The sequence below is a fragment of the Monodelphis domestica genome, chromosome 3 (genome assembly GCF_027887165.1).
Source record: "Monodelphis domestica isolate mMonDom1 chromosome 3, mMonDom1.pri, whole genome shotgun sequence".
NCBI lineage: Eukaryota > Metazoa > Chordata > Mammalia > Didelphimorphia > Didelphidae > Monodelphis > Monodelphis domestica.
Window position 1 is genome coordinate 421,962,095 of NC_077229.1, and position 72,089 is coordinate 422,034,183.

The 72,089-nt window shown below is 41.3% G+C and overlaps 1 protein-coding gene and 1 long non-coding RNA gene across 3 annotated transcripts; one reads left to right on the forward strand and one right to left on the reverse strand.

The window, feature by feature from the left end:
* Positions 1 to 10,611: 10,611 nt before the first annotated feature.
* Positions 10,612 to 48,169, reverse strand: SMAD7 (SMAD family member 7). Of its 2 annotated transcripts, none has more exons than XM_056824407.1 (4): positions 45,310 to 48,169; positions 43,882 to 43,935; positions 36,302 to 36,373; positions 10,612 to 12,700 (listed from the first exon to the last, which is right to left on the reverse strand). In XM_056824407.1, exons 1-4 carry the CDS (start codon positions 45,971 to 45,973, stop codon positions 12,162 to 12,164), a joined length of 1,329 nt encoding a protein of 442 aa, XP_056680385.1. In that variant the 5' UTR covers positions 45,974 to 48,169; the 3' UTR covers positions 10,612 to 12,161. The 2 variants fall into 2 exon arrangements, with proteins under 2 accessions (XP_056680385.1, XP_056680384.1); XM_056824406.1 differs by having other exon boundaries at positions 36,302 to 36,376.
* Positions 48,170 to 48,211: 42 nt separating this feature from the next.
* Positions 48,212 to 50,697, forward strand: LOC103096351 (uncharacterized). Its single transcript, XR_008917835.1, has 2 exons — positions 48,212 to 48,414; positions 49,416 to 50,697. It is a non-coding gene; the product is annotated as an uncharacterized LOC103096351 (long non-coding RNA).
* Positions 50,698 to 72,089: the final 21,392 nt, after the last annotated feature.

Genomic DNA, 72,089 nt, shown 5'->3' on the forward strand with positions numbered 1-72,089 from the left:
AGGGTTAAGTGACTTGCCCAGGGTCACACAACGAGGAAGTGGCTGAGGCCATATTTGAACCAAGATGTGCTGTCTCAAGGCCTGGCTCTCAATCCATTGAGCCACCCAGTTGCCCCCAACAGTTACATTTAACAGTATAAAGGAGTAATTTGGAACCATGATGCATTCATGGCATGGTAGGAAGAATGCTATATTTTGGGTCAGGGGACCTGGGTTTGGAACCTGACTACCAATTTGTACTTGTTTATCACAGTGCCTGGCACAAAGTAGGCACTTAATAAATGCTTAACTTCTCTGAGCCTTAGATTGCTCAATGACCAAATTAAGGGGTTGGTTATCTGAAATCCCTTCTACAGAGTGAGACCAAATTTAAATCTATGAACCTTATATTTTAATGATTTTCCATTTACTAGAAAAAAAAGATTAAAGAAAAGTGATACTAGGAACAATTAGGCGACTCAGTACATAGGGAGTTAGGCCTGGAGGCAGGAGAATTTGGGTTCAAATTTAGCCTCAAACATTTTGTAGCTGTGTGACCCTGGTCAAGTCACTCATTCCTAATTTCCTAGCCCTTAGGACTCTTCTGCCTCAGAACTGATATTTAATATTGATTGTAAGAGAGAAGGTGAGGGTGTTTTTGTTTTTGTTTTTTTTAAGTGTCCCAAAGAATCCATCCCATTTAGCCTGTACATTGTATTTATTTTAAGGAAGTCAAAGATAGCAACAAAATGTCTAATCTAATCTATAGCAGCATTGAGGAAGGTTGTAATGAAATAGAAATAAAGTAGGTGCTCATCAACTAGGAAATGGCTGAAAAAATAGGCAACATGAATTTTATCGTATAGTGAGAAATGATGACTAAGGAACTTAGAGAAACATGGGGAGATTTATATGAACTGATTCAAAGTAAATCATGCAGAAACAAAAGGACAGCATGCAAAATGACTATCAACATATAGTTAGAAAAATCACTGAAAGGAAATTGAATTCTAGAAGTCCCAGAGGAGAAGAACCAAAACCTACTTCCTCTTTTATGACCCCAAAAGGGGGGGGGGGGGTGCTAGTAGAACAGAATGTTCTAGAATTGTCAGGCAAGATTTCTGTCTGTGATTTTTTAAATTTTCCTCAGTCCAAAGGGAGGGTTCAGTCAGCTTTGGGGAGCCTAGGCAAAGATTGTAATATGAAGATAAAAGCCTTCAATAACCCTGGAGGAAAAATAAAATAAAAGAAACAGTGGGTGTGTACCTTAAAAGTTAATACCAATGTTTTTGATCTATTTGGTTTTCTTTTAAAGTTATTTTCATTTATATAGTTGCAGTAATGAGGTAGATTGTCCTTTTGGTTCTACTTTGTTTGCCTTACATCTATTCAAATGCATATTCATTTGTATATTTCCATTTTTCTTTGAATTCTTTATATTCGGCATCTATCCACACAATAACATGTCTTTCATATGCCACAATTTGCTTAAACCTTGGATATTTGTTCTCTTTCAAACTTCTTTTTTTTTTTTTACAAATAATACTGCTATGAATGTTTTCATAAAAGAAGTTTCTTATTATCATTTTTCTCCTTGAAGAAAGCCAATATTGGAATGACTAGGCAAAAGAACATCATTTTCCACATCCATGTAAGAGCATATCTATTTTGCCATATTAGAGTGTTTCCATCTTCAACAATCTGTGAAATGATCCTTCACAGTTATTTTCATTTGCATTTCTCTGATGATTAGCAATTTTGAGCGTTTTTCAAGATGACTATTGAAAGTCTGTTTGGGGGGCAGCTGGGTGGCTCAGTGGATTGAGAGCCAGATCCAGAGATGGGAGGTCCTGGGTTCAATTCTGGTCTCAGACACTTCCTAGCTATGTGACCCTGGGCAAGTCACTTAACCCCATTGTCCAACCCTTATGACTCTTCTGTGTTGGAATACAGTATTGATTCTAAGGTGGGAGGTAAGTGTTTAAATAAAAAGTCTGGGTTTCTTCTTTCAGTAAGTTTTAGTTCATATCATTTGACCACTTAGCTGTTGGGTAGTTAGTGCCTTTGAATCTTATAGATGCATATCATCTCCTATAGATGTTGCATGGCAGATACCAACAGAGGTGTTTCATGCAGTCTTTTCCCCCTAGTTTATATTTTTTCTTAATATTCTACCTACATTTGTGTACAAGGTTTTTTATCAGGGTTGTCTTTCATAATATGTCATGACTGGACACAAGTTCATCCTCTATTTAAAATTATGTGTTAAGCATTTTTTAAGTTTGTCATGGAAGAATTTTTCACATGGAGCTTGTTTAAATACTTGGCATTTATTATTATGGCACATGATATATATATAAGTAGAAAGTTAAAAAAAATTTTTTACTGTCCCACTGCAATACAGTTTCCCCAACAATCATTGTTGTAGGAAGAATTTTTTCCCCCTTAGTTCTATGGGTCCTTGAGTTTATTGGGGATTATTAAATAAAAAATAAAATTGTATTATGATTACTTTCATTCATTTATTTATGTTCTCAACTAAAGAGACAGAAACAAAGTGGTCCCTGATTTCAAAAAGTTTCTATTCTATTTTATTAAATAAGACTTCAGTATTTCTTGTTACGTTAACTCAAAGATATTTAGTGTATTTTCTTGGTTTTCAAAAATGATATTTTGCTTTCTATCCCTTCTGATTATGTTGGTATATTTGTTTTGTCTTCTACTACTTTACACAAAGTCATCAGTTGTGTAACATTTTTGTTTATTATCTATGGCTTTCTAAGTAATTTATTTTATCAACAAATAGATCATTTTTTCTCCTCTTTACCCAGTGCTTATTAATTTTTATTCTTGTCTTATTCACATAGCTATGATTTCATAGGCATGGAGATCTTCTGGTGTGGAAATTACTTCAACTTATCATGCTAGAGAATTGCCTAAGGTTTTAAGAAATTAAATGATTTGTCTATCTACCTACTTTAAGCCAGAGGCAAGGCTTGAACTTGGGTCTTCCTGACTTCATGGCCTGCCCTTTTTCCACTATATCATGTGATTAGTGAAATCATAGGCCCATCTTTCTCTCTTTCCTCACTCTTAAAAATGAAATGAAATTTTATTACTAGCATTTCCAGCATTATGTCAAATAATACTGGAAACAATGGTCACTACTCCTTCAATTCTGATCTTTTGGAGAAAAGTTTCCAGTATTTCTCCATTACAAATAATGGTAGCTTTAGTCATTTAGATAAATGCTTTGGGTCACATTAAATGAATGGTCTCTAATTCTATTGGTTTTAAATTATCTTAATATAAGTATCATGTTTTATCAAAAGTCTTCTATATCTATTGATCTAGTCATATTTTCCCCTTAACATTGCTTATTATGCTAATTTTTTCCCTAGTGTTGAAGATCCTTGATATTAATCGAAATGGGACATAACAATTGTGGGGTACACTGGCTGTGATCTCATTGCCAGTATTTGATTTAATAATTTTACATTACTATAAGTTGGTACATTGACATAGACATTGGTCTATAGTTCTCTTTTTCTGCTTTATCCCTCCCTGGTTAGGGAACCAGAACTATGTCTGTTTCATAGAAATAGGTTGATGAGATACTTTATTTCTGAAAATATGTCAACAGTTTAAATAGCATAGAAATTATTAGATGTTTGAAAGAACTCATTTCTAAATATATCAGGATTTATAAATGGAGTTTTATTCCATTATTCCGATAAAAAATATATTCCAATAAAAAAATTATTGCTAGCTATCTCTTTTGAAGACCAAGTTTTTTAAGCTTCTACTTCCTTGTTTTTCTATTTTGTTATTTTATATTTTTATAGCTAACCATTCATTTCATTGAAATTTTCAGTTTAATAGACATATAATCCAGGAATTCTAAATTCTAAAAGCTTTCCTTATTTCCCCTCAATTTGTTGTAAATTCTTCCTTTTCAATTACATTTTGTTAATTTGGATTTCTTCCCTTTCTTTTAAAAATCAAAAATAACCAATATTTTATCCTTTCTTTTGTCCTTTTTAAAAAACAGCAAGCTAACTGTCTTAGTTTCAATTATTTTTATTTTTAATTCTATCCATCTTTTAAGTTTCAAGGTCTCTTTTCTGCCTGTTTAGGGATGATTCACTTGTTTTTCTTGGTCTTATTAAAAAAATTAGGCTCAATTCATTAATCTTTTTTTCAACCTAACTGCCTTGGGGCAAAAATTTTCCTCTAGGGACTAATTTGTAGCTAACACATTTTGAAGTTGTATCCCAATATTATTGTCATTCCTTTTCAAATTATATTTCTATAATTTCGGTATTGCTACTTCATCACTTGAAAAATGAAGTCTAATCTTTGAGGAGCTGCAGTTTTCCTGCCTTTATTGCATGCTTGTCATTCTCAAAAATATTCCACTAGGTTCTCACTTAAGTTGAGGTGAAATAAAGTGATTTAAAAAATAATTTCAAAGAAGTCCCTCATCACCACCCCTCCCCATTCTATGCAGAAGATCATTAGGTATAGGGTCCAAACTGGAGTTAGGGACACCTTAACTGAGACCTTACTGCTTGAGGCAAATCAAGACCCAGAATTTTTACTATGGGTACACAGTGTTCAAAGAGACCAAAGAGACCTAGATTAAGGAGTAAGCAGGCAAAAGCCAACAGTCTTTGGTTTGGTGAATCTGAAAACAATTGGAGTGACCCAACAATAGAATCAGCTGCCTCCAGAAGTTGGAAGCCTCTCCCCCACCCCCACCCCCATCTCTAGAAATATTCAAGTAGAAGTCTGTCTTGGTATTGGAGAGGGAATTTTTGCATTGGAAGAAGGGCCAAACTAGATGGCCTCTTCCCTTTCCAAGTTGGTTCCTTCCAAGTCTTCAGAAGATTCTTTGATATTACTGGAACATTTAGGAGAAAATATTCAATTTAGATGTGCATACAGTTCTCATCAACCACCTCCATGTAAATTCCTTAGTTATCACGTTATGATGCCCTTGCCTCTATAAGCCTCAAGTTTTCCTTCTGATCAGTCAGTTAATGAACATTGACTAATGGCCTTCAGTCCTTTAATCATTCCATTTGAGGGGTCAGTTGGGTGGCTTAATGAATTGAGAGCCAAGCCTAAAAACAGGAGGTCCTGGGTTCAAATATGTCCTCAGACACTTCCTAGCTGTGTGACCTTGGGTAAGTCACTTAACCCCTATTGCCTAACCCTTACTCCTCTTCTACCTTGCACCCCAATATACAGTATTTATTCTAAGATGGAAGGTCAGGGTTATTGTTTTTTTTAATCATTCCATTTAAATCGGAAAGGATCAAAAAGGATTTATTAAGGCCAATTCCTGGAGTATCATAAGGAATTAATAATAAATGTTTGTTGATTGATTGATTTGATTTGATTTTGAAAGTGATTGTTACTTGGATTATTACTTATTGGTTAAAAAATGAAGATGCCTTATAATTAAGGAATACATTTTGTGGGAAGAACAATGCCTATTGGTCTTAGATCCAGGGGGAAATCCCAGGATTGGGTTTAAAGCCCAGCTTTGACAATTATTAGCAAATCATCTAGCTTTTCCAATTCTCAGGCTTCTTATTTGCAAAATGGAGATAATGATATGGAATCTAGCAACTTTACAAGGTTATTGTGAAGAAAACACTTTATCAAAGATAAAGGTAATATGGAAATGTGAGTTATTACTACATGCAAGGCCCTCGCCTATCTATGCCAGATATACAAAAATTAAATGTCCCTGGGTCTGCCCTAAGGAAACTTACAATTTGCTGGGGGAAAGGGAGGGGAGAGAGATATGATGTGTATACAAATAAGAGGTGATAAAAGGTAGAACATGATAAGAACAAAGGGCTCTTCCTCTAAGAACCCTTGAGGAAGGAGAGATCAACTTACGAGGTGTTGAGGACCTGAGTTGAGCCTCTAAGGGATAAATACTCATATTCTCATAATGCTTTAATGTCTTTTAAATACTTTTCTTATTAATGATGAGGTAGATGCTAGGTCTAAGATGGCCATGTAGCCCAATGGATAGTGTGGGGCCAGGTGTCAAGAAGTCTCTTCTTCCTGAATTCAAAGCCAGCCTCAGCTACTTACTGGTTATGGGACCCTGGGCAAGCCACTTAAGCCCTGTTGACCTCAGTTTCCTTGTTTGTAAAATGAGCTGGAGAAGGAAATGACAAAACCCTCTAGTACCTTTGCCAAGAAAACTCCAAATGGGGTCTGAAAAGTTGGATAAATCTGAACGGCAACAACAAGCACTCAACAATGAGTTCAGTAGTAAAAATATGATTACTACCATTTTACAGAAGACGAAAATGAGGCACAGAAAAGAAATATAGTGAATGGATAGAGTCAGCCTCAAGTCAAAGAGACCTGGGTTCAAATCTTAACTAGCACATCCTGGCTATGTGGTTCTGGTCAAATCATTTAACCTTTCAGTGCCCCCAGGCAAATCTCTGAGACTATAAAATACAGTTTACATAAATCAACCTCCATTTGAAAAAGGAGAAACCAGAGTTCCTAGATGTTAAGTGAATTGTCTAAAATCACACATCATAAATAACAGAACCTAGATCCTTTAACTTCAGATCCAGCCCTATAGATACTATGCCAAAAAGTCCCCCCACACACACCTTGAGAGTCTTTGATTGGTCCACCCTGGATCAGTATTATACCCTAAAATAAGTCTGCTTCTAGAGGTCAGGAAATTTAGATTAAAAAAAAAAAAACCTTCCTTCTATTCTTTTTTAACCTTTACCTTTTTCTTATCTGTCTCATCAATTCTAAGATAGAAGAGTAACAAGGGCTAGGCAATTGGGGTTAAGGGCCTTGTCTAGGATCACAAGTATTTGAAGTCAAATTTGAACCCAGGTCCACCTGATTCCAGGCCTGTCTCTCAATCCACTGAGCCACCTTGCTGCCCCCAAAACACAGATTTTTAATAGCCACCTTGAAAAGTGTACCAAATTGCTAATAAAAAAAATGAAAATAACTGTGAAGGATCATTTCACAAATTGTTGAAGTGGAGAGCAGATTTAAACCCAGGTCCTCCTGACTCCAGATTGGTACTCTATCCATTGTGCCATCCATCTGTCCCCAAACTTTCTTTCTTTTCAACATCGACTAAGATACTGTATGAATACGTCATATGCCTTTTCAGGGAACAGATCAAGAAGACTGGTTTGCAGCTACTGGCCACAGATTCCTTTCAGCATCTGGTTCATAGTTCCTTCCAAATCTGCTTTTCTATTTGCTTCCTTTGCCCCTGATCCCCCCAGAGCAGAACACCTTTACCTCTGATTTCACAATCATTTTCCTCTGACAGAAAACTCTAAGTATCTCTTCATTTCCTAATAACAGTTTACTTTTATAGAATCTTTTAAGGTTTGCAAAGCCATATACACAGAGCTGAAAATGGTTACCAGGAAAGTTCTCTGTCTCTCTTTCTACACACACACACACACACACACACACACACACACTATTTTGCCTCCCAGCATCTCTCTGAGGTATCTTCCCAATCTTTCCCCAGTGTCAAAATCCCCAGCTTCATTTAACACTCAAATTCCACCACCCACATACATGCAGTCTATTTGTGTCCCCTGGTTGCTAACATCTTCCCCATCAACAATTATTTTGTAACAACCTTAACTATATTGTACAGTTCCTTCTCTGGGTATACATTCTTTCCTCCCAGTGGAAATTAAGCTCTTAGAAGTTAAAATGTTTCATTTTTTATTTTGTATCTCCCGCATTGGGCACAAAGCCCCTTGTTGCTGTTTAACAAATGCTCACTGAATGTTGAATGAAACATTCAATAGAGGAAGAAACATTCAGATGCTTGAAACTGAGGAACCGAGGTTCAAAGTTTAAGTGATTTGCCCAGGATCACACAGCTACTGTCTGATACAGGGTTTGAATTCGTGACTCCAAATCCAACATTTTCTCTACCTTATCATTTGACCTCTTTAAAGCCAACCTTTCAGGATACAAAATCCTATCTTCAGTCTCTGATCTTTCCTGTAGCACTAGGCACAGTTCTAAGTATCAATAGAAACAACTAGTTGTCAAAGATATCATGAGTATCAAAGGAAACAACAGGTTAGATCCAAAGCAGCTTCTTTCCAATGAACAATCTGATATGGAGCCTTTAAAATGTATCACTAACATTATACACAGTAAGTGAAACATTGTGGGACAATCAAATGTAATTGACTTCGCTACTAGTAGCAATACAATAACCCAGGACAGTTCTGAGGGACTTAGGAGAAAGAATGTATCCACATTCAGAGGAAGAACTGTGGGAGCAGAAACAGAGAAGAAAAACACCCGATTGATGACTTGTTTATATGGCTTTGGTTTTCAAAGGTTACTCTCTTTCAAAAATGAACAATATAGAAATAGGATTTGAGTGATAATATATGTATAACCCAGTGGATTTACTTGTTGGCTCCAGAAGTGGGGAGGGAAAAAGGGAAGGAGAGAAAATGAATCATGTAACCATGGGAAAATATTTTAAAATAAAATAAATACAATGTGTTTCTATTTGACTTCAGTCTCAGTTTCCCTGTCTTTTTTGTTGTTGTTGTTGTTCCTCTGCCTCTACTTAATGACTTTTCTTTCCTTTATTTTATGTTTTTTTTTTTTAATCCCTCTTAGAATTGATGCTGAATATCAGTTCCAGGTAAGAGTGAAATGATTTGCCCAGGGTCACATAGCAAGGAAGTGCCTGAGGCTACTTTTGAACCCAAGTTCTCCTGATTCCAGGCCTGGTTATCTATCCACTGAACTACCTAGCTACATTCCCCACCCCTTCCTTTTTTAAGCCCTTACCTTTCATCTTAAGATCAATACTGTGTATTTGTTCTAAGGCAGGAGAGTGGTAAGGGCTAGGCAATGGGGGTTAAGTGACTTGCCCAGGGTCACACAGCTAGGAGGTACCTGAGGTCAGATTTGAACCTAGGATTTCCGTCTCTGGGCCTGACTCAAACCACTGAACCATCCAGCTGCCTCTCTTCTCTTTGTTTCTAATCCGTTAGATAAAGGACAAGGTAGAACAAACACTCTGGAGGGCAGGATTCTGAAAGATCTCTATTAAAGACTAGAACCTAACACCCAATCTAATAAGATGGAATTTAGCAGAGATAAACACATTTAAGCTTACAAAACAAACTTCACAGGTCCAGTAGGAGGTGACATTGATAGTTTATCTAGACAAACAAAAAAGATCTTGGGATTTTAGTGGACTGAAGCGCAGTTTGAGTCAACAGTAGGATAGATAGAAGGCCAATACAATCTTTAGCTTCAACAAAGGGAGGCATGGTACTCAGGACTGCCACTGAACTCCACCTGATAATTCCACAACTGGAGAATTGTGTTGCATTCAGAGCTGTCTGCTTTTTCAGGACATTGACAAGGTAGCCCACATGGTGAAGGGCATCGAGTTTGCCAGTTGAAGGAAGTGGAGATTTTTAGCTTAGAAAAAATAAGACTTAATTGGAGGTGGGGATAGAAAATGCTAGCTAACTTCTAGCACTTGAAGGTCTGCAAATGGAAGGATTAAACTTGTTCTTTTGGTTCCCAGAAGGTAAAATTAGGAGCAAAATGTACAATTTGCCAAAAGGAGACATTTCCCAACAATTGGACCTATCCAAAAGATCCTAAGAGGTCATCTAGTCCATCTTTTTCATTCTACAGATCTAGAGAACTCAAGTTAGAAAAGTAATAAGCAGAGTGGAAAATGGGAATTCAGGATCCATGATTCCAAATATAGTAAACTCCCCTCATTATGCTCCAAGAACCTCCAGCTCTTTAGATGAATTGTCAGGCCTATTGTAGAGAATTCTTGTTGCTACGGTCTGTGGGATGGCCTGTGTAGTTAACACTAAGGTAATGGTCAATATTCCAGCTTGGCTGGGGACTTAAAGGAAATAAAGGGGAGTAATGGGAAATGATCAGATATAGTCAGACAGTGGAGAATCTTAAACAGTATTTTATCTTAAAGGCTGTAAGAAACCTTCAAAGGTTTTAAGTGAGAAAAGCATGGTCTGACCTATGCCATGGGGAGATCATCTATCTACGTAAAGAATTGGAATGGAACAGGAAGACCAAGTAAGAAACTATTTCAGGGGGCAGCTGTGTAGATCAGTGGATTGAGAGCCAGGCCTAGAGAAGGGAGGTCCTGGGTTCAAATCCAGTATCAGACACTTCCTAGTGACCCTGGGCAAGTCACTTAACCCTATTGCCTAGTCCTTACCACTCTTCTGCCTTGGAACTAATATACAGTATTGACTCTAAGATGGAAGGTAAGGGTTTAAAAAAAGAAAAACTATTTCAGTAGGTGATGGAAGTTGAGTGGAATAAATGTAGGATACTGTGGTCTGGGAAACAACACAAGTCTGATGTGGATCCCTTTCTTCTTTGCCAGAGAGGGTCCACAACTGCATCCTTCATCTTCTGAGGATGAGCCAACCCCCCATTCCCCATTCCTTGTCCAATGAGAATGATCCAGTGTTTACACCCCCCCCCCAAGTCCTCCATGCTGCCCAGTTTGGGACCCACAATCCACCCTAACCCCAGTCAATGAAAGACAAGCTAGTGCACAACATGAAGTCAAGTGTACAGTTTAAAAATTGTTTAATGGAACATAAACTCCTTTAGAAAAACATTCAGCTAGGTGATAACACCCATAGAAAAAACACCAATCTCGTGTTTATCTTTTTTTTAATTTGGCATTTGTTATTTGCATTTATATTAAAGCAAAGTGCATCTTTCTTTATTTTTCTTGTTTATACACATTGCACAATACATAAATAATGATGCTTATAAAACGTCTTTGTATTTACAAGTAATAATATATTTATATATAACATAAAATACATTTTTCTTTAATAAATCTCAGTTTTTTTCAGGAGTCCTTTCTCTCTCACCAAGCACTACAATGCTAAAGTTCCAATGAGAATGCTTCTCTTGTTCATTTAAACCTTTGTAGTTAGAAAAATAGCTTATGTTAAGGTCTAAACATGCTCATTGAGCTAAGAACAGTGTAAAAGTATCATACAAGTGTATGAGTTGTAGAAGAAATGAAAACACAGTATTCTGGGACACAAGTGGTACCTTGATAACCGGCTTTGGGTTAAGATGGACCATTGAAGGGACAGTGGAAAGAGGAAAGCAGGAGGTTAGTTAGTTCCCATTCCTTCCCATTTAGTGATCTTCTCTTTCCCTCTCCTCCCCAACTCACTGGTCTAAACAGTGTGGTGTGGTTGGGGGGAGGAGACGGAGTTGATTTTCTCACATGGGAGGAATAGTGGGCCTGGGAAAGTGGGCACTTCAGGGAAGTCAATCTCACAGAAAAACCAAGATGTTGGGGACAACAGGGGTGGGGGGGAAGAAGGGGAAAAAAACACAATTATGGCAGCAGTGAAGGTGGCAAAAGGTTAGGATGCTGAGGATGAAAGTATTGGTTCTGGTTCAAAGTCTTGCCATTTGTTTCCAAGAGACCTGTGTGTGCGTGGGCCCTTGGCCTTCTATTCCAAGCCACTTAATAAAGGGGGAGAAGTACCTGGGGAAGGGCCAGGTGAAGGGAGCTCTATCCTGTTGGTGGCCTTAGTGTATGGGAACACCTAACCAACTGATAGAACCCAATAGGGCACTAACATCCCAACCCCTCAAGCATTTCCAAAGAGCTAAAGAGCAATACATATTATGGCCCTGGGTTCTTACTGAGGCTTTTTCTTGAGGGAAATACCCTCCCTCTGTATCACAAAGTGTCCGTGTTCTTCTCCCCTTGCAGAATTGTCCCCCTCTGGCCCATACAGATTAGACATGTGAAATGGTGATTTGGGAGAGGGAAAGTGACTCCCCTCTTTTCTCTTCTGACTCATTGGTCATTTATACCTTTTGTCTGATGTCGTTGGTTTTTATTCCCCTTTTAAATTCTCAACTGGCCAGGTAGCCCCCCTCCCCCTACTTTCCTCCCCCACCCAAACCAAATTCTTTCCATAAGCTATTTCTCGAGAACAAAACAAACAGAAAACCATAAACAACAATTAAAAAATAAAACAACCAAAGAGTTTACATGAAAAGCAAGCACTCAGAAGGAAAATATTAGCAGCAAAGTAGTTTTAAACGTCATCTAGTCCCCTCCGGTTCCTGTTGCGTTATCGGTTGTTGAATATGACCTCCAACCAGCATGGGCAGCTGCTGATGAACTGCCTTGTGTAACACTGGCCCCAGCCTTTCACGAAGCTGATCTGCACGGTGAAGCCTGTCCATGGTTGTTGCATGAACTCATGGTCATTGGGCCGCTGCAAACTGTATGCTTTCTCATAGTCAAAAGCCTTGATGGAAAAACCCGGGAACACCTTGTGCACCAACAACGTCCTGGAGTCGGGGTTATCCAGTGTGGCCGACTTGATAAAGATCGGGTAACTACTACGGTTATACACCCACACGCCGTCTACTTCTCTAGTCAACTGGATGCCGCAGCCAATTTTGCTACGGACTTTTTGTACCAGCTGACTCTTGTTGTCCGAATTGAGCTGTCCGAGGCAAAAGCCATTCCCCTGAGGTAGATCATAGAAGATATCCAGGGAGGGCTCTTGGACAGAGTAGAGCCGACCCACTCTTGTTTTCTCCTCCCAATATGCTACCACGCACCAGTGTGACTGATCCCCAGGCTCCTGAAGAAGTTGGGAATCTAGAGAAAGGGAAAAAAAATCAGAAGTGTCAGAAATAGCTAGCATTGAGTCTTCTCAAACAAAAAGAATCAAGATTCAACAGTGACTTTGATCCCATCCAGTATAACCTGCAGCCATCAGTTTCTCCAAATCATCCTTCACTTAGCATTTTCTTTAGTATTCTTTTTACGATTCAACTTGATTTACTTGAATTCACTAAGTAATTAATGAATCACTAAATGCCTGCTTACAAATACTGTCTCTTTCTTGTATGGACAATTTTGGGGGTTTTTTGCACGGCCTCCCCCAACCCCCATTAGAATGTGAGCTCCTTGAGCCAAGGTTTATGCCTTTCTTTAAAATATCTCAATCACTAAGCACAGTGCTACTCAGCATAACTGACAGTGTAGACACAAAAGCAAAAAAAGAGGGGGGAAATGACCCCTGCCTTCAGGAAGCTCCTATTCTTCATGGGAAGATCTTCCTTGATAAAGAACACCTTAAGGACTTTGAAATAAACACCCTGGCTATCTCTCATTTCTCCCTAGTCCCCTATGAGATGGAAAAAGTAATAGCAGTGCATCCAAGTAAATCTCCATCTCTTTTCCTGATGAAGACCTCCAAAAGAGAACTTGTGATCCTTGGAAGAGAGCTAAGAACAAGCATCCCTAATAGAAACCTCTGGCTGGGTGGGAAATAAGTCTCATCTCAGTTGATCTCTAGGCGATTGACTAGCAGAACGCAATCTAACCTTTGAATGTCCCTGCCCTTAAACATGGAGGCATGCTGAGGCATCACGTCTCCCCACCCTGAGCCCAAATGTAGGCCAGGAGACTTCTCAGCAAACTAATCATATAACTATATGACTGAGCAGGACACGGTCCTGGGGAGACCAAGAGTACTGTTCTCAGAATTCAACTATGAAGGACTTTTTGTCTTAATCTAGCTGAATCTCAAGCTTGGATGGGTCCACAGAAGTCATCTCAACTGTTTTACAAATGAGGAAACTTAGATGAGGCATAGAGAAGCCAAGTCATTTGCCCAATGTCACATGGGTAGAAAATAGAAGAGCTGGGTTATGAGAATTCATCTATCGCAATCTCCTCACTCTACCAATAAGGGAACTAGGACTCAGAGATAGGGAAATGACCTAACCCAAATCACAGAGATAAGAAGTTCAAATCAGATTAAAAAAAAAAAAAACCAACAACTTTAACTTATGCCTTAGAATCAATACTAAGTACTGATTCCAAGGCAGAAAAGTGGTAATAGCTAGGCAATAGGGGTTAAATGACTTGCCCAAGGTCCTAAAGCTAGGAAGTGTCTAAAGTCAAATTTGAACTCAAGTCCTCTTGTCTAGGCTTGGGTCTCTATCCATGGAGCCATTTAGCTACCCTTTCATAACAGATTCGAGACTAGAACCCAAGTCTCTTACATGAATCCAACATTCAATTTACCATGGCATACTGCCTCGACTTTCAACATCCCTGACCTGGCCATCTGTTTCACAAAGAAATATGCTTTAGTCAGAAGAGTTATCCGATGAGAGTGTGTGCACAGCTCAATATAAATCCAGCCCCAGTGATAGAGAACCAATTCAAGGCACACATCCTATGCTAAAAGGAAGCCAGTCATTAACAAAAGACAGCCCAAGAAAATGTTTTCCAAAATATAAATCTGAACTAATTCAGCCAGGAAGAGAACATTCCATAGTCTGGGAGGCCTGGCCTACAGCTCAGAAAGAAAGGATCTGACACAGAAACTGACCTTAAAGTCCTCAAAATCCCTCTCCAACCAATACAGGGGGGATGATTCGAAAGTTTCGAAGACCAGCATTTCAGCATTACAGCACTACTGGTATGATAGGTTGGTTTCCCTCAAAGCCTTGCTCCTTTTCTCCAGCTCCTCTAAGCCCCACCCCGTGGCTTGACATGAAGAAAGTTTCCTGGACCTCTCTGAGAAAGCCTCCAGTACAGGAGTGTTTTTGGTGTTTGGGGTGCATGTTTCTTTAAATAGATGTTTGTGCACATTAAAAGGGGGGGATCATCCAGGGCGACTACAGCTGTAATTTACCTCTCCTCCTCATGCCTGGAGCTGGAGTAATAAATGGAAGGTTCAGACAGAGAACTATAAATCTGCCTGAGCTGCAGGAATAGCTGTGGTTTGTGGAGGCAGGGTGGGGACCGGAAGTTTTGTATTTGTTAACAAAAATTGGGAAAGGGAAGGGGGGGGGGTTGTGTAGAGAACGGGAGAGGGGGTTCCCTTAACTCTCCTTCCTCCTAGCAACCAGGGGAGAGATTAACTGATCATCAGCGTAAATCAGACACAGGGGGAAAGGAAAGAAGGGAGTGGGTTCCGGTATGCCCCCTCCCCCTTGAAAAGGACTGCTGCCGGCAGGATGAGAAGCAGAGTAGTTCAGCCCAAGCACCTCCTTCCAACTTTTACAGACATGTTAAGACCTGGGAACTATTCAGGTCTATAAACTTAAAGAAAAAAAAAAGGCAGCACCATTTAGCCTTGGATTTCAGTCCCTCGTGAATAAGTTGGTAAACTAGCTTATGCTCTCCGAAGCCTCAAAAGCGAAAGCTGGAGGGTCTCTCTGTCTGTCTCACATATCTTGCCTCCCCTGCCCCACTCACCAACCTTGAGACAAGCACTCCTAGTAGTAGAGTTCTCAAGACAGTGACTTGTTCCTGCAGAGAATCCACTGGCTGCCAAATAGGCCAGTGGGCACCAACCATCACCGAATTCTCCGAAGTTCACTTGTGTTATTTCTAGCGTCAATCTGCTAGTTTTCCCTCGGAAGCCTTGGTTGGAGTGGGATGGGGAAAGGTGCCTTCTGATAGGTAAGAATCTAACCTCAGCAAACCAACTCTGACTGGGAACTAGGGCCTATCTATGGGAGTTCTGGAGACAAGCAGAAAAGATGTGAGGGATTATAAATGGGACAATGAAAACGATGGAAACTAAGAGCAGAAAAGGAGGATGGAAGAGAATACACAACAAGTGTAAAGGAGAAAATGTTTTCTCCTCTTGGAGAGTGAATTCTGCCTACTTTTAGGTATTCGCCTGGAAACCTCCCCTTTTCTGAGCCCCACAATACTTTGTTTCATACACTTCTGTCCCACTGAAACCTGGCACCAAATAAACAGCAGGGAAGCAAAAAGCCTAGGGAGGGAGAAGGGGGAAAGCAAGGAAGGTGGAGGGGCAGGCTGAGGGGAGAACCAGGATCAAATTACCTCCAACCTAGTCCTCCGAAACCACCTCAAGGGAAGTTTAGGGAGTTGGGGGTAGGAGGGAAAGATGTGTCTATGAAACGAGGGCCCAGTGTACCAAAAGGAAAAACCAGCTTCCATTTTAAAAGGGGAAGGGGAGCCCACAACTACATTCCCCCACCAATCTGTCAGGTACCCTTATCTAAAGTTCAAGAGGGTCTATTATACTTTCTGCCTCCCACTTAGAGTGTGTGAGAAAAGGAACAAAAGAGACACAGAGAGACAAAGACAGAGAGGGCTCTTGCAATCTTAGACTGAATTTCTTTGTAGGCCAGTCAAGTCCACCCAGCAATTTTCAGCCAGACATACACCAGGAAAGGGAAGTTTCCCGATTATGTTAATGGCCTAGCCCAAATAAACTGCAGTGTGGGTTATCTGTCTGTGTCTTGAGTATAAAGGTCCTTAAAGGCAACTCCCTCTTACACAAAATGTGGAGTAGAGGGGCGTGTGTGTGTGCCTGGTGTGCTTCCTTCTCACCTGTTCCCTATTCAAGCAGAGATCTTGGTAAAGATCTTCTCTGCCTTCTCCCCGCTGTCAGGAAAAATCCAAACTAAGCTAATGTGCCTTGCCTCTCCTTTACCACCCCAATACTCCTCCCTTCCCCATTCCTGCCTAACAGTGCTCCTCTGTGAAGCACTTTAACAATAGTGAAATTCCTTATATATGTCAGCATTGACATTTCTCCCACAATTTACAACTTTGGGGAAACCCAATACAGATCCTATGTAGCCAATTCCCCCCAGCGTTCCCCCCGGCTCGAATAGCATTTCCCATAATTTGCTTGTTTCTCAGTCATGCTTGAGAGTTAAGGGGGAAACAGTCCTGAAAAGGAGGATCTCAGACAAGGTGTGAGCAGAATGCTTAGCACTCACTGACTTTGAAGATCTCCAGTTCTCCTGCCACATCCCCCAAAACAAAAATTCCCAGGCATGAGATGCCCGTGGGGCACCCATAATCCATCCCAGAGAAGGCACCATGGTTTGATTGGTGACTGGAATGCAAACCATTGCACTCAATATTCTTATAACCCACCTCATTACCCTTTTAGATACTGAGTGAGGGTGGGGAGATCTGGTTTTTCTTTCAACTTAGGACACTTCCTAATATTAGGTACTCTCAGAAAAAAGGTGTTGTGTGCATCGTGTGTGTGTGTAACTGTAGCTGTTTGTTTTAAAGCAGGGAAAGAAAAGCTGTGTTGTAAAAAGTAATCAGATGCCTGCTAACAATTTTTCATTTTACTATGGTTTAGGGAATTTTTGGAACAACACCAGGAAAATGCTGAAATTCCTTTAAGGTGTTTTTCCTCCCCTCCCCCCTTCCCTTCTCCCTTAAAACATAAAAATCCCCCTTTACAAGGAAAGGAAGAAGGGAGGAGGAGGGGGAAGGCTATTTTACCTGTGTTTGCACTAGCATTAGTAACAACCACTTAACAAGTAGCAAGTCGCTCACTACCACTTACAAAGAGTTATTTAATTGCCCTGGTCATGAATGAACAGACCTTTATAGAAGACCAAAAGTTCATGAATGAATCTCACTTGGGGGCTGTTCAATGACATGGGGTGACCAGACCTCAAGGCCACATTTTAGGCAAAGGAGGAATTTTTCCTCTTTATTTGATGGTGTGAGGAGGGGAAGCTGGGGAGAAGGGTGAGGCCAGCAAAGGAGCCCCTCCCACTACCACAGTTCCACTAGAGAGAGGGGCCCCAGAGATGGGAGCTGCCCAACAGCAGGAAAATCCTAAAATTGCCCAGGCAGGGCTCTCCCTCATCGTGCCAAGGTATGGGAGCCATGGGAAAGGGTTGTGGGGAGACAGTGTGGGTGTGATACCTCTGTACACTCTCCCTCTTCTCCTCCTCTTCCAGCTCTTGAGGGTATCAGACTGGCTGCCAGTAGGCCAGGGGTTCTTAATTCTTTTTTGGGTCACTGTCCCCTTTGTTATTCTGATGGAGCAGGTAGTTTTCTCAAAATAATGGTTTTAAAATATGGAACACATGAGATTAGAAAGGAAACCAATTATATTAAGATATATGTTTTGCTTGGCTAAACTTTATATATATATATGAGATCTCAATTTTTTTTCTTTTCATATGTAGTGGGAGGTGGCACAGTGACTAAAAACGAAGTCAATTTTTTCTAGATTAGTGTTATTGCTTTCTTTCTTGCTTGCTCCCTCCTGCAATCTATCCATGGAATCTTTGGGTGTCTATAGATCCTCTACCTTTCAGAGACATGTAATCTGTGGTGCTGGAAAAGACTTTTGAGAGTCCCTTGGAAAGCAAGGAGATCAAACCAGTCAATATTTTAAGAAATAAATTCAGACTAATCATTGGAAGGTCAAACACTGAAGCTGAAGCCTAAATACTTTGGCCACAGAATGAGATAACAGACAGGTCTCACTGGAAAAGACCCTGATACTGGGAAAGATTGAAGGCAAAAGGAGAAGGGGCTGGCAAAGGATGAGGAAGACAGATAGGGTCATAGAAGCAATGAACATGAGCCTGAACAGACTTCAGGAGATAGTGAGGGATAGAAGGGAATTGTGGACTCACAAAGAGACTTGACTGAACCACTGAACAACAACAAATTATCTGAAATTTGGGGATGGAGGGAGGACAAGATAATGCCTGAGACAGGTTTGAGGAAAAATGAGAACGAAGAAAATACTTGGAAGTATTTAAGAGTAGAGGTCAACCATCAAATCACTTATAAGACAGATGTATGTAAAACTCCTGGAAACTTGTCAAGCAATCCTTCCTCATGAGAAGGATCACTGCCATCATATTTCTTTAAAAGTCTTATTTCCCCCTAAAAGGCACAGAAGGATTAGGAGGAAACATTTAGGCAGAAAGAATACTCTTTAAGAGTTAGACTAAACCCCAACCCCTCACCCCAATTTGGCAATTACTGTATAAGGGATGAAAAAAAGTTTAAAGATTGCAAATTGATGCTTAAACATAGCCACAGCTCCAAGGTTTCCCTAATCACAAACACACGGGAATCACTTGGGTCCAATGACTATCCTGCCCTTACTTTAACACTTACACCAGATGCAATATAGTAAGCCTCAAAGATTAATATTTCCCTTGCCCTCCAAAAAGCTATCTAACATCATCAAGGAATGAATTGTGAGATTTCATGCAAAAAAAATTTTCAATCACTCATCCACCCAACTAAAATAATTTAGGATGTTTTACTCTAAAAAAGACTCTAAAGCATGATGGGACTAGGTGCAGTGGGAAATCTAAAAAGGAATGCAGTAAGAATCTTTCCCTCAGGAAGCTTCCAGTGAGGTAGGAGACTGCAAGCATTGGGATTACACTAGACCAAGAACATGATGTTTACCAGGAGAGGAGAGGGTGAGTTGGAAGCATGTTGGAGTGTAAAGAACAAAGGATTTGTTTTCAGGGAATCTGACATGTCACTTCTGTTTTCAGTCTGCCTATTCATAAAATAATCATTTGGACAAGTTGAATTGTAAGTTTCTATTATCCTAAATTAGAATTCTCATTTGTTGTTCAGCCATTTCCAACTCTTGGTGTCCCCCATTTGGGGTTTTCTTGGCAAAGATACTAGAATGGTTTGCCATTTCCTTCTTTAGCTCATTTGACAAATGAGGAAACTGAGGCAAACAGGGTTAAGAGCCTTGCTATCAGTCACACAGCTAGTAAGTGTTTGAGGTCCCATCTGAACAGTCTTCCTGACTCAAAGATGCAACTCTCTATCTACTGGGCTACCTAGCTGCTCATAGAATTAGAATCACCAACTTTCAAAAAGTAATCATAACAATCCCAGTTTCCATAGCATTTTAAAGGCTTATAAAATGTATTAGATATCCATGTTACATGATGAGAAATTGAGTGAGACCAAGAAGTGAAATAACTTGTCATCAAGTCACAAAATTAGGAACCATCAGAAGGACTCAAATCCAGATCCTGTCCTGAAGATAGATTCTTTCCATAAGAGAAACGTAATGCTAAAATTAGCCTGTAGGTAACAAAAATCTTTAAGGACTCAAAAGTCACTTCTGACCTTGCAGTATTTGTGTTAAAAAGCATTGATGTTGTAATAATACATATATAATCCAGATCAAATTGTTCACTGTCTCTGAGAGGGGGGAAGGAGACAATTTTGATCTTATAAGTTTGGAAAGCATGTTGAAAATTGTTATTACATGTAATTGGGAAAATAAAGTATCTTTTAATTTAAAAAAATATGCTTAAAAAATTATTTATGTTGGGGCAGCCAGGCCCAGCATTGTAACATTGTGGGTTTAAATTTGGCCTCAGATACTTCCCCAATTGTGTGACCCTGGGCAAGTCACCCCCATTGCCTAGCCCGTACCACTCTTCTGCCTTGGAACCAACGTACAGATTCTAGCCAAGTATGGGTGTTGTTTTTTTTTTAAGTTTTCATGTTAAGAGTCATCACTTAACTGTCACTTAATTCAGTAGTATTGTGTGGGGGAAGGTCTAGGAAAAGGACTGAATCATGCATGAGTCTAAGGAAAGCTCCTATGGTTGGAAAAGAGTTGTTTTCTTATGGGGAATCCTAGAAGAGAGTATAACAGTTAAAATATATAATTATATAATATATAATTGGAGCCTCTCCTTTTACAGAGGCAGAAACTGAGGTCCATAAGTAGGGTAAGTTTATAAAAACATCCATTTATTTGGTAAAAGTTCAACCCAAATAAAAATAATTTTTGCAATCAAAGTAGGAAATGATCCTCTACTTTCTACTGATAAAACAGGTCTTCTTCCCTTTTCCACTCTTCAAAAAGCAACAGCTGCTTGGAATCTGTCTTGGGGCCAGAGTGAAATCATACCAGTCTTCAAATCCTAGGTAGTTTCAATCCATAGCCTTCAATAATGATCATCTAATCATTGTACTTGAAAGAGATGACCCCCCTCTGTGTCTCCAAGGTCTTTAATCACTAGATTCTATCTCATTTATTAATCCATTCTACTTATCAAAGCTGGAAAGTGTATTTGTGTTTTAGAAGTTTCCAAGAAAATGAGTTGAAAATGAGTTGAAAATGTTTCCTCCTGTGTCTCTTTGTATGCCCCCACAATGCCGAGCATGATCCTAGATGAATAGACAGTACTTAATATTTGAGGCCTTTAAAGTTGACAGCCCAGTGCAATAATCCAGCCTTGGACTAACCTTCATTTACTTGTTTTTTTTACTAAGAACAGGGTCGGGGAGAAATGCTTTTGGCCTTCTTACTAAGCCCCTGTTAACCTTGCAGGAAGGCACTAGCTCAGGAGAGGTAATAGAGGTTAATTAACTTGGCCAAGATCTGATACTAAACTTGTGACTTGGGGGAAGTTGCTTTCCATCTATGGGACTCGGTTTTCTGGTCTATAAAATAAAGGAATTTGTCTAGATGATCTCCTAAGACCACCACCACCCTTTTCTGGCATCAATGTTACAGGATTCTAATTTGTGCTAGATCTGAAATAAAGAATGCTGATTCCACTGATTTTACTAACCTTGGCAAGGGAGAGGGGGAGGGAAAGAAATGTTAGTTAACTGGCTATTTAAAAAAAAAAGTTATTAGAGCCAGTAGAGTTCTTGCAATTATTTATCCAAAAAAGGGGGGTGAGGGTGAGCAAGAAATGAAAATGGATAGCCATCCACTAGGAAGTCGGACATTTGTCTTAACTGTTGTCTTAACTTTAAAAAAAAACTTTTGTTACAGACAGGGTTCTCTTCCTTATCATTCATCATTCTCCAAGAGAGGGTGTTAAGAGGAATTCTTTTTTTCTCAAATCATTATCCTATCCTCCCTCAATATCTCTCTCCATCAGACTATGATGGGCATCTCTCACCCCCAAACTTTCATAAGCACATCCCACTTAAACCTATGGTCCTGCCAGCAAGATTAATTTGTAAATGTGACAGAAAGTGATGCATTAATCAATTGCAAGGGCTGATAGTTATTGCCATGTTCTCCCTCACCCCTCAAAACCCCTTAAGTGTTCTACTTAAAGCCAATGTCCTAGAACCACCAACCAAGCCAGTAACATCCCCTCCCCACTCAAAAAAAAAAAACAACACACACACACACATACAAAAACTCAAAACAGTGCTTTGTAGTCAAAGAACACAATTTGAAGGGGAAAAAAATGGTGGGGGGAGGGGAGCAAATCAAAACCGCCGGTCTGTCTCCAGTGGTTGGGCTGACTCCGGCTTCCTCTGTCCCAGCATTCAGCCCTCATCAGCCATGCAAATTATAGAGTGTACTGGCTGCTGTCTGAAGGCCGAATTCTGACTTAGCTCAGAGAAAGCCTTAAAGGAAGGGTGCGGACTACCAAGTCAGCCAAATCCATTCATAATATTTACAGTAAATGGGCCTCTCTGGCTGTTGTTTTGTATGCATCCAGCTTAATTATTTTTGAAGTTTGAATTTCAAGAATCTTATGGATCCTACTGGGGCCATACTCACCCCCTTCTCTCCCTCAACTTTCCTACTCCCTACCCTGCTGCTGCCGCCACCCCAACTAGAGAAACATCTCAGACCTCTTGAGAAAGAGGGCTCCACCTTTACACACACACACACACCCTCCTCACTCCCTTCTCTCTCTGGAGGTGCTCAGTATTTATTTATCGGGCTTTCTAAAGTAGATAGAGTCTCAGTCCCCAACCTTCCTCTCCTCCCAAGAAAATGACAATCCTACACTGTAGAGACAAACTCATGGAAAGCCAATGTCTCCAAGTCAGACATCCTCCTTCCAGCCACCCTGTGTGTGTATGGGAAGGGGGGTTGGTTTTCTCTTTAGTTCCCATTTCACTGTGGGAACTATTTTTTAGTTCCCACTTTACCATCCCTGATGAAGGGATTAACTAAATTCAATAAATCTGTGTTGAAAAAAGACCATTTAAAACGTATTCCAAACAAAAAAACAAATCTGTAAGTCTTTTAAAACACTGACAACTTACAGGTATGCTGGCTACATAGTAAGCCCTGCAAAAATTCTCAATAAAAACGGATGCATAATGGGCCAGTATTCCAAGTAGACAGAAGTCCAAATGCACAGGATATTTTTCCTACATACCTCAATGCTTTCCATAGAGCAGTTCTCTTGCTGTGGGTCTTTTTTAATAAAGCCCTGCACGGCACTGACCCACGGTTCCCCGAAAGCTATTACAGGTCCGAAAAATAGACAGTGCCCTTCCCCCACTCCCATCCCCTAACCTCTGAGAGGGAGCCCAGCTCCAATTCAACACAATTTTTTCTAGAGAATAGGGAAACCATTGGAAGATGTGGAAAAATACAGTGAGAAACAAAAGTTCTTTTCATCTCGCCCCTCCCCCAGCTCCCCTTATTCCCTAACAATTATGAAAACTGTTTGGATGGGATGGCATTTTGAACATTTACTGCATTCCAGCCAACAAATTCCATTCCTGAATCTGATGGAAAAGGCACTCCGGTCCCCCCTCCTCCTTTCCTTCTCTGCTTCTCTGCCTCCCTCCCTCCCTCCCTCTCCCTCCGCCCTCTGCTCACTCCCTGCTTTCATTCCTTCTGTCTTTCTTTACAACCTAATACCCTGTCGACTGGAGGCCAGGGCTGGACTTACAGGGAAAAACAACAGAACGCCAGACTGGAGACAGTATGCAGACTGAGAAAGTTAATCATTACTTCTGTCTGCCTTCATAATCTAATCACTTCTATTCCTAAACTCAAGCTGTCCAGCCAGTCAGGTCCTCCCACCCCTCCACCCCCCAAAGTACCCATGACCTCCTTGGCCCAGACTCCCACTTACCGACCCTCAACCCACCCCCCAACCAAAAAAAACCCATCCACCACCCCAATGAATGACAAATGAACTAGTACGGGGTTGGGGGCTAAGGTCACACACACACCCCAAGAGTCCACTGGCCCCCAAGTCCCAATATGGGGTGGGGGGGCACTCAGGGCTGGACCTAGCTGGAGCTAATTGTATGCACAGAATTTCTGCTTCAGCAGAAGTGTCAAGCCTCCTTCTAACACACAAACAGCCACTATTTGCTCCAGGTCACTTGTTTCTCTTATCCTGCCATAGAGAGAACTTCATTTCAGGGTGTCCTCCAACTCAATTCAGTCCAAGATTAAGCTTTGGCTAAAATTGCAAGTCTACTCACCCATCTCCGTCCCTAGGTATACATGGACACACACACTTGCTAGGAAATGCTCTCTGCTCTCAGGCAGACCTTTTCCCAGAAGACTATATTGCTTCTGACCCCAACTCCTGATAAACTTTGGATCCTGATAAATTTAGGATCACTCCAAACTGTCCTCAGGAGCTCGCCCAACATCTCAGTAGTCCTCAGATTCAGAGAGCTAGTCCTAGGACCATGTTTTACAAATGAATAAACTGAGGCCCACCAGGGGGAAGAGATGACTTCAAGGGTCACACACCTGGTTCCACTGGTTTGTGGCCCCCAAAAAGTCTATAATCAGAGGCAGCTGAATAGTTTCTGGGATCTGAACAAAAATGAAAGTATGATTCCCATTTCTACCATAGGTTGAGCAAGCTCTCTGGGCTCCTTCATTCATAGATCTTGGCCAACTTAGATCCTCTAGCTGTAATGCGTTGCCCAGAACTACCCTTTCCCACAAAATCCAAGGCTAGCAAGGTGGCCTAAATTATCTTTCACAGCTTCAAAGGCTCTCTGGCTTCCCATGATTCTCCTTCTTAGATAGCAGATTCAAGTTACTTATAGAGTATTATGGAGACTGACTTTCTTTCACCTCTTTGGTGATACTATATAGCACCTAAAACTAAGCAGTATCTTAGTTATTTGTGTTTTCAAAGGATTCCTAAGGGGTAGAGGTGGAGAGAAAAGTTTGCCTTGAAAATGTCCGTGGCCAACCCCCATTTTCAAGGAGCTCTTCTGGGCAATTTCAATGATCTAACCATGGAAGGTTGTTGGGGGGAGAGGAGGGACAGGTTCGGTTGAATCATTCAAAAGGGTTAGGTTATTTTGCTTTTAGCTCTTCCATGAGCACAGTTCATTTCAAAGTTCACCAAAGTAACCTTTAATCATCAAAATGTGAAGTCAAGCTTCCAGAGTGTAAAAGAATGGTGGGATTTGAAGTTGGGGATCTGCATTCAAATAGTTGAATCGTCTGTATTATCTTTCTGAACTAGTTTCCTCATTCATAAAACAAGAGGATTTAAGGAGACTTGATCTCTATGGTCCCTTCTTGCTCTAAATCTATGATCTTAAACCTATTTATGATCCTCGAAGCCATGTCTGATTTGTCTTGAGAAAGTAATTCTCAACTAGGAAATTATCACATGGACCCAAGCTGGAATCCTCCTTCCAACTCAACTTCCCTAATATCTTTGCCTTCCCATTGGCCCAGTATTCACTGAGTGTTATAGGATGAGTAGTTAGAAGGATCATCGAGGTGGATGCTTTCTAGCTGTGTGACCCTGGTCAAGTCACTTACCCCTTGCCTAGCCCTCATCACCTCTTCTTCCTTGGAATCAATACTTAGTATTGATTTGAAGATGGAAGGTAAGGGTTGTTTTTTTTTTTTAAGAAAAATGAAAGTAGGGGATGGGCCCCAAAATGAAATACCTGGCTTTGGTTATCAGATGACTTTTTGTAAGACCTAACTTGGAACAGGTGGGAGACATTACAGGCTTGAGAATACAGTTCCTACCATGGAGATCCAAAAAACTTAAAGCAATAATTTTATCACTCAAAGGGACTCCAATCATAGTTGAATGCAGGCTCCCCAGTTCCTGCCTGCACTGTCAAGGCATTAAATAATATTGTTCCAGATGTTAATGAATATCTGACTGTGCCCCATGACCATCACCAGGCTGTACATTCATCAGGGTGGGGCTTGGTTCATCAGAGCTCCTGGGATGTACACAAATACTCAGCACTAAGCATTTGGGACAAACTCTTTTAAAAATAATTATAAGGGGCGGCTAGGTGGTTCAGTGGATAAAGAGTCAGGCCTAGAGTCAGGAGGACACCCCAACTGCCTAATCTTTAGTGCTTGTCTGCCTTAGAACTGATTCTTGGCACTGATTCTAAGATGGAAGGCAAGGATTTAAAAATAAAAAGAATTGTTCTTATCTGCAGTCACCTGATAATCAACAACTGAGGGGCAAAAAAAGGAGAAGAGAATCAAGAGGTGGAACCCATTAGCAAACCTCTATCTCTCTTTATCTTGCCTTAGATACAAAATATCAATAAGTTCTATAAATGAACCTCTCAATTCAAGACAGAGATCTGAGGATTAGATAATTCTGCTACCAGGAGACCAAGTCTGATAAGAGTCTTGCCAGCCTAGAAATGCAGAGGGGCTCTACATTTCCCCTCCTGCATGTGTCCTTTCTAGCCCTAAAACTCCTATATGCCCTCCCAGATTTATTACTTCCAGCTTGAGTTTAGAGGAACTGAACTGTCATCCTTATAACCCTTCTCCAAAGGCTACACAGAAGCATACCCCAAGCCTTAATGGCAGGAATGTTCTTTGTCTAGATGTCCCTTTTGCTGCTGGCTTCTACTTCCCTGGTGATGCCCAATAAGGGCTTTCAGACCTAGCCATGGCATAGACAAAAGCTGGCCCTAGTGGCCTATTTCCTTACATGAGTTCTCACAACCTTAAATGATGAGGTTGTTCAAGTTGATCTCTCAGATCCCCTTAGCACTATGTGCCATGTCTCCTTGTGACACAGCAGGGTACAAGAACAGCTGGAGGCCTCCTGACTTCTTCTGCCTTCTACCTAGCATCAAGAACAGGAAGGGACTTCAGAGCTGATCCAGTCCTACCCTCATATTTAACAAAAACAAGGAAAACAAGAGGAAGTGGCTTGCTCAAACTCATAGGTAGCCAAGATTCAACCCAAAATTCCAACTTCTTTCTACCATACTCCAGACAAATGGATCCAGAGCCACCTGGCTCTAGTCCTCATGCTAGAGGTAGCTAAGTGGCATGGTGGACTATAAGCTGTTTAATCCTGGGCAAATCACTCAATCTCTCCCAACCTCAGTTTCCCCATCTGTTAAATGGGATTAATAACAGCATCTACACCTCCCTGTTGTTTTTTTATGGATTATTATGAGGATCAAACAAGATAATAGACGCAATGCAGACCTTAAAGCCCTAATATATATGTTAGCTATTATTATAGAAAGCACAGACTGTATCTGATTGGGGCAGCTTCCCAAATAAGCAGCCAAACACCAGTCCCACAACTGCTCCCGGTAGACCTCACACCTTGTGATTTTGATAGGAGTGAGTAGGTGTGGGGAGTAGGAATGGCAGACGCCAAAGGGTTTCCAAGTCATACCTTGCCATCTTCCCTCCTGTGTAACTTGCCCCCAAAGCCTTTTTTCTGCCCAGGGCCCACTATCTATTCTCTCATCTTTATCAGGTGCTCAACAATGCTTTTCCATCCAGGTATCTTAAGGTTCTCCTTGGGCTGTGAAAAGGCAAAACTAAACGGGGGAGTGAGGAAGAGGGAGGAACTGTAAAGCTGACTCCAAGTTTGGTGACTGCTGTAGGCATGAGACTCAGAAGCAGAGATGCCACCAGCAAGACTTACAGAAAGGGAGCCCCTGCCAAAGGAGAAACAACTGGGTTCTCACACCCAGTGCTATTATCCAATTTAGTAAAAGTTCACCTTCCTCCCTGCATCACTCATCTAACAATGAAGACTTCAAATCACAAACTGCAATTGGACTGCTGCTAGAGTTAGTTCCCACCAGCAGGCCTTTAGGTGGGCATTGCCACTCAGAATCACTCCCCAAACCCTTAGGAAGCCTTCTTCATTTGCTCCCCTAGGAGCTCAAGGCAGAACACAAGGTTGCCAGGGGAACTCCGAAAGCCAGAAGTTACCTTTTTTTTTTTAAACCCGTACCTTCCAACTTACCTTCTGTCTTGGAACCAATACTGTGCATTGATTCCAAGGCAGAAGAGTGGTAAGGGCTAGGCAATGGGGGTTAAGGGACTTGCCCTTAACAAACAGCTAGGAAGTGTCTGAGGCCAAATTTGAACTCAGGGCCTCCCATCTCTAGGTCTAGCTCTCAATCCACTGAACCATCCAGCTGCCCCCTATGAAGTTGCCTTTTTAGCTCTACTTGGTCCCCTGGAAAGAGTCTCGGGGAACATCAGGGAACTACTGGAAGAATCAGATGAAGTTAAAAGGAAAGAAGTGATGCTTTAAAAAAGGCACAACAATGAAGATCCAGCACAGAAGACAACTTGGAGGTGAAAAGGGTAAGGGCACGAGTGTAAACTCTTACCTTCCAACCCCCCCCCAATCATTTTTGCAAGTTATAACCAAGATAATGACACTGGGTGGGGGACCAATTTTGAGGGTTGAGCAGCCAAACCAAAATTAGCTCCCAGCCAAGAGCTGGCTTGGCCTCACCATTCGGGGAAGGAAGCTGGAAAAGTCATGAAAGATTCTTTAGTAAACTAAGAAATAAGGCTGCAGGAACGTTTCAACTGAAGGTGACCCTTCTAGGAAAATATTTTTTAAAATAATAAAAATAACATAAAGTCCTCAAACAGCCTCTTTCTTAAAGAAAATGACCTGAAAGTTCTCGTGGGAGTGAAGGGGAGGGGGAGAGGGAAACAGAAAGCCTTGCTTTCTTTCTAAGACTACCTTTCTCGAATAGCTGCCTTTTTTTTTTAAGGTCTTTTCTCATAAAAGGAGTGATGCAATTTCCTGTCTTGTCCCAATGTTTCCTGTTAAGTTACAAGGTGAAAGTTATCACCCTATATTAAACCACTGTCCTCAATGCAATTGAAAGTCTCTTTCCCCACCTATGTGCCCTACACCGACATCCCCCCACTCTACCCCGCCCCCGCCCAATAATCCTCCCCCAATTTACCCCCAATGATGTCTGAGACCATTTGTTAGATTTCTAACGAGATCGGATGGGTTAAAAACACTCAATTTTGTTTATACCAGACAACTATGCAGCAGAGGGGGGGAAAAACCCCTTTGTTACTAACTAACTACTAATCACTGTCCCAGGAATGTCCTGCTACTAACTTGCATAGTCTCAATGGGAAAACAGAATAGGTTAGAGGTGGGAGAAAAATAACCAAGATTTATGTCGAAATAAAGTGGCCAAGAAATCTTTTACTTCTTTGGTGTGTTAACAACTAAACTGAGAGCTGTGCCTCAGTTGTTAATAATATCTCCAAGCTGAAAATAAACCCGAAAGGAAGCTACTTTGTGACAGTAGGCAGGCAGCCAGACTACCATGCTGGTCATTCAAGCCAGAAAGAAAGGAGAAAGGGAAAGACGGTCCTGCCAGTGGTGGCCTCCTAGCAGCCCGTTACATTAATAGTATTCACCCCGATGACATGGAGGTCATAAGGTAAGGAGGCTAGAACAGGGAGAGGAGGCTCGTCTGAAGCCAGCCCCTCAGCCCCCAAGAGATGCCAGCACTGACTCCCTCTGTACAAAAAGGAGGAGTTGATTATCACCCAATTTGGGAGTCACCCTGACTCTGGGACTTTGGAAGATAACCCTTCTTTTAACCTTAGTTAATGGTCAATGGAGGGCCATCGTCATCGAAGCATGGGCTGGGACAGCAGTGACCTTAAAAACCAGACTGGGCAAAGGCTGGGGGAGGGAAATACATGAGGGAACAGAACAAAATCTGGTGAACTTCCCCTGACAAAAAAGTTAGGCTAGAAAAACAAATCCAAGGGAACTTTCCTACTTCTAATGTTTGTTATGCATATATCTGAAATCCCTTAAGAACACACAACCATTCTCCTCCTCCTTCTTAATGAAGCCACTCTAAGAAAAATCCAACAAAGAAATAATTTTATGTCCTCTTCACTTCCCACTTCCCTCCCCTCCCCCCAAAAGGGCAGGTTAATGAATCTCCTTTGAAAGATTGCTGCTATTCAGAGTTTAAATGATCCTACTTGCTGATTTTTAAAAGAATTACTCCAGCACAGAAACACTACCCAAAACCCCACCCATTCTAACATTTCCATCTTCCTTCTTCCCCCCTTCCCCAACTGTGCTGGTGAATTCTGGGATTCTGGCTGTTTTCAGAGACTGCTCTTTAAGAAGCCCACCCTGCCTCCCAAAGAACTCTGCCAAGAAAAAGGCCTGTGAGGGGGAGGAGGAGGAGTTAGAATGAAGTGTCAGAGGCCAAAAGCTACACAGAAACCTGGCCCCGGCCCAATATCTCCCCCACTTCACTGGCCTGGCTACATTCTGCCTCAGTCAGATGATGTGTGAGGGGAACTGTGATGCCTCTAGTCTGGCCTGGCAGCTGGGTTTGCTCTAGTCTTCAGATGCTGTCATATGGCTGTTAACCCCTGAAAGTCCTATGCTTTTGAAGGTACAACCAGGGGAATGGATAAAACAGGCAAGCCTATGGTAGGAGAAAGAGCCAAGTACAATGGACCCTGAGAGAGGTTAAAAAGAGAAGGCCAGACGACCGTCACCTCTGGCCTGAGTTTCTTTATCTGTACAAAGGCAAGGTTTGGGCTAGTGGACCTCGAAAATCCCTCCCAGCTCAAAATTCATGATCAGAGCCCTCAAATGCACTCAAATTCAGATATTCTAACCCAATGTATACAATTTAAACAGTGAAATCTAATGTAAATTTACTGAAGTCACAAACCTATTGGTTGGTGGTGTCTCCCAACTCTCAGAAAAATAAATAAAATTTTAAAAAAAGGAGTGGTTGCATCTCTCAGTTGACTAGCAAAACTCTGAGCCAGATTATATTTTCACATACAGTTTAGAATTTCCTGTCACTAGAGAGGGTAGGGTGGAAGAAAGCAGAAAGGGACCTGAGCTAGAAAACAGGATTTTCAGACAATCCTCCTCACTAAGCATTTTGTTTGAACCCCAGGCTCCTAGGGTTAATGGATCCATGCCAGAAAGTACTTTCCTTGTGAATCATTTTCAGCTCTGTGTATCTGTGTGTTTTCACTGATATATCTATATATCTTAAAGGTGCTTCTCCTGAATTGACACAGACACTTATAGGCTTCAAAGGCATAATGATACATTCCTGGCATGTATACTATATTAATGAATAAAGTCAGGCAGACTTTAGAACTTCTGTAGTCAAGATGAATTGAAGGGAAATTTATGTTCCACAAAAGAAGTCAGACTATTGCCTAAAGTGTGATGAAGCCAGATTCCAGAAGTCCTCAATAATGAGACCCACTACTGATAACTGTCAATATTCCTAATTTAAATATCAGGTGATTGGGGATGTAGACTCTATTGAAAATATTAATAATGTAGAAATAGCTTTTGATCAATGATACATGTAAAACCCAGTGGAATTGCTCATTGGCGAGGGAAAGAACATGAATCATGGAACCATGGAATAATAGTCTAAATTAATTAAATAAATTTTAAAATGGGGATGGGTGGGTGGGTGGAGAAAGGTGTCCCACTAGAATAAGTGCTAGGCCAGGACCAGGGCTCAAATTTGGCCTCAGATATTTCCTAGTTGTATGACCTTGGACAAGTCATTTAACCCTAATTGCCCAGTCTTGGTTGCTCTTGTGTCTTGGAACTAATAACAGTTCTAAGACAGAAGGTTTGAGTTTTTTGGGTTTTTTTTTAATCCATTAGAAACTTGCCATCTAGGTAACACAGATCTACAGTCTTTATAAATGTAACAGTAAAGTGGTACCCAAACAGAAACAAAAGGTTTCAGCAGATTCAGTCCAGCCTCAGCATCTTGGATATTTGAACTGAAGCCCTGTCAGGTCCTAAGCATTCTAGATGTTGAATTGAAAAATTTGGAAGTTTTGTGTGCAAAAGGCCCCCATTTAGCTATTCCTGATCAAAGGACAACAAATAATTCATTGCTTGTATTTCTGGATCGCTTTAAGGGTTTACAAAAAGTGCTTTCTCCCCACCCCACCCCCATCCTATGGAGATCGTGAGGCTGCTAACCTAATGTTAGCAGGGGAGCTTAATTAAGTCCCTTCTGACAGAAGTGGATGCAGACAAGTCTATTTGGGACACATTATTCCTTAATTAAACAGTGATACAAGTGAGGGCTCCCAGAGAAAAGTCTTTTCATTCCCTGACCACTGAATTTAATGAAGCAGCTTCCTGCAGACTCCAAGGCCCTCCCTCATAAGATGAGGCTTCTATGGTGGAGCCAAACTCCTAACTTCTCCAATGAAGGAGAATGTTCTCTGCAGTTTCCTGACTTTTTGAAAGATGGCCCATCCCCACTGACCGATGAGAGCTGCCTACAATTAGCTCATATCGATAGAGCAAATTACAGGACTAAAATCCTGAGTCACCGCCAGACCATCCCCTCCCCCCATTTCTTTAAGAATCTTAGAAGAGAAAATGACCCTTATAATAAAGAGCTACTCATCCCATTCTCAGAAAAGGGAAATCCCAGGCTCTTCTGATGAACCTATTTGTGAGTATCAAGTGTCACGTGTTTTCATTCCTTTTCTTTTTGCACCTGCATAAGCTGAGCAATGTTTCTGTCTAAAAGACCTGTCAAAAATGAGAAGACTGGAGCAGCAAAGGTAGCACAGTGGATAGAAAGTCAGGCCTGGGTTCAAATATGGCCTCAGACACTTTCTAGGCAAGTCAATTAACTCTAACTGCCTAGCCCTTGCCACTCTTGTCTTAGAAATGGTTCTAGGAGACCACTGGGTGGTTCAGTAGATTGAGAGCCAGGTCTAGAGATGGGAAGTTCTGAGTTCAAATCTGGTCTCAGATACTTCCTAGCTGTGTGACCCTGGGCAAATCACTTAACCCCTATTGCCTAGCCCTTACTACTACTACCGTAGAACCAATTGGTTCTAAGACAGAAGTTTTTTTTTTTTAAATCTATACTGTGTCAATGGCAATGGAGGTTAAGTGACTTGCCCAAGGTCATATAGCTAAGTTCTGCCTTAGAACCAATACACAGAATATATTTAAGAAACATATATCTATATCTATCTATCTATCTATCTATATATATATATATATTTAATATTAAAGGTTAAAAAGATTTTTTTTAAAAGACCAACTTGCAGAATGGATCAATACATAAAAAAAAAAGTCCCCTTGTTGAGATAACCTGCTCTACATTTTGACAATAATTAATTTAGTGGTGTGACTGAAATTTGGGACATAAGGGGAAAAAACCATGAAAGGTGAGAGAAAAGGAGAGGATTCTCTTTTGCGGAACAGCAACATAATCATGCTGTTCTAAGAGAGCCATCATGAGGGCTCCCCTAAAGGAGGTCGTGTGTGAGAAGGACCTCAGTAATAAGTGCTATGGCTCCTTAAAGTTCTTGGGATGTTCAGAAAACAACAGACAGGACCTTTTTGAAGAAGCGTCACATCCATAGGAATGCTGGATGCCAGGTCGCCGTGGGCATGGGACCGTTCCTTTCTGAAGACCTCCCAAAGGCATTTCATTTTCACATCCAGCTCTCCGCACGCCACCCCCACCCCCCTTTCTCCTTCTTCCCTTGCCAAAAGAATCAAGGCCCTGGCTCCGGCCTCCCCGACCTTCCTCCCACCCTGAACTGAGCCCCATTCATTAAGCCTGCTCACGCCTAGGCCAGGAAGGAAAACAGAGCACAAGGCATGTGAAAGAGACAGTCAGATTGGTTATTTCAAGGGTGAGGGAGGTGGAGAAGAACACTTACAGACAACTTTTTACGGCCCTCCCCTCCCTCCAAAGCAGTCAGCTTCTCCATTAAAACGCCCCTTCCTTTCCACCCCCACCCCGCATCCTTAAGATGGCAGGAGACATGCTAACCAGGCTCCTGCCCTCCCTCGTCTGCAGGGAAGACACACCCTGCCCAGTTGGAATGGAAAGACAAACTTCTTAAAAGGAGGAGAGGTTTGGGGTTTCTCTATTTGAGAGCACTCAAAGCCCTGGAGATGGGCCATTCAAACAATCTTTTTGATGAGTTCTGACTACTACAGTTTGTGAAGCTGAGCTTTCCCCACCCCCACGCTTCCCCCTTTTAACCCAATAAGACCCATCCAAAAAGCTGTTTCTGCAGCCAAGACTAGGGTGGGTTTTTTTCCCCCTCCCTCCAAAGCTGGGAAGGTACACTAGCTGAAGTCTCCCTGACAATGCATCTACCTCCCTAAGCTAAGAAGAAAGGTGGGTCTGCATTGGAACTTTGAAGCCTTGGGAATTAGTCAATCAAGACCTCAAATTCAAAACAAGTGTGCTTTCATGTGGAAGCCCTCAGCTTTTGCCATTGCTTTAAAATCCCCCAAGCCCCTGGCCCATCCCCCTTCTGAAACCCACAACTCTGGTATCAGCTCCTCATTAAACTAAATGGCTGCAATTACCTTCTCTGAGAAGGGAAAAAAGTGGTTAATGATTGTTTAAAAAAAAAGTTTTCCTCAGTGGGGTTGGAGAAATCCTTTGGGAACAAAAAGAGCACCAAATCCTCAGAGAACTGGGATTGGCACTGGGGGGAACGGGACTGGTAGAAAAGATGGAAAATATTTGCTGCCACTTTTTTTTTTAAAGATTAAGCAACCCTAGAGAGCCCCCTTATTAAGAAGGCACTCAACCAGCCAGTTGTGTCATTTCCTGTAGCCAGGGGCCCCCTCCTCCCCCTACCCCCACCCTTTCCTTCAGCAGACTAGACAGACAAGATGTTATCAATAACATAAACCTCTCGAAGAGCCCCCTTTCAAAAGCTACTACTTACTTCCTTTGCTTATTTCATGTGGTCCTAGGGAACAGGGCCTCCTCCCTGCATATTTCATGATTTAAAAAACAAAATTATCTAACAACATCCTTACTATGCTGACTTTTTTTTTAAGGTCCTGATTCTTTATCCCTTCTTGGGTCTTCTTTGTTTTAAGTGTCTCTCTCCAGCCTTAAAAAGCAGAGAAGATCCACAAGTTGGATTTTTCTTCCTTCCCTCAGTCCCTATTATAACCTGCTACTACTCTACTAACTTCTCCTCTTCTCCCACTTCCCCTTTTTTGAAATTTCAGTTCTCATTAAAGGCCTTTGAGTAAATAATAGACTCCCCTCTCAAATGGGTCAGAATATATATTACCGGGAAACGAAAACAAACAAGGCTGAAAGACAGCCACACCAACAGCAATTCCTGAAAGAGGGAGTTTGGGCGAGAGAGAGAATAAGCCACTCAAGGAAGGGAGGTGTTGGAAGTGAGCAAAGCAGACACCTTCACCCACCCCCACCCCCTGGGTAATATCCTGCCCCTGGGTAATAAATGGAGGATAACCCTGCAACAAATCCTTGTCAGAAAAACAGGGGAGGAGGACTTCAGGAGACACAAGGTGGATTTTAACTTTTCACAATCGGTTCTCAAGCAGCCAAGATGCCCTTAAGAAGGAGAAAGAGCTCTTAGAATGCAAAGGCCTGGCAAGGTTGGTTCTTGTTCCTGGTTAGTGTGGCACCTGTATCTGATAGTTCTTAGGACAGCCAGCTGATGATCCATCATTGCCTCCCTTCTTTAAATCTTATTTTTAAAAAGAACCATAGAGGGAGATATACCTGAGAGTCACCTGTAGTAAAAAGCTAAAGAAACTAGCACTGGGACATGCTGTTAATTCTATAACAACTGGAAAAAACAAAAAATAAAGAAACTAGTACTATACACGCAGGACCTGCTACAAGTTCCTCCTCATCAGAAATGATACCAAAAAACCATTGAACGCCCATTGGTACTCATTCATTTGGGGCCAAGCAGCACAGCAGCTATTTCTATTCCAGTAACTTTCAAGAAAGGGCATCAGTCCAACACTGCCCCGTACCCCCACCCCATTGCCCTATTGGGTTAAACACTCCAAACTCCAGACCACCAGGCAAAATATTTCACAGGGCACACCAGCCTCTCTAGCCCGATTTGCCAAGAATACCAAGCAAGTCTCTTTCATAGCTGTCTTTTCTAGACCTGTATGTCAGAATTTTCTTCCCTCACCCCTTTCACTCAGCACAGCAACAGAGATGGCCTACAGAAAACCAACTGTTTTGCCTTTTTGCCTTTAAAGTACCACAGCAATGGATCAATGACCTCAACACTGGTGTGATGGGGAACATCTATGGCAGGAAAGGAGGACGAGAATCTCTTAATAGCTAAGCTCCCAAACAAACCAACATTTAATGGGAATCACTGGAAAACTCCAACCTTGGGCCTCGGTTTGCAATATCCATTGAATTGGCCCAATAGCCTAACGACCAAAACCTTCTTGTCAGTGTCCTAGCAACAGGTGGCATAAAGTACTACCAGGTATCCATTCATCCAGTTAACACACTTAAACATAAAACAACCACAAGTCAGACTAGGTACCAAAAGGTCATCCCATTTGTCTATTTTTTTCCAAGTGGGTCAGGAAATAGCTGGGTAAATAAAGTAACAGGTCTTACCTGAAAGCCCCCCAGGGGCCAGATAATTAGTTCCCCCTGTTTCAGTAGAGGAAGGCACAGCATCTGGACACTCTGCTGCATCAGGAGTGGTAGGGGAAAGAGTTGTAAAAAAGAAAAAAGAGAGAGAGAGATTAATTTTTTTTTCTTAGCACCCTCTCAAAAACAGTGTTCAAAAGAGACCCATACATTCCAAACTATTTAGTCCAGGAAATGATGCTTATCACTAATTGTCTGCTTCAGGATTGCCGTACATCATGAGACGGACCACATTAGTTTGTCACCCTGTCTGGGCTCCATGCTACCCAGTTAATCATTAGTCAAGTCATGCAAAATTATAGACTAGCTGGAATCTCTTTTATTACAGGTTCTCCATTGAAGAAATCAAGTTGGGCATCTTTCCTTTTTTGGGCCAAGGTCAAAGGCAGTTTAGACTGCCTCCCCCTGCACAAATCTGGGTATATATTGGCACCCAAACTGTTTCCAAACCATGACTAAATATTAAAGTCTTCCCCAAGGGAAAACACTAAGTTACTTTACAGACTTAGTCACTATTCTTATACCCAAAGTTATTCACACAACTCAAAGCTTCTAAGTTGGAGCTTCTTGCTCACTAGCTTAAAAAGTCTTCTTTCTACTACCTAGGGCCTGAGTTTACAGAATCAGTGGAATGGGCTATGGACCATTCTAACTTTAGAGAAGTCACTTTGGGAGTTCCTTTTGGGATGTGGCAGAAATTCAGTAGCTTAGACAGATGGATGGACACTCAATTTTTCTCAATGCTATACTGACAAATAAAGAGATTGAGAAAAGGTCTATTTAAAAATCTCTATTTTAAATCCTATGCAAAGCCAAATTCAGATCTAATCTTCCTGGTGAAGCCTTCCTTGATCACTCCAAGGTCTCCCCTCTTCCTTTTTAGTCTCACAATACTTTATCAGATTGTCTTGGCGGTTGTGCTTTTAATGTATTATGGTCTCTTTCCCAGCTAAATTGTAAACTTCTCATACTTCATTGTATCCCCAGTGCTCAGCACTAGCATGTTATCTAAAAGCAGAGCTAGGGACTGAAGATACAAATACAAACAATTGGAGAGGCACTGCCCCCCATCCCAGCCCCAGCAAAAAAGGTAGCCTCATGTAACACAAGCACAAGACAATCAGGGGTCTCAACCAGGAGCAACTCATTCATTTCTTAGTCTCTGAAACTGGACCTATCGCAACAGTAACACTGACTTCAGAGAAATGCTACCCATTCACAGGAGTATTAAGTGCCTACAGGATAGCATATGGCTCCCTCTCCCCCAAAGATCCATCTACCCCTGTAATAAGGCATGGTAACTTGCAGTGCGGACCTCTGGATGAGAAGTATGGTAAGAACAGGCAAAAGCCAGCCTCCAAGTTTTGCCCCAGCCTGGCTAACTTCTTCCAGGCTAGGAATTGGGCTTTCCTAAAGAGAAGAATGTCCTGAGTTGGAGCCACCTCCATCAGAGGAAGACTATACCCTTTTTCCTCTCCCTCCCCCTAGTATCCAGGTCTAGTACAGAATTGTAGCAGCCTCCTCCTAGCCCCCGACAAAGTTCCTTTTCAAGAATTCTCTCCTAAAAAGCAGGGGGAGTGGGGGAAGAATGTGTGTGTAATCTCATTTTATCAGGGTAAAGTATAACTCGTAACAGGAATATACAGTTTAACAGGATACACTTAATCAAATGGAAAACAATAGGGGAGACAGGAAATGAAGTTACTTGTGAAATACTGTATACCCTCCACTTTCTAAATGCCTTTGGTGGAGAGTTTACTATGGTCCAGAGACACAGGCTCTTTAACCCTTTCTCCTACAGACCGCCCTTCACTGAAGACTGGCCCTAAAATGATGTCTAGTGGCCAAGCAAATGCCCCTCTTCATAGCATCTTTTCTTACTCCATGGGGCTAGGCTCTCTACTGGCAAACCCGGACCCCCAAGCATTTCAGGGAAGGGGTACTTTTGAGGGTGTCAACCACATCTCAGATCAAAGCTAACCTAGCCCTACACTGGCAAACCACAAGGGTTTTTATGAAATAGTATTTTGCACTTAGGCAGCACCTTTGATCTCAGGAAGAGATTTACAAACGTTAATTAGTTCTCCCTACCACCCTGTGAAATAGCCAAGTATACCTGGCTTGACACACACACACATACACACACCCTGAAGTAAACTGAGGCTGCAGTGACTAGCCCAAAGGGCCACCCAGTGAGTCAGGGCTACAACTCAGCTACCCAGACTTCCCACCCCATGGCTCTCCTTCCTCTGGCTAATCAAACCAAACATGTCACAATCTCTTCCCTCAGATATCAAAGGATCACACACCCAGAGCTGCAAGGTACAACTGGAAGGCTATCTAGTCTTCCCCTTGTAGTTGTCTAGTTGGTGACTCCCCTTTGGAATTTTCTTGGGGAAGATAGGGGAGTGGTTTGCTATTTCCTTCTCCAGTGAATTAAGGCAAATGGAAGTTAAATGACTTGCTCAGGGTCACACAGCTAAATGAGTATCTGAGGCCACATATGAACTTGGATCTTCCTGACTCTGGGTACTCTTAACCACTGAGCCATCTAGCTGCCTCAGTCTTTCCCTACCCCCCTCACCCATTTTACAGATGAGGAAACTAAGGCCTAGGGAAGTTTTAAGTGATTTGCCCACCTTGGAGGAGGCTGACCCAGGACCAGTCATTCTCCAAGGAACCTTGGAAGAGTGGTGGTAAGACAGTTAGGTAGTACTTGGCGGAGCTGCCTCTGAACCCCATCCAAAATGGAATTCATACCTCTGGGTCCTCAAAGGCAATTCTCCCCCAGAAAAGCATTGACTTGACCTTGCTTATATTTCAGCTCAGGACCATGGTCCCCCAATGCACAATGAAGGTCTGTGTCACTCCTACCTTCAAAACAATCAATATTTATCAAGCAACTAATGTGTCTAAGAGGCTATGAGGGAAACCAAAGGCATTTCCTTCCACGTGCCTCAACAGATCCTTGGAAATGCCCTGACCTCTCAGGTCAGAGGTCTTCCTCTGGAAGCCAGGAGGTCACAAAGGAAAACAGATTTGAGTTGAAGGAGTCCACTAACTAGGCCTCCTCCCCACCAGTGGGCATCAAGGTAGACAATGATGTCTTTTCAACAGACTTACAAAATCCTAATGAGAGAAGCAGAGGTCAGCAGAATTTCTCTCACAAAATTTCTTGGGAGGCCTAAACAGAAAGTGGAAAGCACTGCTAGGGACGGGTCTATGCAGCCCAGATCCAAACTGGCCAACCAGGCCAATCCAGAGAGGGATGGGGTGTGGATCAAATGAGCCCTTTCCTGCCTCCTCTGTGATAGGGTTCTTCTGATCAAAGGGAGAATGCCCCACCGTGCTAGAATAAGAGTTTTAGAATTGAGAGTAATCTTAGCAATAATCGATTCCACTTTTGGGGGGAAGAGGGGACAGTGCCAGGGGAGACCTCTGACAACTCCCAGTAAACAGATGCATTCTACCAAGGCAGATGTGCAATTCTTCTCCAACTTCCTCTTAGACAGTTGCCTAAAACACTGACGGGTTATGAGGCTACCTGCTCACAGTCAGTCACATAGCCAATACCAGAAGGAGGAAATGAATCCATCTTTCTGATGCAAGGAAAGTATCTCCATCTATTCTATAAGACTTTGCCTCTCTTATTTTTCAGCCTGGAAAATAGAGGCCATCCAAGTGACTTGCTGCCCAGGGACACACAGCTAGTTAATATTAGAGCAATAGGGTAGCTAGATGGCCTGGAGAGGGGAAGTACCAGGTTCAGATCTAACTGCAGATACTTTCCTCATCATGTGACCCTAAGCAAGTCACTTAGTCTCAGCTGCTTGGCCCTTGCCACTCTTCTGCCTTGGAACAAATACTTAGTATTGGTAAGGTACACGTTTTTGAAAAAATTAGAGTTGGAACTAAGAAGCAAGACCCCTTGCCTGATACTCCTTCCTTCCTTCCTTCCTTCCTCCTATATGTCATAGGTTAGAAACTCATTCCCCTTCAATCAGGGATTAGCAATGAAAAGAGTTCTTGGTGACCAGAGAAAAAACTTCTATCAATACTTCCCAATCCACATAATACCCCCTCCTCCACTCCTAACCCTGTCCCTTCAGTCCTTCAGCATTTTTGTTAGAGTTTATCTAACAAAAGGCAAGGGACAACGAAAACATCTCTGGACACCTGTGACTCTTAGACCCATTTCATAAACTTGGTCATGCTTAGCAGCTAAAGTGCCCCACATTCAGGAAACTGGATGGTACAGTGGGGAGAATTGATCTTGGGGTCAGAAGAGCCTTGGTTCAAATCCTCAGGAAACTGGATGGTACAGTGGGGAGAATTGATCTTGGGGTCAGAAGAGCCTTGGTTCAAATCCTGCCTTAGACCCTTAACTAACTAGCTGTGTGACCTTAGGTAAATGACTTAATCTCTCTCAGCCTCAGTTTCTTCAACATCCCTTAACCCTATAACAGACAGGCAGCTGGATGGTACTGTGGGGAGAATTGATCTTGGAGGAAGAAGAGCCTCAGTTCAAATCCTGTCTTAGACCCCTAACTAGCTAGCCAGGGGACCTTAGATAAATGACTTAATCTCTCTCAGCCTCAGTTTCTTCCTCTTAAAATGGGAGATGACAATAAGGTACTATATATAAATGCTGGCTATTGCTATAGGACAGTGATAAATAATGTCCTAACAGAGGTCAGAAAACTAGGCACCAAGAGAAGCTGCCCTGTGCTCTAGCATTTGTGAACTGCAATTGATTATTTTTTAACCATAGCAATAAAATAGCTTTCCCCAGCCTTGATGCCTCTAGCTCTTCCAAAGGGCTGTCTGCCTGCCTTACCCAGGGCCCCAACCCCCACCCCTCTAATATCCTCTTCCCAAGCCTGAGATTCCGGGGTAGGGACTCTCTTAGTTGTTAAACTGGTTATGATTTTAACAGTTTTCCATTGTAAAACCGTGTTCCTCGTTCTCACCTAGTAACCTAAGACAAACAAATTCAACCTAAGGCTTAGAAACTTAAGAGTGTGGGAGAATGAAATTCCCAGGTCAAAGAGTCTCAGAAATATACAAGGTGTTGATGAAACCTGGGGACAGCACAGAGCAGGCTGGCTCCCCTTCCCTTCTGTCTCTGGGTCCCTTCACTCACTCCCAGAGAGCTATCAGTAAAAGTTCAGCCCAGTCCCAGGCCTGTATGCCTTTTTAATGGCCATTTATAAGGACAGACCCTTTCATCCAGGACTTCCTCTCCTCCCTGTCACTGCTCCCAAATTCTTTTGGTACAAGTGCTCTCTTTCCCTCTTTCACACACACACTTTTTCCTTTTTCTGAACAAAACCTTTTGGGTGAGGAACCATTTGTTTTTGAGTTTCTGATTGGCAGGGTTGATAATTTCCCATTGGCTGATCTGGAGAACCCCCCACCCCTTCAAAATAACCCATTCATGATTTTGTGGCTTCTCTGTTTACACACATTTTGCTACCTAATGTCAACACTTGCTAATGAATAAATGTATCACTCCACTAACAGAAAATGAGGTACTGGCATGGCAAATTGGATGCTTGAATCCTGTTAATAGATTTCTCTTAGTATCTTTGCAGGAAACCTACTCTCAGGCAATCTCTCCCCTTTCCTAAAGGTTTATGCTGGCAGCTGGCCCTCCCTTCCGTAGAAGTTTTAAGATGTTAGTTTGCCCTTTTACAAAAACGGGAGGGAGACGCACCAGGGTCAAGGGTGATGCTGAGTTTTATTAATTTAGAAAATCACAAGCCTCTTAGCCCCAAGATGAAGCAAAGAACAGGATTCTTTATGTTTTTGTTTCAAAGACCCCTTGGGCAGTCTTCTGAACCTTAAAGGAGCCCTTCTCAGAATAAAGCTTTCAAGTGTATCAAATAAAACACATAAGTTAACTAACAATAGAAACCAATTCTTCTGAAGCATGGCTATCAGAATTAGCTTTGAAAACAAGTTCCTGGTACTCCAGATGAAGAATCTAGTGCCACCTCCTCTTCTGACAGACAAGGAAACTGAGGCTTAGAGGATTTTAGTCACTGGCCTGAGGTCACATGTGAAGAACGGGGCAGATATGGGATTGGAATCCTACTCTCCTAACAAGTCCAGAGCTTTTCCCATTATGCCACAGTGCTACACCTTTATTCTTGAGTATTTATAAACCAATCAAGTAACTTTCTTTCGGCAAGTTGGAGACTGATAAATCTCAGTAAACACTATACATAGGACTCAAAGTTATCTCCTCATTAATGACCATTTATCTGATATTTTGTAAATCGAAAGCAAAATATCACATGCTTTGTAGGCCATTTATTAGAAGGGAGGAACGCCTCTCTAACTTGAGGGAGATGGGGAGGAGGAGGCCCAAGTTGTGGAATCTGGATTTCAGGAACACTGTTCATTAAAGCATTTTCATTCATGACTACGCCTCAGCAAAACTTTTAATTAGAAGATGTTCCAATAGACAAAACGCATGATGTGGTGGAGCTGTTTTAATTCCAGAAGGTTCAAAGATGCTCAGGGGCCACTTTGGAGAACCCTAGGCAGGCATGCTTACTGCTGTTCCCCATTATCCCCCTTGAAGTCCAGCTTGCCCTTTCCTCACATACACTCACACTAGGTCAAGTAAAAGCTTGAAAAATTCCAACACCAGGACACAGGCACAAAGCTGATTGTGCTACAATCAATACTTTTAGACAATTAATCTTCAGAGAGATATGAAGTGGCTCCATGAAATTGGGACTCCTCCCTGATGTTATCCACCATTCTTATTTCCCCTGCACTTCTTTCTCTGCTCCTACAATGCCAGAGTCCTATTTATCTACACAGGGCCCAGCCTGCTGCCAACCAGAAGTTTATGCAGACAACCGCAACAGAGCTGGTGCCAGCCTCAAATGGGCTTCTGCCCTGGCATCCTGCCATTCAATTATAAAGCAACAGGCATGCAGAGCAAGGCTGAGAAACTTTTATGGCCCCCACCAAGAATTCTTGAGGAAACACAGAAGAAGGCTGACTTACAGGTGACCAGGGATAGGAAGTAAGACAGGGAAAACAGAGGGAGGGATTCTTTGCTTTTTCTAAAAACTCAACGGTACTACAGATCACCTTTGGCAACTTAGAAAACAGTGGGCTCTCTCTAGCCAGCTGCTTACCTATATCCAGCCTATCCCCATCAAAATGAAACTGCTGGAGTTTGTGGAAATCCCACCCCCACCCCTCCACTCTCTGGCTACTGGCATTTGAGAAATTCTTGAATTCTCCTAAAAACCTTTTACCTGTTGACAACCGTGACACCTTCTGGCGTGTATTACAGTCTAGGTAGGCTTTAAAAAATCTTAGCGCAAAAACACTCCAAAGGAACAAATTATAAAGCATTGAACACCAAGTCCCTTAGTTTCTGGGAAAAACCCAAACTTCCCAAACGAGGAGCACATTCTCTATACAACAAGCAGAACGACTCCCCGCTGCCCTTACTACACAACCGGCTTAACCATTCTATTTCCGAAGATAGGAGATGTACTTTCAAATCATCTACTCACCAGTTGGTTTGAGAAAATCCATTGGGTATCTGGAGTAGGGAGGAGGGGGAGACTCTGGAATTAAAAAAGTAAAGAGAAAATAAAGGCAGAGCCATGAGAAAAAGAGATAGAAACTTATGATAACAGTGGCATTCTTTTAGCAAAACTGTTTGTCTTAGCTCTGGGGGTTGGAGGCAGGGCCGGGAGGCGGTGATTGCCTTGATATTTAGCTGTCAGATAAACAAAAGAGGCCGCCTGGCGCCAGACTCGCTGCTATCTGCTACTCTGACTGTCTGATCCGGCCTCCCTGGCTCAGCTGAAACACTCCAGCTCTGGAAATCACCACGGATTCAGACTGCTGGATAATCCTCCCGAGCAGCACGTAGAACATTTCACAGAAAAGAGGGGAAGAAAATCCCCCCTCGCTCCCAACCTTCCCCACAACCCCACGCTCATCTCCTTCCCCGACCCCCCCCCCCAACATAAAGGAAAAAACGCCACAAGTCCTACAGATCCGCCAGCCACCCGCCGATTTCCATTTCATAACCCAACCACCCAAGAACTCAAGAAAGTTTCTAAGTTTCTAGGAGCTGCACGAAACTCTGGGACTATTTCAATGGGAACGGAGTTTCAAATTGTAAAACATTCCAAAATCAATATGCCCCGGTTCATCAAAAACAAGTATGTGCGTCAGGGGGCGGGGGCGGGGGGGGGATGGCAGCTTACGTTTATCTTACAGCACTTTAAGAATCCTTTTTGGACTATAGCTCGGAAAGGGGAAGGGGAAAGTCACTGATTAAAAGCCAGAGCTTGGAATTGTATGGACTCTCCCTTTCTCTTAGAGAAAGGATGAAGAAAAAGTAGAATCCCAAAGTCCCTCTTCAATCCAAGAGGACATCTATATAGCAGGGCTATGTACGTAGCTAGTTTTTTTCAAGTTGCCGTTGCAATCCCCGTATCCCAGGCACAGAGATCAAACTAGACTTTCCTTATTTACCAAAGGATAGGAGATTCACGTCACTAGGAACACTTCCACTTCTCTTGGAATAAATTATTTGTCTCTGCATCCCAAGCCATCTCGTACTCCTTTCTGGGAGTAGGGGCAAATGGAAGCAAGGACACTTTTTTGCACCTTCCCCCTTTTTTGGTCTCCAATTTTGAACCACTTGCACACCTACGGTTTGCATGAGTAATATCCACGCCAAATCATACTCACGGGCCTAAAGAGTGGAGAAAAGGAAGGAGGAATAGTACACCTCGGTTCTCGACCTCCCCGGGGGGGGGTTCGCCCCCCACCCCAACGCATCCTTACTATGAGCTTTTCCCCCACTAGCTATGCAGGGTGAAAAGAAAGCTGTCACACAGCTGTAAAAACTATATACCCCAATGCAACTTGTTCCACCACGGGGAAGGTGGAAAATATACTTGAAGCTAGTGGAAACTCCTTACCTAGTTCGCAGAGTCTGCTAAGGTGGTGAGGGTTGCAGCAGACCAACTCCGGGTTGTTCTTCCCGTAAGATTCACAGCAACACAACCTCTTGACTTCCGAGGAATGCCTGAGATCTGGCCACCTGAACACTTTGCACAACAACAAGGGGAGCGAGTAAGACAGCGGCGGCGGCGGTTGAGGCTGGGTAGGCTGAGTCTGGAGAGGGGACGCGGGCGGCCCCTGCCCCAGCGCCAGCCTGGAGTCCACTCTGCCAGGCAGGAGGAGGCAGGCAGTGCGGGTGCCCCCGCGGGACTCCACTGCCTGCAGTAACAACTCCAGCTGCCGCTCCTTCAGTTTCTTCAACACCGAGTGGGTTAGAGCCTTCAATTCCGCCTCCGAGCCCCCGGCAGTGCCGGAGCCCAAAGAGGGGTGATGGTGATGGTGGTGGTGGTGACCTTTGGCACCTTTGACCGACTTGCCCAGGCAACAGCCACCCCTACCAGCGCCTCCTCCTCCTCCTCCAGCCCCATGCGCCCGGCTGTCCGTCGCCCCTTCCCCCCTCGGCTCCCCTCCTCCTCCTCCTCCTCCTCCGCCTCCTCCTGCGCCCTCCTCCTCGTCCTCCCCGCCGGGCGCACGGCTCCTCCAGAGACGCCGGACGAGCACCGATCGTTTGGTCCTGAACATGCGGGACGAGGAGGCGAGGAGAAAAGTCGTTTCCCGGCTAAGGAGCGAACATGACCTCCGCACACCATGAAGAATTTGGGCGCCGAGTTGGGGCAGCAGTCGCAGGCGGCAGCAGCAGCAGCAGCAGCAGCAGGAGCCCGGGCAGGAGCGGCAGCGGCAGGAGGGACGCTCCGTAACATGCGCCAGTCTCTCGGAGCCCGAAGGGAGTGGGGGGGTTTGGGGGGGCCTGGCAGGGGAGGGACCGCTCCTCTCCGGCTTCCCCACCCCGCTCCACTGGCACCCGATTCAGGTCGTCTCGCCCAGCCTCGCAAAGGAAACAGACCGGGCTGACCAAGGAAGGATACAAAGGAAAACGGAGAAAAAACGGGGATTCAGGCGGGGTAGTTCTCCTTTCTCTCCTCACTGCCCCCCAAATGCAGAACGAAGAGGAGTAGTTTTTTAATGTCAACACCTCCAGCCTCGACTCCTTACTCGGCTAAGAACCTCAGGAAAAGGAAAATTAAGGTTTTTGTTTCTTCAATTGAGTCAGGAGAAAATGTTCTTTTCTCCTTTAAGCAACTTAATTTGGGGGTGAGAAGCTGGCAATTTTTTTTTAAAAGGCAGGCACGCGATTTAAAAAAATTTTTTTTGCACTATATCCTTAGTAACCGGATCTCCACGAATTCCATCCACACGAAGGTTCGGGGGAGGGGAAGAAAGTAAATTTCACCCTGCATGAGGTGCCTGGCTACAAGAATTATTTTTCAATTAAAAAGGGAAAAAAGTCCCAATATTCAAAATAAAAATTAAAAACAATCACCGCTGCAAGGCGCAGCCCTGGGGACGTCCAGTTGTATTGGAGTTTTCAAATAAAAAAAGAGGGGGAGACGTTTACAAAGTATCACAAAAAATTTTGTGGTGGAAAAAAATGTATCCAAGAGTTAACATCCTTTTTTTTTCTTCCAGGAGCTCCGTTCGTTCCTCTCCTTTTCTTCTGCCAAAAATACATATATATGTGTATACGTATCTTTTTTTAATCCAAAGAAAGCTTTGAATCGGCTGCTTCCACCATGCTCGTCTGATTATTATTTTAAGTGAGTCTCTCGTCTTTCCTCCCTCCTACACCTCCCAAGCGAAAGAAGAAAAAAAAAAACACGAGCCACCCACTCCTCCCCCCTCCAAAAAAAATACACCAGCCTTCACTGGCTCTCCTGGTTTTTCCGAGGTGGATCTGAGGTAGCCTTGCTGCCCCCCTCTCCGACCCCGTCCCCACTTCCTCCAGGCTCCACCGCTGGCAGGAGGGAGACAAGAGAAAAAAAACAGGTCTGAGAGGGTGATGCCGAGGCTGACAGGAGGTGAGACTGGCGACAGCTTCGCTCTCTAGCTCGCAGGCTCGCTGGCTCTCTAGCAAACGCAACTGCAGCCGTGTCTTCCTCCTCTCGGGGCTGCTCCTCACCCAAGCTCCTCGCCTCGGCTGCAGACACGCAAGCAAGCAGGAGGAGGAGGAGGAGGAGGAGGAGGAAAAGGAGGAGGGAAGATCAAAAAAAAAAAGCACGGCAGGCAGTCGCTTGTCTGGGCTCGGGGCTCCCTCGAGGGTGGCTGCTTACTTTCCGCCTCCTTCTCTTCTCCTGTGGTTCATCCGACTTTTATTTTCCTCCCAATGCACCGAGCAGCAAGCAGCGAGGTAGAAAAAAAGCTCGGACTCCCTTCTCGCCTATTTTCTCCTCCCTTTTGGGTTTTTTTTTTCCTCCTTCTTCTGGGGAGGGAGGAGACCAGCAGGCTTTGCTTTGCAAGAGGAGGCAGAGGGGAATTTTTTTTTTCTTTTAACGCGGAGTATCCTTCTTGGTCTTTGCCTTTGGCTTCTGGAGCCGGGCTCCGGTGCTTTGCAATCCCGAGGGGAGGGTAAGACTCCGGGAGAGCGAGGAGGGCAAAGGAGGATCCGAGCAGCTCCTGCCTCCCGCCTGTATTGGCTCTCACCTCCCTCTACTCGCGGACCTAGCTCCCGTGGATGCGTGAGTGTGTGTGTGTGTGTGTGTCTGTGTCTGTGTGTCTGAAGCTCGCCGCCTCCTGCACACTCTCTCCCTCCCCCTTCTTCCCTTCCTCCTCCTCCTCCTCCGCCTCCCCCGCCCCTCCTCCTCCTTCCCCCCCACACCCCCCCACCTCTCCCTGGCTCTCTCTGCTTCGCTGGTTCCACTGCGCAGTGGCGCGCCCGGCTCCGGCCTGGACACGTGACCGTCTAGACACCCTGTCGCTTTAAAAAAAAAAGCGATTGTGTTTCGCAAACAACAGATCGGGTTTCTAAAAGCTATTTCTTTTTCTTCTTCTTACCACCCCCCCCCTTTCTCTTCCTACTCCCTTCTCCTGAATTCTGGGGAGAAATTGGGGGAAGAGAGAAAGAGAAACTGAGAAGGAAAAGAATGGAAGAAAAGAGGTGGAGAGAAAAAAAGACTCCTTATGTACATGTGCGTGTATGCGTATAGGTAGCTATATATATATTATATATAATATTATATCATGTAAAGTGAGGTCTGCTGGAAGAGTTACAGCAAAGAAAATGTTAAAAGGGAAAAAGTCAAGAATGGGGTTGCATCAGCAGAATAGTCTGGGTATTGATTGCCCGGGTACTATATAGCATTTGGTCCCCTTTATCTTTCCTTTTCTCTTCCTCCTCCCCCCCCCCCCCCCCCCCCCCGTTCATTCATTTAAAGAGATCGAGAGTCCGGACCGTGATATCTACTGGGTTTTCTGCGCCGTAACCTCCCGGGGGGAGCGGGGGTGGGGGTGGGGGGACTTGTTCTCTTTTAAGAAAGACATTTAAAACTGGACTGGAGCCCCGGGAAGTCTATACTGTAGGGGAACCAGCAGAGCTCGGGCCAAGGGGTGGGGAGCCAGATGAGAATGTGACCTCACAGTCCTCTCTCGCTCTCTTCCACGCTCTTGTTTCGGTGATCACATGGAGAAGTGTGTATTGTGAACAGCTCTGGAATGTGTTTAGATTTGTGATGTGTACAGTGGGGCTTCTGGATCTTGGCAACTCCCAACACGAAGAAGTGAGTGAATGGAGGGAAGGAGAGTGTTGGAGGTAGTGGCCTGCAAATCTCGGGTTCCGTAAGAGAAGTAGACCCAACATTCCCAGCCCATTCCTCCCACCCCCAGGACAACTTAGCCAAAGGCAGAATCTGCTGCCTAGTGATGTATGGCTTTAGGGGAGAAATGCATATGGCAACACATACCCTTGGCGATATGGATGATGACATTATTGTGCTCAGGATTAGGAGTTTTATCTTCTCCATACTTCCTCAGAAAATCAGTTAGCATTTATTAAGCACCTACGATTTGCCGGGCATTCAAGTGCTTGGGATACCCAAGAGTAGAAGCGCTTTTTACCAGCCAAGATAAATGTGTAAGTTGGTGATAAGAGTAAGGAACTGAACATTCAGATAATTTTTTTTTTCCTTTTTAGACTGGACCTTTGATCATATCTGGGATGGGAGCTTCCTGAAAGGAACTCCCACTTCCAAAGGCGATCTGCACCAGCTCTGCAATTTAGAAATTTCCTTGGGGCACTGAAAGGTTAAGCAACTCGCCCTGGGTTACACAGAATTCAGAGAATCCTAATAAAATGTTTACACAAGACAAATGTTCTATTTAATTCAAGAAACATTTGCTCCGAGTGCCGTTTCCAAGTGCCCTTTGGGTTATATTAAAAATATTTCCTGCCCTCAATGGGCTTATATTCTTGAGGGGAAATACAAGGACATAGATAAGTAAATATATTCATATGTAATAAATACAAAAGAATATGAAGGGGTGTGTGTAAAAAGCTTGAGGGCATCGGGAAAGGTCCTTTGTGGAAGGTGACACCAAAGTTGATATTTTCTAATTAATCTAGGAACATATTAATGCCTAGTATTATATTAATTTTTTAAACTAGTAGCATGCTTGGCATCTACAGGGAACAAATAGCAATATGAGTTTCTAAAAAGTAAACCTCCAAATTGAGAGAATGTCATCTGACTGAGAAAGAAGTGAATTTAAGCTGTTACTAGAAAGCAAGAATTTTATAATCTCCCTTAGTAGACTGTAAACTCCTTGAGAGTAAGAGATCCTCTCTTGCTTATTTTGGTAGCTTTGCATTGCCTTTGACATAGAAGGAGCTCAGTGTGGTTGGATGACAGAATAAGACCTGAGTGGGAAAACTAAACAGGGAAAACACATCATTCTTCTGGGCTGTGTGATCAGTCTCTGGCAGAGGTCATCTAAAGGAACATTTCTGAAAGGTGGGTTCAAGAACTGGGAACATATAAATAGCTATGTCAGTCTATAGAATGCATGATGCTTATAGAGAACATGTTTCCTTAAGGTATGCACTTCTATGAGACTTTTTATTGAAAATAGGACAGTACTCTCTCATAATGGAAAGAACCCTGGATTTGGAGTCAAACGACTTGAATTTGAATCTCATTTCTGTATCACTTTACACAGGTCATTTCCTCTCTGTGTCTTAATTTTCTCATCTAAGGCTCCTTCCAATTCTTACCTCTTATGAACCCTGTTGATCACTATAATATGTATGGGGCAGCAAGTAGATAAGAGTGCCAGGCCTGGAGTCAGAAAAACTTATTTTCCAGAGTTCAAATCTCTAGCTGTGTGACCCTGGGCAAGTCACTTATCCCTGCTGGCCTCAGTTTCCTCATCTGTAAAATGAGCTGGAGAAAGAAATGTCAAACCGTTGCAGTATTTTGGCAGCCAAAACCTCATATGGGATCAAAACAAAAGAACAGCAAAATATATGAGTTTTCATCAGAAATCCAGCTAAGTCACATACAGAAAAAAAGGGAGATAGGAAGGATCTGGATCTTGATCCTTTAGTTTCATGGATTCCATCCCCATTTACAAGGGAATTCTTTAGAATTATGAATAGAACATAGGAATACTATTCTCAAGAGTTCAGAAAACACAAAAAAGGCTGGTTCATCTTCCAAAGACAGCCCTCTATAGGCAAGAATATTACATTTAGAGTCAGAGGATCTGGATTCTAATCCTAGTTCTGTTACTAATTAGGTATGACTTGGGCAAGTCAGTTCACCTATTTAGGCCTTGGTTTTCTCATCTATAAAATTAAGACATTGGACTACATTACGTCTGAGGCTCTTTTCCCAACTCTAACATTTTGTGAAGCTGGCCATCAGATGTGAGGATGGATTTTAATAAATAGAAAAAATGTCCTAGTTTAAACATATTTCTAAGCTAACTTGAGAATCTTAACAAAAAAGTTTCCTCATTACAGAAAATATGGAAAATTATGCCAATTCTTCTCCATAAAATAAAAACATGATATATGTGTATATATATATATATATATATATATATATATATATATAATGGCAAGCAGGTTTTCACAGATATGACAAAAGTTTAATCTGATATAATCAAGGTGGGAGAGTCAAGAGCATGCTAGAGCTAGATTCAAAAGCATGTGTTTCTATTTCAAATATTTACTAGCTATGTGACCCTAGGCTAATCATTTAATCTCCTGCAGCCTCAATTTACTCATCTACAAAATGGGTATGATAATAACACCTACTTCTTGGGTTGTAGTGAGGATCAAATGAGATAATATGTATAATAATATGTATTGTAAACCTTAAAGGGCCATCTAAATGCTATATTCTTTTTTTTTTCAAAGACTATGGGAGCTTTTCTTTGTTGTAACTTACAAAAAAATAAATACAATCATAACTAATTTTCATGAGCAATTTTTATGGTAACATTCTATATTCTAGACCATTTTTTCCTTAGAAAGTAATTTCTATTCTGAAGAAAACTGTTTGTAAAAATTCTCTTAAAGTAAATGCTATATTATGTCAAGGGCTTGGCTAGATAGCCCACAGATATATGTGCCTTTTGTACATAAATATATATGTGTCCTATTCTCAAGCAGTTGTGTTTTTTTTTTCACTTGGGGACAGGGATTTAATTTCCCTGCTATGAGAAAACCCGGATGAGGAAATTCCCACTACCAGAAGCCAATTGATACTTGCTTTGCAAGTTATAGTTGTAGAGACTTACCCCACATACTAAGAGGCTAAATCACTTCCCTGGGGATACACAGCTAGTATGCATCACACTTGAGAGATGGGATTTGAACATAGTTTTTGAAAGTTTGGGGTTTCCCCCCCCCCCTCAGCTATGTCACTGCCTTTCTTTCTAGTTTATATGATGCTTTAATGGGGACTTTAGATAGCCATTTTATCCTGTCCATTTTTCCCCCTTTCCACTTAACTCACTGAGCAAAAACTTAAAAGGAGTAGAATTTGGGGCAGCTAGGTGACATGGTAGATTGACAGCCAGACCTAGAGAACTGAGGTCCTGGGTTCAAAGATGGTCTCAGACATTTCTTAGCTATATGACCTTGGGCAAGTCACTTAACCTCCATTGCCATTGACACAGTATAGATTAAAAAACAAAAAAACCTTATCTTCTGTCTTAGAACCAATTGGTTCTAAGGTAGTAGTAAGGGCTAGGCAATAGGGGTTAAGTGACTTGCCCAGGGTCACACAGCTGGGAGGTGTCTGAAGTCAGATTTGAACCTAGGATCTCAGCTCTTAATCCACTGAGTCATCCAGCTGCCCTCTACAGTACAGATTCAAGACTTTTTTTTAAAAGGAGTAGAATTATAAGGGCAAGCATCTGCTATTATTAATTCTCCATTCTTTCTACATCCAGTAGCTCTCATCTTGCTATCAATATCAAGCCTTTTCCAGTTCTCCTCCCCTTCTGCCTTCTCTCTCCTTTCTTGAATCAGAAATCCAGCTGTTGAGTTTCTTTCTCAAAAGCTATCCAGACAGGCAGGGGATCTCAATCCAGAACTTGGGCTACTTTGCCGTCCCCTCCTCCCCCTATATTATGTAGCCTTTTGAATAAGAGACTAAATAAGTGGATTAACAAATCTCAATAAAGGCAAACAAAAGATTTAGATAGTAGTGTGAATAGATTAGTGGTATTAAACTTAAAACAAACAAGCAGTTTGAGTCTGGGACTGCTGGGATAGGATGGGTCCCTGCCGCAGAGAATGGTTCATTGCCAATCCCTGGGAAAAAGGGTTTGGTTTTGTTTTTCCATTCTCTTTCACAAATATAAATACAAGGAACATGTATACCTTTCCTGCTTCCTCTGGACTTTTAAAAAAAAGGAGTTGAGAAGTTTCATCCAAACTATTATGAATGAGTTTGATTCTAATCATCTGCTGGCAGGGAATATGGAATAAAATCTCTCATTTGCAGTTGTTTATTTCCTGTTGTGGCTTCTATTTTCATCTTTTAGTCACTTTGGCGATAGTGATCAAACACTAATCATGGTACAGCCACAAGTCACAGGGACCAAAATAACTAGCAGCAGAGTTGTGACAGACACGGATGGAGTCATCTAAAGAAACTGGCTATTTAATCTCCTATAGTTGAGGAGCCGAGGAAGAATTTGGACAAATATCCCACCCCGGTATTGCAGAGCTAGCCCGCTCCTGGGTTTTTAGAGGGAAAGGGGAGCAACTCCCCCCCACAGCAGCAGGCCTCTGACCCTTAAAATCCTGCCCCAACCTCACCCAAGTGCCTAGGCAGCACAATCGAGGGAGCAAAGGAACCCTGAAAAGCAGAGCAGCAAATACAGGAATGAGAGGTGGCATGTACATTTTACATTTATTCGCTCCCTTGATCTCTGTGAGGGAGATACATACCTACATATTATGACCTGAATGATGAGGATGAAGAAACTGAGGATCAGAGAGGCTAATTCATTTACCCAAGAACACACAGCTAGTGAATGTCAAATGAAATTTGAAGTCAAGGGACAGAAAGCCAGGCCTGGAGGCAGGTGAATTTGAGTTCAGATTTGACCTCAGACACTTCCTTTTGGGGCTGGGCTAGTGTTTCATTGCCTAGTCCTTAAAACTCTTCTTATCTGGGAACCAATACTTAGCATTGATCCAAGACAGAAGATAGGGATTAAAAAAAAATTTTTTTTAAAGAAGAAATTGGGATTTCAGGGTATGACTAGATGAAAAAGAATCTTTTACCATAAAATAGAAAACTCCTAAATAAATGCTGAAAATAACTTTTTTTAATAATACAAGCTAGGTAATAGAATTCCTGTTCTGCATACTTTGTAATAAATAACTTTAAGAGAGAGGGAAAGGGGAGGTTTTGCTGTGGTATTAATTACAAAGAAAAAGAGAAGAAGACATTTTTCACTTAAAGTTTAGAGGGACGAAACAAAAAAATTTTTTTTCAGTTTGAATGAGCCCCAAAAGTTATAAAATATCACTATTTCTTGCACAGTCATTCACTGAAAATGTGTGAGTGAGAACTAAGCCATTTTAAGCTGGCAATAATAAAAATGAAAGAAACCATTTAAGAAAGGAAGACAACATTACGGGGACCAATGTGGCATTCAACACTCCCTGGCCATGTCTGCTAAAGAAGAATTGAAAGGGAATGAAAATATATCTAATTCACAAACAAATCGAAACCCTGGAAACCCAGGCATCAAATCCTTTTGCACTGCAGATAGATAGCAACAACAGCTGAACCCCATTGACCAGAGCACAGTCCTAGGCACCTGGGGAAACATCTAGGATATGAGGAAAACAAGTCAGTGGTAACAAAGCTTGCTTTGAGAGTGAGTTTGCTGCTTCTCTCCTGATGGAGGGAACCAGAAAAATATACTTGAAAAACAGAAAATTCAACAATCTATCCACCCATTCAGAAGCATTTATTACTCAATGTGTCCTAGGTATTGAAAAGTCAAAAACAATGCCTACTGTCCCTGCCCAGAGAACTTACATTCTGAAAGGAAAGATAATAATAGGTAAATACAAGATGCAGATAGAGGTAAGGCAATCTTGGAGGAGAAGGCACTAGAAAAGTAAGGGGAAGAAACCACTGGAGACCTAAAGAAGAAGGTAACCAGAGTCTTGAAGGAAGCCAGAGATTCTATTCAGTAGGAGTAAAGAAGGAGACCATTCTGTGGATGCAAAATCCATTAAGAAGCTGTATGAATAGGAGCAGCTGGGTGGCTAGAAATGGGAGGTCCTGGGTTCAAATATGACCTTAGATACTTCCCAGCTGTGTGATCCTGGGCAAGTTACTTAACCCCCACTGCCCAGCTATTACTACTACTCTTCTGCCTTGGAACCAAAACATGGTGTTGATTCCAGGACAGAAGGTAAGGGTTTTTAAAAAAGAAGATGGATGAATGAACAAACATTTATTAGAAACTATGCCAAGCAGTGAGTACATAATAGAAAGTTGGAAACAATCTCTGCCCTCAAGTAGCTCAAACTCTAATGGTGGTGACAATATGTATTATAAATCAAATGGAAAAGTCCCATAATTCTTAGGGTGCAGTGGCAAAAACAGATAGTGATACATTTTCTTTATTTAAAATTTTTTTATTCTGAATTTAAACACCAAAAAAGAAAAAGAAAAAAAGCATCTTTCCATAAATACAGAAGATCACAAAAAGTAGATTCTATAGGAAACAGGAAATCTATTTTTTATAACACTTGGAATTGTGTTTAAAGTATATAATGCATTCCACTTGCTTTCAAAACTGTCCTGCTTATCTGTGCTTCCATCTAAACTTGCTTTCTATTCTCTGCACTACATTTTAAAAAATATTTCAAAGTCCTTATTTTTTCTCAGTCATCATATTGCTAATGCCTGTACTCCTCAAACATTTCCCTTCCACCCCATTAGAAAGCAGAAAGAAAAAGAAACCCTTGTTAAAAATAAGCAATCAAGCAAGATAGATCCAGTCATCATGTCCAAAAATTAATGTCTCTGCCATCAATTCTCTGTGAGGAGATGGATAACATACGTCACTAGAAACACTAGTTAGTCATTACATCGATCAAAGTTCTTAAGTCTTCTATTTAAACTTAATTTAATTTTGTTGAATTCCCAGAAAAAAAAAACTATTTTTTACCCTTCCTAATTCCTCCCCACACACTTTGGAGAAAAAAATAAAATAAAATAAAAAACCACTTATAACATATATGGACAACCCAGCAAAACAAATTCCCTCATTGACCATGTCTAAAAAATATATATCCCAGTCTACACCCTGAGTCCTTTTCCTCCCTGTCTAGAGGAGAATAGCATACTTTATCTTCATTCCTCTGGAGTCACAGTTAGTCATTGTATTGATTAGAGTTTTTAAGTGTTTCAAAGTTGTTTTTCTTTACAAAGGTGTTGCCCCTGTATAAATTGGTTTTGTTCATTACTGTCCAGGATTCTCTGAAATTGTCTCCATCATCAATTCTTAGGTCTCAACATTATCCTATTATATTTATATGGCACAGTAGTTCAGCTATTCCCCTGGTTGATGGGTCATTTCCTAGCATGCAGAAAGGAAGAGAGTAACCTTTGACAGGGGAATGAATCCTTTTTAATGTCACTTCCACTGATAATACCATGACTGTTTATTATGATGTTAAAACCATTCAGAAGCAGCATGGACTTTAGTAGTAAGAACTACTTTTTTTCTGGGAAGAAAGTTGACCTCAGATCCCATGGCTTCTATTATCATTTCAAGACAAATCATTCCGAGATCTATATATCTAATCCTGATCTCTTTCTGGAGCTCTGATCCAACATGGATGGTCCAAGATGGACCATCATCTCAAATGAGAAATTCTGAAGTCACCTCAAATTCAATATATCCAAAACAAAACACATTATGTTTTCCCCCAATCCTACTTCTCTTCCAAATTATCCCAATCCTGTCAATGAAATCACATTCTTTTTAGTGACCCAAGTTAGGAATTTCAGTGTTATCTTCAATGCCTCCCTCTCGTGCACCTCATATAGCTAAACTCTCTCCACATATCTCCTCTATAAATTATAATGATAATAATAAAATTAGTAATAATAACTAGCCTTTATATAGCTCCTACTATGTGCTGGGCACCTTACTAATATTATTTTATTTTATTCTCATTCTATCTTATTTATATGTCCTCTTCTTTCTGGTCACAGAATCATGGACCTCCTTCAGGCCCTCATCACCTCTTGCTTCACCACTGGAATAGCCTTCTAATTGTGAAGATTGGATTTAGCCATTTCCTGATTGTAACAATGAGGATACTTAGTTTAACAAAATCAGGAATGTCTTGGGAACTCTAAATTACTCCACTCTACTTAGACTATACTTTAGGGGAAGATAAAGTTATAATCTCCTGATTGAACAATGAAGGTACTTAACTCTTACCTTATAGTGAAGCTTAGAACTTTAAGCTAAATCTATTTTAAGATCTCAATACAAAAAAGTATTAAGTAATTATAAAGGTTAAATTAATCACAAAAAGATTAAGTAACTCACAAAAGATGACCTTAACAAAGAAGTGTTAGTAACTCTAAAGATATAATCTAATCAAAGAAGATGAGAACTAAAAAGAATGGGCATTTAGAGGAGGAGACAGAAGAGGGAAAGGTCTATATATTGGCTCATTTCCTCTCTCTGGTATCTTTTGTGGAGAGTTGGCTGATAGCAGCATGCTGGGCTTTTCTGCATCTTAGTGTGGCTACAAGCTATTGTCCGGTTGGGTGGTCAGTTTCTGGCTGAGTTTCCCTCCTTTACTTTTCCAACTTTATCCTCTTAGGAGCCTCTAATCTTCTTCAGAGACCTAAAGGCCAGAAATTTAAACTCCCCCTGGCACAGGCCAGGCAGGAGAAATCCTATATCCTCTTCTCTCCTTCTCCTTAAATTCCTTTCCTCTATATTAATTAAATTAACATAAATTTCCAGACTGCCTTGGGTATTTTATTTGGGATTTCCCCTGGTAGCCAATTAAATCTAGATTTTAAGTCACAACCCTAAAATTATCTTTACATAATTGGTCCCCTTGCCTTAAGTTTCTTCTCACTTAAGCCCATCTTCCATATAATTGCCAAAGTGATTTTCCTAAGCCATAGCTTTGGCCATGTTACCTCCCTCCCCCATACTCAACAAACTCCAATTGATTTGAACATATCTTTAAAATCAAGTCTATTTGGCATTTAAAGTTCTTGACAGCCTGGTCTCTTCCCATCTTTCCTGTCTTCTTTACCTATAACTTCCCTCTCTGAAGTGTGCTCTTCAGGCATACTGGCCCCCTTGTTCCTGACATATAACATTATTCCTTTGTACTTGCTGCCTATTACTATTCCCAGTGTCTGAAGTGCTCTCAATACTCAGCTTAAATGCCACTTTATGAGGCTTTTCCAGATTCCCCCATGACCACCCCAGCTGTTGGTGTCTTCCCCTCTAAGGTTATCTTCTATCTCCTCTATATGTATCTTGTGGGGGGTATGAGGTATATAGGGAGGACTAGAGGACTAGTTCCTTTGCTGTGAGAGTCCTTTTAGGGCTACTCATCCTCCTTGGGTGTCCACTTGTGTGAAAGAGAATTCTTTACTGTATTGTCTATCTTGAGTTAACACTAACTTAAGTTCCTCACTAGATTGTGGAGACAAGATTAACTCTCTTTTGTATACCTTTTGATTGAATCAACTCAAGCTTGAACTAGGTGGAGAAGCTCACAAATTAGTGAATTCATACCCTACCTAGTGCTAAGTGAGAAGTCAGCAAGATACTTGGAGATATCCATGCTTTTTTCTAAATCAAATAGTCAGAAACCTGTGAATTCTTTTAAGAGTTCACACCCTCAGAACTGTGAAGCCTTTTGATGAGTATTCACCCCTCCAGAAGGTATGAACTGGTTCCTACAAACACTGTCCCCTGGGCAGTACTAGACAATTTGGAAGCTGTGATTAGTCCCTGTGAAGAGGGGAGGAGACAAGAAGTCACTATAAAAGGCCCTGAATTTCTGGGGCTGGAAGCTCGGCTTCAAGAAGTCAGCCAGCTTCAAGAAGTCAGCTTAAGGAAGAAGGTTGGCTCAAGGGAAATAGTCAGCCTCAGGATTCACCTTCATCTCCAGTCATTGTCTTGACCTGTCTCTTGGAGGGAATTTTGGTGAGTGGATAGCTGGCTTTCCCTTCCTGTCTTCTGGAGAGAGTTTAATTCTGGTTGAAGGTAAATAAATCCTGACTGAGCCAAGCACTGGAACAATATTTAGTTAGATAGGCTAATGTCTTCACCTTTTTTGTATTTATCTACTTTCACTCTTTCCAGCTCTTTTGTAAATGAAAGATTTATAATTTTCATATATTTAGCCACATCATTAATTTTAACACTTACACCTGCCACCCAGTTCTCACCTGTGGCTCCCAGAAGCTTCAGCATGAGCAGTGGCCACTTCCTCATAAACCCTCTCAGCAAACAGGCTAAACCTGGTTGAGGGTAATAGATAGGTCTCAAACTGGTCAGGGAGTTAAGGGGGTGTCTGCCTCAGGCATGGGAAGACTTCCCCTGGCTGAATGGGCAGATCATAACAATTTGTTCCAGCATCCATGAAGGTGGCTAAAGCTGTACAGAGCTTAGAGCTTGGTCAGACATTGAAGACACCAAGATCATCCACTACAACCTCAGCCACCCATCACTAGTCATCCTGGCTTTTGTCCTGCCTTGAGATTTGTATGACTCTGGAAAAGAGACAGAGGACTTTGTACAATTCTGCCTTAAATCTAATTTGTGAAAAAGTCAAGACATCAATTAAGGTGTCACTGAAGGCACAACAACAATAGCAATGTACCTGGTGTGAAGATTGAATTTGACTCTCCCCTGATTCTGATTGTAACAGTGAAGGTATTTAGCTCTTCCCTGATTGTGAAAATTTTAATTGTAACTCATGTCTATTTTTAGTTTTAATCCCCATAAGTGTAAACAAGGTACTTAAAAGTTAAGTATGAAGATCTGCCCATTTAGATCTCATCACCAAAAGTGTAAATATCCCACCTAATCATGAAATGGGAGGTCTGTGAGCCACATGTGCAATAGTGGATGATGAATCAGAATCCACCAATTGCCTTCTGGGCAGTCCTAGAATAAAGTGTCAACTGTGTTTGGTAGATGTAGAATTAGGAGAAGGCAAAGGAAGTAACTCGAGAGAAAATGTCTTTAAAAGAAGCTATTACTTCCTGCGAGAACTGAATTCTTGATGCTTTTGAGTTGAGACTGGTGAAGAGGGGCAAAAGGATCTGCTGACTGGACTGACATGGCAGTGAGTGAAAAAGCTGGCTCTTTCCTGGATATTTTTCTAAAGAGATTAGCCTCAGGAAAGACTTCCCCAGGTCCTTGACTTTGCTGAGGCCAGCTAAGGACCAACTCTCCCAGTCCTGGTTTTGAGCCAGGAATAAATTACTTGGTGTTTAGACTAGATATATTACCTTGTGCTCTCTCTGATTTCTTGCTTCACTCTTTCTACATTTTGTAAATAAATTGTAAATAAAATCTCTTTGGAATTAATTAAATTCCTGGCAACCATACTCTTAAATAATCAAGTCCAACCCTTAAAAAAAATTAACCCCCTTTTCCCCCCTTACACTAGTTTAGAACTCAAGCATTATTCCATGTGAACTGGAACAACCTCTAGGAATTGATGCAAAGTAAAAGGAGCAGAACCAGGAGAATGTTATACACAGAGACAGATACACGGTGGTGCAAATGAATGTAATGGACTTCTCTATTAGCAACAATGCAATGACCCAAGACAGTTCTGAGGGACCTATGAGAAAACACTATCCACATTCAGAGGAAGAACTGTGGGAGCAGAAACACAGAAGAAAAACAACTGCTTGATCACGTGGGTCGAAGGGATATGGTTGGGGATATAGACTCTAAATGATCATCCTAGTGCAAATATCAATAATCTGGAAATAGATCTTAATCAGTGACACATGTACAACCCAGTGGAATTGCTCATTGGCTATAGGAAGGGAGGTGGGAGGAGGGGAGGAAAAGAATATGAATCATGGAACCATGGAAAAATCTTCAAAACTAATTAATTAAATAAGAAAAAAGAATTCAAGCCTTTTCAGGGTAGGGACTGGTTTTGCTTTTTTTTTCCTTTGTCCCCCAGAAATCATCCTAGTATGCCTGATGCTTAGTAAGATTTTAATAAACGCTTGTAGATTGATTGATTGATAAAAGTCCTAGGGAAGCAATTTGATAGAATATAAATTCGTAGAGGGCTAGGATTATTTCTACTTTTGCATTTAGTACCTAGCAAATAGTAGGCATTTGATAAATACTTGTTATTTATTGATCCATTGATTGATGTTGGGGAAAGAACATTGAACGGAAAATTGGGAGGTCTGAGTTTGCTGGAGGCTCTTCTACTTATCTGTGTAGGCTGCACAATCAATTAATCAACAAGCAGTAATAGTTAACTCAAACTCTGTGTGGGGCCTTCAAAGAAGAAAAGACAATTACCTTAAGGAGACAACTCATATACATATAAGTAGTAAACACAAGGTAGTTTAGAGTGGGGAGCCACTGACAGCAGAGAAGATCAGGAAAGATAGCAGGTAGAAATATAACAAGTGAGGGGCAACTGGGTGGCTCAGTGGATTGAGAGCCAGGCCTTGAGATGGGAGGTCCTGGGTTCAAATGTGATCTCAGACACTTCAGTGTGTGTGTGTGTGTGTGTGTAAGACCCTGGGCAAGCCACTTAACACCCATTGCCTAGCCTTTACCTCTCTTCTGCCTTGGAACCAATACAAAATATTGATTCTAAGATGGAGGGTAAGGGTTTAAAAAAAAAAAAATATATATATATATATATATATATATATATATATATATATAGCAAGTGGCTCTAAAGCTGAGTTTTGAAAGGAATTGTTATTGTTGAGTTTTTTAAGTCATATCTGATTCTTTGTGGTCCCATTTGGAGTTTTCTTGGCAAAGATACTAGAGTGGTTTGCCATTTCCTTCTCTAGTTCATTTCATATGAGGAAACTGAGGCAAACAGGGTTAAGTGACTTGCCCAGGGTCACACAGCTAATAAGGGTCTGAGGCCAGATTTAAACACAAAAAGATGAGTCTTTCTGACTCCAGGCCTGGCACTCTATACACTGTGACATCTTACTGAAAGGAATTAGACATTCTAAAAGTTGGAGGCTGAAGAGGGCATGTATTTCAGCCATGGGGGTCAGCCTGTACAAAGATATATGAAATGTAATGTGTATGCAGAACAGCAAGCCAAATCTGACTGGGCCACAGAGTATGTGAAAGGCAGTCATGTTTAATAAGCCTGGAAAGCTACAGTTGGAGTCAGACTGGGAAAGGCATTCAATGCTAAATACAGAGTTTGTATTTTATGTGACTCAATAGGAAGCCACCAGAGCTTTCTGAATCAGAGAGTGACATAGTGAGAGCTGTGTGCTATCCCATTGGTAACTGTGTGGAGGATAGACTGAAGGAAAAGACCTGAAACTAGGGGCCCAATTAAGAGCCAATTTCAATAGTTCAGGAAAGAGTTGATGGAGTCAAACAGTGATGTCAAACTTAAATAAAACTAAACCATACAAAAATATCCTGGCCAACTGCATTTTGACTTTGAAAACGGCTTCTAAACATTATCGATGTCCTATTGTATTTTTATTTATTCTATTAAATATTAACCAATTCATCCGATTCTGACCCAATTTGGGAGTGTTCCTGGTTACAGTGTGATAGAAGCAGTATGTTTGACATTTCTAGAATAGAGGACAGACAGGGGAAGATGGGAAAAATATGGAGGTGGAATTTACAAGACAAAAATAATTGGATAAGAGGGCCAAGGAAAAATAAAGAAGGGGACGACGGATATTCTTCAAGTTGGCTAACTTGGGTGACTAGAAGACTTCTCAACAGAAGAAGAGAAGTGAGGGAGAAGACTGGGATGTTTTATGGAAACGAGGGGGCAGATAATTTCATTCCAGCTAAATGTGTTCACCTATAAAACGAGGCAGTTGGACTAGGGTGGCCCATCCCTAAGATCCCTTTTGGTACTCTGATAGAATCACCACTTCTTTGTGATTTGAAATTCTCTCAGCTGAAGTTTTGGCTTTGTTTTGTTTTTAATGCAAAGGTGGGAAAACCTCTGTCCTACTTTTTAAAAATTATCCTTGCTTTTCTCACTCGAATCTTCAAGTATCCCTGTAGGAATAGGAACCAAATGCTGGCTGAAGGAAGGCTGAGCTGCAAGCTCCATAGCACAGAGGCCTCTTCTGTTTTTCTGGGGAAATTAATATAGGAAAACTGATTACATCATAGGCCAGTGTCTCCAGTAGGACAACAAGGGTGGGAGGTAGCTACCTAGGCTTCAAGACCCAGTAATCTTGTTGAATAATCAAAGTTCACCAGAGATGGGTCAAGCAGCCCTAGATGTAGCTCAAACAAGAGGGAGCCTACCCCCTTGATCAAGTAGGTGGTTTGGCTTGGAAATGTTTTCAGTGATGCCAATGGTAGTAAATGACTTAAAAAGAAAAAACAAAAACAAAAACTCTGGTCTTCCTGCCAACTAAGAATTTATTCTTTTAGAATAGAAAACATTGGACTCTGCAAAGCAGGGAGCAATGAGCAATAGGTTTCTACAGGTCAGTACAGTACTGATGTCCAGGCCCTTGAAGTCATGATTATCAATTCAATGAAAGTGAACATTTCTTAGTCAGGGGAGAATGACTTCTCCACCATATCCCCAAATCAGATCACCACTGGCCTCCACCACCAGCAAACACACACTTCAACCTCCTTTTGCCTATTGTCTTTCCCTGTTAGATTGTAAACCCCCTGAAGGCAGAGACTATCTTTTCTTTCTTAAATTTAATTTTATTATTTTTTATTTTAAAAACAAATTTCCACATAAGTTTGCTAAATTTATATCAGCCACATTGTCTCCCTCTCTCCTTCCCTTTTCCCCTCCCAGAGCTGGCAAGCAATTCAATCTGGGTTATACATGTATTATCTCACAAAACATTTCCATATTATTTATTTTTGTAAGTAAATGATCTTATGAAACCAAAACCCCAAAACATATGTCCAAATAAACAAGTGATAAATCATTTGTTTTCATCTATATTCCTACTCCAACAGTTCTTTCTCTGGAGGTGGATAGCATTCTTTTTCATAAAGCCATCAGGATTGTCCTGGAACATCATATTCCCATTATTAGCAAAGTCTATTACATTCGATCATTCCACAACATTGCTTTTACTGTGTATAACATTCTCCTGGTTCTGCTTATTTCACTCTACATCAGTTAATGTAGGTCTTTCCAGCTCTTTCTGAAATCATCCTGTTCATCATTCCTTTTAGCACAATAGTATTTTGTCAGACATTCCCCAATCTAGGGACATCCTTTTAGTTTCTAATTCTTGCCACAACAAAAAGAGCAATTATAAATATTTTTGAACAAACAAATCCTTTCCCATTTTTCAAATCTCTTTGGGATTCAGACCTATATTACTGGATCAAAGGGTAAGCATTGTTTTATAGCCCTTTGGTCATAATTCCAAATTGCCTTCCAGAATGGTTGGATCAATTAACAACTCCACCAGCAATGCAGTAGTGTCCCAATTTTACCACATCTCCTCCAACATTTATTATATTCCTTTCCTCATATTGGCCAATCTGATAGGTATGAGGTAGTACCTCAGAGTTGTTTTTTGATTTGCATTTCTGTAATCAAGTTGGATTTAAAACATTTTTTCATGATTATTGATAGCTTTGATTTCTTCTTCTGAAAACTTCCTATTCATATCTCTTCTTAGTTTAATCTCCAACATTTAACCCAGTGCCTGGCATATAATGGGCACTTAATACATGTTTATGGAACATTTTATTGACTACTGGATCAACATTTATTAAATATATGTTTTGTACCTAACATTCTGCTAGATTCTAGGGATACAGAGACAAAAGCAAAGTAATCCCTACTCTTAAGGAATTTATATTCTATTCTATTGAAGAAACAATATATATACTATGTGGGAAGTTAAAATATATACAAAATAGATAGGAGGTCATTTGGCTGTGGAAACTGTTACCAGCTAACAGATCAGGAACTGTTTCATATAAGTGGTATTCAGATCAAACTTTGACGAAGCTAAGAATTCTAAAAACCTGAGGTGAGGAAGAAGTACATTATGGGCACAGAATACAAGTCTATGCAAATACATCAAGAAAGAAAATGAAGTTTTGTGTGCCTGGACCACAGGGTAAAGGAAGAAGATTCTGATAATTCACTTGACATGCATTATATCGTTTAATCATTTCCACAATTGCAGGAAGTAAATATTACAGATATTAGTATCCCTATAATACCAATCGAGACTCAAAGAGATTCAATTATTTACCCATAGTCACACAGCTGTTATGAAAGTAATGAAAGTTTGAATTCTAGTAGAGAAAATGAATCAAAAGTTTGAAGATGTGAAGTTAGCTTTAATACTTTGGTGGTGATTTTACTTTCTGTTAAATAACAATTTTTAAAAAATCCCTGTGATGAAAGAGACAGTTATAGAAAAATCTGAGATGACTTATGTGAACTGATGTAATGTAAAGTGAGCAGAGCCAGGACAACAATCTATACAATAGCAGAAATATTGTAAAGATAAGGGGCAGCTAGGTGGCTCAGTGGATTGAGAGTCAGACCCAGAGAGAGGAGATCCTAGATTCAAATCTGACCTCAGACACTTCCTAGCTGTGTGACCCTGGGCAAGTCACTTAACCCCCATTGCCTAGCTGTTACCACTCTGCTGCCTTGGAACCAATATACAGCATTGATTCTAAGATAGAAGGTATGAAAATTGGATTAGGCTCTCCCCTGATTGTAACAAAGAAGGTACTTAGCTCTTCCTTAATTGTGAAGATTAAATTGTAATCCCTTTCTATTTTTAGATTTAAACCCCAAAGTGTAAACACAGTACTTAAAAGTTGAGTATAGAGTTTTGTCTATTTTTAGATTTTAATCACAATAAGTATAAACATGGTAGGTAAAAGTTAAGTATGGAGATCTACCCATTTGGGGATTTAACCCCAAAAAAGGTAAGAACACCCATGTCACACACTGAGTGGGAGCTCTGGGACCCACGTGTGAAAGAGTGATTAACTGCCTTCTGGGCAGTCCTAGAGCGGAGCATCAGCTGTGATTGGTAGATGTAAAGATTAAGGGAAGTGAAGAAGAAAGAAATATCTTTTATAAAAGTGACAGGAAACTGAAGGACTTAGTTCTTCTGGAAGTTCAACTTGGACTTCCATTTCTGCTGGAGTTCTACTGGAGTGGAGAATCATTCTTCATTCAGAAGAGTGCTGACTAGACCTGTTTTTCCTGGTGACCCTGTTCCTTTGAACTGACATATGGTGAGTGTAAAGGTTGACTCCCTTTCCCTTGGCCTTTCTGGAGGCAGCAGCCTCCAGAAAGGCCCATCATCTTGAGACTCCTTTCCCTTGGCTGGGACCTCTGAACTCCTGCCTGGCTCAGAAGAGGCAGGAACAGTTATCTCTCTCTTTTTCTTCTCTTTCTCTCTTCCTTAATATCTTCCCTCTTTATTATAAAATAAACTACCATCAATTCCATTCTAACTTTAGTAATTCATTTGGGATTTAGTAATTAAATTAAATCCCTTGCGACCAACTAAAATATTATTCAGTCCAACCATGCATTTAACAAAGGTAAGGGTTTAAAATACATACATACATATATATATACATATATATATATGTATAATCAACTGCATACTAATAGCTGAAAAACACAAACAACTCCTAAGGACTCAGAATGAAAAATGCTTTCTACTTCCAGATAGAGAATTGATGGACTCAGAGTACAGAATGAATATTTTTCTCTATTTTTTCAGAACATAGATAATGCAGAAAATTTTTTATTCATGACTTCACATTTGTATTGGATTTTATATTCCTTGCTTTCTCAGTGGGTAAGGGAAGGGTGGAATGAGAAAGAGAATTTGGAACAAAAAATAAAATAAATTTAAATGAAAAAAATTCTGTTCTTTGAATTTGTTGGTAATTTGAATATTGAGCATAAGTAAATAAAATGAGAAATTCTTTTTTGTATTATAGTATACTATAATGGATATTATAATGTCAGGTAGAATAATGTGACTGCTTTTACTATAATAATAATAATCCATCTGCATAAAATAATTGACCGTGAATTTTTAGCATAGCAAAGTGCCTCAAATCTCTTTTCTGTATACACATACACATACTTACTAGTTGGACTTTGAAAGTCATTTCTAGTTCTAAGCCCATTATCTGAAAATTCTATGAATTGGCAAGTTAAATGATAAAGGTGGGGAGGTTTACACTGCAATTCAGAGTCAGGCAGGCAGTTGGAGCCCCAGTGCTAGTAAAATGTTTTGCTAACCAAGAAGTCTAATGCATCAGAAATCTGACAGAAATAAGAGAAGCTAACTTTTCACTTAAATTCCTGAGAGACTGTAGAAGGGAGGGTTGTATGTATATGAGAAATAATTATTCCATTGCAAATTATCTTCTAGCCAGTATCAATAATAAATATCTTGCTTTGTCTCATAAATACCACAGTGATAGTTTAAATGTCAAGAGCTGAGGAGAAGCCAAAGCTTTAAGCTCACTGGAAGGCTGCTTGCTCTGTGCCTGAGACTCACATCTCTTAGAAATGTCTGGGATCTAGAGCTGTCAGGAACCTTAAAGATCATGTGGTCTACTGATGTCACTTGACATATGGTGAAACAATTTGAGAGAGCAAAAAACCATCGGCTTAAGCTGGGGGGGACCTCAAAAATCATCTAGTCCAACAATTTCCAAGGTGGGGTCCAGTGATCCCTGAAGTTTGCTTGAGAGTTTCAAGGAGTCTTTGGTATCAAAGCTATTCTCATAATAATACTAAGACATCTTAACTTCTAATAGAGCGAAGAATCAATAAATATAGTGTCTAAGTCCTGGGTATACAGAAAGAGGCAAAAGCAAGTCCTTGTCTTTAAGAAGCTCACAATCTGGGGACAGCTCATTGGCTCAGTAGATAGAGCAGGCCTACAGACAGGAGATCCTGGATCCAACTCTGAGCAAGTCACTTGACCTCCATTGCTTATCCCTTACCACTCTTCTGCCTTGGAACCAATACATAGCCCTGATTCTAATATAGAAGGTAAGAGTTTAAAAAAATTCACAATCTAATGGGAAAAACAAGCAAATATGCATAAACAAACTGTATATTGGATAAATAGAAAACAATTAAAAAAAAAACAAAAAAGTTGGGGAAAACTTCCAATAAAAGATGGAGTTTGGGTTGAGACTTGAGGGAAGTCAGTAGGTTGAGAATGGGAAGGAGAGTATTCCAGACATGAGGGGCAGCCCAAAGCTGAAAGATAAGAGTATCTTGTTGGTGGAACTGAAAGGAAGCCATTGTCACAGGATCTTATAAAACCTGGAGGTATATAATAAGACTGGGGGGAGGGGAGGTTGGGAGTTGGTTGTAAAGGGCATTGAATACCAAACAGGATTTTGTATTTGAGATGGCTCTTTCTATTAGGGAATAGATAGATTAGATTAGCTGAAAAGCCTCAGGCTTGGATCACTCTTACCTTTTGCTCTTCAATCCCACATGTGTGCTGCTGGATGAAGGTGGATAAAACCATTCAACTGCTCTGACTGGGTCCACTACAAATTTATGTTATACAACTTCAACTGGACTCTCACTGCTGCTAGGCAATCATACTATCTTATCAACTCACTGTCCCTCTCTCCTTAGCAGCTCTTCCAAACCTTTTCATCCCTCCTCAAACCTCCCATGGTTCTCCCTCTCTACCACTGTCAGCTGAAAACCTTGCCTTATATTTTATAGAAAAACTTGCAGCTATTCTCCATGAGCTCTGTCTTCTCCTCTCTTCCTCCTCTCCTAACACACAGATACCATCTGCCATCATCTCCTCCTTTACCGGATTTCACATGATAAAGTAGCCTTACATACTTCTAACTGTAGGTGCTCCACTGATGTTCTATCTTGGGCCCTCTCTTCTCCATCTCTACCACTTCTCTTGGCAATCTCATTAGTTCCCATAGGTAGAATAATAATTATTATGCTGATAATTCTCAAATCTACCTTATCCTTTCTTAAACCCTAGCCTGACCTCCTGTATTGCATCTCCAACTGATTTTCAGAAATCACAAATTGGATGCCCAGTGGACATCTTAAACTCAGTGTGTACAAAACAGAATTCATTATCTCCCCTTCCCCTACCTTCCCCAGTACTACTGAGAACATCCATCTTTTCAATCCATTAGATTCCCAACCTCGGAGTCTTCCTGGATTCCTCATTATTTCTTATCTAGCCCCACACCCCATTCAATCTGTTACCAACATCTGTCAATTCCAGTGCCACCACTCTAAGGCAGCTCCTCATCACATTCACACTTGGATTATTTCAGTAGCCTGCTGGTGAGTGTGACTGCCTCCAATATCTCCTCTTTCCAAATTATCCTCCATTCAGCCACTAAAGTGATTTTCTAGAAGCACAGATCTGATCACATCATTCTTCTACTCAACAAACTCAAACAAAGCTTCCTATAGCCTCTAGGATCAAATACAAAATGCCATTTGGTTTTCAAAGCCTTTTTATAATCTTAGCTTCCCCACATCTTTCCTTTTCCTGTCTTCTTATAATTTACTCCCCTCCATGTATTTTGTTCCATAAACAATACACTTCATCTCTGGGCTTTAGGTTTTTTCTCTGGCTGTCCCCATTTGGAGAATGCTTTCCCTCATCTCTGTCTCTATCCAGGCTTCCCTGGATACCTTTAAGTCTCAATTAAAATTTTACCTTCTATAGTAAGACTTTCCCAAGTCCTCTGGATTTTGTTGCCTTCACTCTGTACATATTTGTTTGCTTGTTGTCTCTCCCATTATATTTTCAGCTTCTTGAAGGCAGATACTGTCTGTCTCTAGCCTTTCCAAGCACTTAGCACATGGTAGACACTTAAAAAATGGTTTTTAAAAAAATATTTTATTTTGTCAATTACATGCAATAACATTTTCCCACATAACATTTCCTGAAGTTATAAGATTCCAATTGTCTTCCTCCCTCTTTTCCCACCCCCTTCCCAAAGATGGTAAGCAATTTAGGCTATATATGTGTGTGTGTGTGTGTGTGTGTGTATTATCATGCAAAACATATTTCCATATTATTCATTGTTATAAGAGGATACTCATATCAAACCAAAACCCCAAAATAAAAAATCCAAGTAAAGTAAAAAATCGTGTGCTTTGATTGGCATTCTGACTCCAACAGTTCTTACTGAGGAGGTAGAAAGCATTACCAGGCATAAATCCTTCAGAATTGCTGAGAGTAGCTAAGTTTTTCTAAATTGATCATCCCACAGTATTGCTGTACAATATTCTCCCAGTTCTGTTTATTTCACTCTGTATCAGTTAATGTAGGGCTTTCCAGCTGTTCCTGAAATCATCCTATTCATCATTTCTTACAGCATGATATTCCATCACCATCATATTCCACAATTTGCTCAACCATTCCCCAATTGATAGACATCTCCTCAGTTTCCAATTCTTTGCCACCACACACAAAAAAAAAGCAGTTATAAATATTTTTGTACACGCAGGTCCTTTACCTTTTTCTCTCTCTTTTTTTAATCTCTTTGGTATCAAAGAGTATGCACAGTTTTATAGTCCTTTGGACATAGCTCCAAATTGCCCTCCTGTTGGGAAAACTGGAAAACAGTATGGCAGAAACTGGGTATAGACCAATATCTCATCTTATATCAAGATAAGATCAAAATGGGTAAATGATTCAGACTAAAAGCATGATATCATAAGTAAATTAAGGGAACATAGAATAGTTTACCTTTCAGATCTATGGAGAAAGGAAGAATTTATGACCAAACAAGAGATGGATAACATTATAAGACATAAAATGAATAATTTTTACTATATTAAATTTAAAAGGTTTTGTTTGTACAAGGTAACTAAGATTAGAAGGGAAACAACTAGGGAAATGTTTTGATAACAAATTTCTCTGATAAAGGTCTAATTTCTCAAATTTAAAAAGAAGTAAGTCAAATTTATAATAATACAAGCTATTCCCCAATTGACTAATGGTCAAAGGGTATGAACAAATAGTTTTCAGAAGAAGAGATCAAAGCTATCAATAATTATATGAAAAAACGGGGCAGCTAGGTGGCTCATCGAGTTGAGAGTCAAGCCTAGAGATGGGAGGTCCTGGGTTCAAATCTAGACTCAGACACTTCCTAGCTGTGTGACCCTGGGCAAGTTATTTATCCCCCATTGTCTAGCCCTAAATACTCTACTGCCTTAGAACCAATACATAGTATTGATTCCAAGATGGAAGGTAAAGGTTTAAAAAAAATAATAATCATATTAAAAATGTTCTAAATCATTCTTGATTAGAGAAATGCAAATTAAAACAACTTTGAGGTGACCAATATGATAGTTAAAGAAAGTGATAAATGTAGTAAAATAAAGATACTAATGCATTATTGATAGATCACTGTTTTCTTCTTTTTTTTTAACTTTACCTTTCTTTTTAGAAAGAATACTAAGTAAACTGAAAGGGCTAGACAGTGGAGGTCAGTGATTTGCCCAGGCTCACCTAGCTGGGAAGTATTTGAGGCCAGATTTGACTTCCACTGAACTTCAGTAAAAGGGGTGATTAAATAGTCTTCTGGTAAAGAAGAGGCAAATGCTAGGTCTCTAGAGTTCATGAAAACATGGGAAAGAAGCAATAGTTAATGGGCAGCTTGGTAGTTCAGTAGATAGAGAGCAAGGCCTATAAATGGGGAAGTTTTGAGTTCAAATCTGACCTCAGATGCTTCCTCACTGTGTGACCCTGAGCAAGTCATTTGACCTCCATTGCCTGCCCTTACCTCTCTTCTTTCTTGGAACCAATACACTGCATTGATTCTAAGATGGAAGATAAAGGTTATTTTTTTGAAAAAGCAGGAAGTCAGGAGATGGGTCCTCACCTGGGAAGAACAAGACCAGTGTTGCTGTAAAGCACATTAGAGGTGTGTGTGTGTGTGTGTGTGTGTGTGTGTGTGTTTGTGTGTGTGTGTGTGTGTGTGTGTGTAAGAAAACTGAAAACATAGGAAGGAACGAAATTGTGAAAGGCATTAAGAGCAGAAGTAAAGAGGTGTGGGGAGAGTAGAGAGTATGGAAGAATGGATCCTAGTATTATAGATT

Coding starts and splice junctions, on each gene's coding strand:
- SMAD7 (XM_056824406.1), bottom strand. CDS start 45,973: ATGTTCAGGACCAAACGATCGGTGCTCGTCCGGCGTCTCTGGAGGAGC. Junction 43,936..45,309: donor TAGCAGACTCTGCGAACTAG/GTAAGGAGTTTC, acceptor TTTTAATTCCAG/AGTCTCCCCCTCCTCCCTAC. Junction 36,377..43,881: donor GGATTTTCTCAAACCAACTG/GTGAGTAGATGA, acceptor CTCCTGATGCAG/CAGAGTGTCCAGATGCTGTG.